The 72,089-nt window shown below is 37.6% G+C and overlaps 2 protein-coding genes and 1 long non-coding RNA gene across 3 annotated transcripts; all 3 read left to right on the top strand.

Annotated features, from left to right (window-relative positions):
* Window positions 1-27,345: 27,345 nt before the first annotated feature.
* Window positions 27,346-42,393, top strand: LOC108263771 (uncharacterized). The gene is made up of 47 exons (XM_053679979.1): window positions 27,346-27,456; window positions 27,990-28,042; window positions 28,578-28,617; window positions 28,769-29,095; window positions 29,193-29,347; window positions 29,483-29,601; window positions 30,439-30,500; window positions 30,590-30,669; window positions 30,789-30,849; window positions 31,470-31,645; window positions 31,771-31,892; window positions 32,004-32,065; window positions 32,182-32,447; window positions 32,553-32,674; window positions 33,141-33,202; window positions 33,308-33,403; window positions 33,500-33,648; window positions 33,766-33,884; window positions 34,207-34,268; window positions 34,368-34,438; window positions 34,593-34,629; window positions 34,747-34,961; window positions 35,080-35,201; window positions 35,558-35,619; window positions 35,719-35,789; window positions 35,944-35,980; window positions 36,078-36,292; window positions 36,411-36,532; window positions 36,855-36,916; window positions 37,016-37,086; window positions 37,238-37,274; window positions 37,372-37,586; window positions 37,704-37,825; window positions 38,148-38,209; window positions 38,309-38,379; window positions 38,505-38,556; window positions 38,655-38,809; window positions 38,927-39,048; window positions 39,371-39,432; window positions 39,894-40,048; window positions 40,167-40,288; window positions 40,614-40,675; window positions 41,134-41,288; window positions 41,406-41,527; window positions 41,850-41,911; window positions 42,011-42,069; window positions 42,296-42,393. The coding sequence occupies exons 1-47, from the start codon at window positions 27,428-27,430 to the stop codon at window positions 42,391-42,393; spliced, it is 4,980 nt and encodes a 1,659-aa protein (XP_053535954.1). The 5' UTR covers window positions 27,346-27,427.
* A 179-nt stretch (window positions 42,394-42,572) lies between these two features.
* LOC128632775 (uncharacterized) lies at window positions 42,573-64,632 on the top strand. The gene is made up of 3 exons (XR_008396377.1): window positions 42,573-42,689; window positions 64,413-64,474; window positions 64,574-64,632. It is a non-coding gene; the product is annotated as an uncharacterized LOC128632775 (long non-coding RNA).
* A 1,274-nt stretch (window positions 64,633-65,906) lies between these two features.
* Window positions 65,907-70,382, top strand: LOC128632759 (uncharacterized). The gene is made up of 15 exons (XM_053679961.1): window positions 65,907-66,177; window positions 66,294-66,415; window positions 66,741-66,802; window positions 66,902-66,960; window positions 67,059-67,089; window positions 67,187-67,341; window positions 67,459-67,580; window positions 67,905-67,966; window positions 68,066-68,124; window positions 68,223-68,259; window positions 68,564-68,739; window positions 68,919-69,031; window positions 69,164-69,225; window positions 69,323-69,581; window positions 69,729-70,382. Exons 2-15 carry the CDS (start codon window positions 66,350-66,352, stop codon window positions 69,822-69,824), a joined length of 1,359 nt encoding a protein of 452 aa, XP_053535936.1. The 5' UTR covers window positions 65,907-66,177; window positions 66,294-66,349; the 3' UTR covers window positions 69,825-70,382.
* Window positions 70,383-72,089: the final 1,707 nt, after the last annotated feature.

Here is a 72,089-nt window from a genome sequence, read left to right as displayed (position 1 = left end):
ACTAACAATCCATGTAGTTATAGAAATAATCCAAATCCAACTTGTCAAATTCCCCATGATGTTTCAGCCGTAGACAAACAGACAAGCAACAACAAACAAACAAACGCACACACAACGCACCAACCATGCCGTCGCAGCTAATGAATGCGCCGAGTCCTCTTCTTTAGGTTTACCAAACTGAAGTTTTTCTCTACTTTGTGACTGTTTTCGGCTTGCATAGTTAACACCTTTAACGAGCCTTCCTGGCACTGTTCTTTGGTCAGCTACAAAGCAGAAGGTCATCCACATACTGCAACAGGGTACTACGACAATTCAGAGTATCAAGGTCATGAGCTAGAACCTGGTTAAATTTAGAGGGGCTTTCACAATATCCCTGAGGGAGTCACGTGTATGTGTATTGTTGTCCAGCATAAGTGTATGCAAATAGATGCTGTGAATCTGGGTGGAGAGGTACACTAAAAAATGCAGAGGACAGATCAATTACCGTATACCACTTTGTTCCCTCAGGTATGTTTGATAACAACATATGCAGGTCTGGAAAAATTGCCGTTTTAGATATCCGAACCAGCACAATTTGTCGGTCACTGGGGGAGTTGTGTCTTGTTCTTGGAGGAGCAAGTACCGTGTAGCTATAGACTTTGGAAAGGTAACCAACAGCCAGGTCGGGTCACATTGTATCTTTGCCCCTAGTTTATACAGCGCATCTCAGCCTAGTAAGTTCACTGGTGCACCTGGAGAATATAGCAGGGCTGTCTGTCTATTAACACCGTCTAATGTAAGTTCCTGAGGCTCTGTAAAGCACAAAGTCTGTATTTTTCCCGAGAAGCCTTCTTTCCCAATGCTTGAATAAGTGGCCAACACCAGGAGTGTTAGTTCTTGTTCCGGGTGCAGTGTGGTGACGTACAGCATCAGCTGTAGTGTGGGTTTGGCCCCCATTAGGGCCAAACATTGTTGCCACCTCAATTGGTTTCCTCGTCCCTGTCCCATGGCCTGTGGCCCTAGGGCCTGACCTCTCCTCTCAGCCATATCCACATGATCTCCCCATGTGTACCTCGCCATTGCCTGTGGACAATTACCCTGAGGTGACTTGGGTCTCCACATGTCCAACATCCTTCAGCAGTCATGCTCTGTCTGGTGTGTCCTTTCATTGGGCTTCTACATAAGAACCCTCTGCCTTGGCCCCTGTTCTGAGGCACCTGTCCTTGAAATCAGTAATCCTGTGGAGCTTGGCGCCTTCCTGTATACACCTATTTAACAGGTGCCAGCTTTATTGCAGGTATCTGTACAGCAGCGTATGTCACTTGTGCTTGTGTCAGTGTGCAGTGGCTTGTGGTGTCACCATCAGCGCAGCTTGTTTGGCACACTCTTTATTCTTTTCCTTCTCTTCTTGCTTTGTTCTTACTATCTCTCCCAGCTATTCCTTGTACAGTTGGGTCATCAATGCCTCGGCTGCTTCTTTAGTTTCCGTTTTCTTTTTCCTGTACTGACCTACATAATATATTACGTGTGCCATGAGTTCCATTCCATTGTATTCAGTCCCACTACGCCTTCTAATTTTTCTTGCACTTCCTTGCGTAGGGCCTTCTTTAGCATAATCCTGAAGAGTCCTGCACTGGCAGAGGACTCATCCCATTTGTCTCCTGTCTCATCTCTCCATTTGTCCTGAAACTCTTGCACAAATTTCGTTATATTTTCTTTCTCTTTCAGTTTGATAGTTTCTAGCTGCCCTGGATCTAAATTTGAGGGGTACATTTTTCGTATTGCTCTCCATACAACATTACGCCTCGGGTCAGATGGCATCGGATCACACCTGGGGTTATCCATCTCTTTCCCCAAGTTGGCCATCTCCATTATTTCTTCAGTTCGAACTTTGCCCACGGTCTGACACAATATGGCTTTATGTCCCCAATGGCCAACAGTTGTCCTGTTGTTTGCTCCTCAAACTTGGTTATCCACCTTTGACCTCCATCGCACAGATTTGGAAGTTTCTGTTGTTACGACCCCAGTCTAGGGTCGAGGTGTAACATAAAAGAAAGTATAAACAAAAATAAAAATGAGGTTGACACACCTTGCAAAATCTTTGAAATCTTACAAATTTAATGACTTCAAGAAAGAAGAAAGAAACAATCCAAAACAAACAATCAAGGCCAAAATAATAAACAGAACAGCCACTACCATGTCCCGTATCTATTTAAATTACCTAACAAAAAAAAAGGTATTTCAAAAGAAAATGCAGAGTCTAACCTGACTCCCTAACTGATTCAAAAACAGCGAACAAAAGATACACCCAAAAATAAATGGCATCCAACCCCTACCGCTTTCGTGATTATTAGAAAAAAATATTTACAATGAAAGATATATTTACAGTGGAAGCCACAACACAAGACAAAATGGGGGAGTGCGACAACACAAGATTCTACCACTCACTTCTTTCACTCACACACAGTAAGTGATTTCACTCAACCACCGGGAAAAATATTCTCTACTCAATAGTATGCACGCAATCACAGACAGACCACACATCCGTATTCCTCCCGACATATTGTTCTTCCACCTTTTTAAACGACGCACGAACTTCTCCTCTCCGTGCAGCATGTCAGCACGTTGAATTAGGGCGGAGAGATCTGTGAGCGAAACAGGGGGAGGGAGGGAGAGAGAGAGAGAGAGAGAGAGAGAAAGAGAGAGCACACACACAATACGTCTCCTGACATAACACTGTACTAATCCCATTAAGTCCATAAAGGTCCACAGTACATACTGCACTGTCACCCATTATCATCAAAAGGTACATGGAGGAAGAGTTCCTTGTTTTATTCTTTTTCTCTTTCCATGCGTTTCTTGTAGTAGATCTCTTGCCAGTGCCCTCATTTGTAAATCGATTTGGAGCTTGGAGAGAATTTCCGTCCTGTAATTCCATCTTCTCATATTGGCCAGAAACACCTTTCTCGTTGTGTTGGGCATTTACATTAGTAAAGTCCATCTCAACTTCCACTTCTTCCTCCCCTTCATCTTCCTCCTCCACTGAGGTCTCAGTTTCTTCTAGTTCTTGCAACCTTCGTTTAGTTAGCTCCAGTAATTCCTTCTGATCTTCTATGGAGTGGTTCATCTGTTGTTTGATTTCCTCTATTAATCTCATACTTTCTATTCATGTGTGACCTGCACTGCATATTTCCTCAGCGGCCTCACATGCCCTTATGGCCAATTCCCTCACTTGGTGGAATTCTCTTCCTTTTTCCTTTACAAAACGCTCAATATTCCCTAGTCTCTCCTTCAACCCTTCCCCTTACTCGTTTTTCAGTGCAGTTACTGTCACATCTCCTTCCATGTGAACGATTTGGCCTTTGTTGGTTTGTGAGTCCAATTGTCCTGTTTGCATGTCTGTATCATTAGTTCTTACAAATATGATCTGCTTTTGTGGTCCTTGTTGTCCATTTGCCACATCTTTCAACCCTTCGCTTACTTTGGGAGGGGGATCTACAGTCGCTTCTCCTTTGTGTGCCCCTTTCCTTTTTCTGTTTTCTTCCTGTCTTCATAGCTCCCAATCCTCTTCATGGAGTACATGCTCTGGGAGAGCCACCCTGCTGATTGTTTCCCATATGGTGGTGTTAGTGTGTTGGAACTGAGGCATCCTTTCCCAGTATGCTTGTACCTCTTTGTCCTCTGCACTTGTGTTCATACGGGGTACAGACAGCGTGCTTATGTGTCTCTGTGATACGTAGACATTGTCTCCCCTAGATTTCTCTTCGTCCAGTGGTCTGCACATCCCATCAAACATTCCATGCAATTTCATCCTAGCATGTTCCCATCCTTCAATGTTTGGTATGTCACCTTGTGTCAGTGATGGGTATATTCTTATCGTGCATGGAGGTGGTTGGGGGGTGTACTGCTTGTTGTACGGCTTATTATTACCTCTATTGGAGACTCCATACTCTGTGAATCGCGTCTGCTCCCTGGTTACTCCTAGGTTACTTATTATGTGGCTTATCACCAAAATATATCAATTGGGTACTTTCCTGAGGCTGTACCTCGTGACCCACACCCTGTTTGCCAATAGCCTGATTGCTAACCGATCAGCTCATGGCAATGGCAATAATAATTATGCTACGGAGCTGTCTGGACTGACTACACGGTGAATTTCCACTAAGCCTACTTCAATGCTCATGTGACTAGGTATAAACTCAAAATATGGTGTTCATGATTATAAATATTTACTCCCTTTACCTTTTCCCCTTTTTGTCTGTTTTTTATGATTCTCGCGCTCTTTATCCATTTTTCTTTTTCGGGTGGGTAGAGGTATGGTAAGTCTCTCCTCCCTTCTGCCTCTCAGCTCCGTCTTGTTTCCTAGGGGCTCAACAATATTTGCTAATTATCCACATAACCTTCCAAAAGAATGACCACACTTTTTTACACATTGCTTTCCAGTTACATCTCATGTTCTTACTACTATCTAATATATTTTCATATCTTCAACATTTGCCCAATGGCCCAATATTGTATCCACTCTGTTAGGTATTTATTTATTTATTTACTCATGCATTCATCTCCTATATGCACACATCACACTCATACACACACTGGGTCTGCTTTCACCAAAAGGGTTGGCTCTTATTGCCCTTTCCACTTTTTCAGCAGATACCCAGACCTGGGCCCAGGATATTATCCCCCACAAAGCAGCCCTGCCCTTTTCTGGCAGCGGTATCTGGGGTTCTCCCTCACCAAGCAGCCCTGCCTTACCTTGGCAGTGGTATCAAGGGAGTGAGGCCTCAAGTGTCCTGTTTCCAAGCAGCCCTATTGAGGGGGTTCCAAACTCTTGTCTCAACATCGGTATTACAGGAATTTCTTATGACCTTTTTCCTATGGGGCCAATATCTACTGTCCACGGAGTGATGAAGTCCTACGGGATGGGATCAATTTGGGGCGACTCCCCTCCTGGCTGGCTCACCAAATGTCATGTAAAAAATAACTAGTGGTATTAGTGGTCCCAATATGCTTTAATAATGTATTTTTATTTCCCCTTAAAAACTGCTTTTCTCATTTTGAAATACAATTAGAAGCAACCTTTCTCACTCTGGAATCCCCTTAAAACCCATTTTCAGCCATTGGATTTCTCCGTATCCTCATGTTTTTCCTTTGGGTATTTAAAAATTTTTCCAAGGTTCTCTCTACCATTCCCACTTCCAGTAACCGAGCTGTGCACATCTCATCGCCCTGCTGTCCTGGACAATTTGGATAATTTATCACTTCTTCATTACGGGTAAGATATATTTTTATTGTTGCCTACTGTTATACATAGTTCTTCTCTAATCCTAAGTTTGTTTATATGTTTTGGTGCTTCTTAAACATTCTGTGTGTGTGTGTGTGTGTGTGTGTGTGTGTGTGTGTGTGTGTGTGTGTTTCTTAAAGATTTTGTTAGTGTGTGTATGTTTCTTAAACATCTTATGAGTGTGTGTTTTCAACTTTATGCTTTTTCCATACCGTGTATTGATATCTGTTTCCTACATTCTTTGCATGTGCTTGTACATGTATATATATGGATATATTTTAAGTGTTACCACTACTGTTTTATCTCATTTTTGTCCGTTTCTCTCTGATCTCTGTACAGCTGATCAACATCCTCCTGCAGCTGGACTTTCTCTCTCTTGGCTGCTCAATCTCACAAGCCTGGGTGAATATATATGTCATCAGCTGGCACATTTGGGAGTGGATGTTACAGCTCTGCTGGAATGTCTCTGCTTTTCACCTGCTTTTCCCTAACCCTAACCCTGCTTTTCAGGGTTTCCTCATCCTCCCGCTTATCGTATTATTCCATCAGTGACATTGCTCTGCCATCCTGCTCCGCTTAGCATGTCACTCAGCCTTCCTGTTCCGTTGAGGATGTCCTTCTGCCTTCCTGATCTGCTGAGGACATCGCTCTGCCTTTTCACCCTGCTCAAGCTGGCAACCCCAGCAAGCATACCCCAGCCTCATGCCTGACTCAGGACAGGACCCTGGGAGTGTGCTGCAGGAGGCTTGACTCGTCTGAGAGACTCGTCTGGTAGTTTCTTTGTCTGTGCTGTCGTCATCCACATTGGCTTCTGTAAGGCAGAAGGAAATGTGTGTCAATAAGAATAGCATCAGAAATGCGACTCCCCTCTGTGTGACCCTTTTATACTTTCCCAGCATCTGCTGGATGGTGAGGAACCACCCTACCCCATATTGGCTGCCAGCCGTGTGTGTTCTGCAGCCCCTCCTTGCAGCCATGTGCTTCTGTGCTGTCCAAAACACTCGTGGGGCTGAAGCAGAGCTGTCCTTTCAGCACCCAGGTGGTCATTGTGCAAGGAGCGCCTTGGTGTTTTTGTGTGCGGGCTGCATGCTCACTGTCACAGTACCCACACTTAGCTCCAAGCCTACAGCTGATGATGGTTTAGCCCATGAGGCATATGGGCATGAGAGGCAATCGGCGTTTCCATGGTGGGCCCCCACCTGGTTACCACCTGGTTACCCTGGCGTTGGGGTCCTTAGCTCTAACCATCCATTACAGAGGCATGTATTCAGTCACCAAGGTGAAGTGCCACCATGCCAGGTGGTAAGACAGCTCCTCTATGGCCCATTTTATTTCCAGGGCTTCTCTTTCCACAGCCGCATACTTCGTCTAGGCGGGTTTCAGTGTCTGGGTCACGTGTAGGACCAGGTTCTCTTCTCTGTTGAAGATCTGAGATAGGACGGCCCCTAGCCCTGTCTCAGAGGTGTGGACCGCAAAAGGCAGGTTGAAGCCTGGATTCTGCAGAATGGGGGAACTGGTGAGGGCCTGCTTGAGGGTTCAAACGCCCGCTCCATCTCCTCAGTTCAGTGCACCCAGTAGGGTTGTCCTTTTTTCATAAGGTCTGAGAGGGGGGAGGCTAGAGAGGAGAATCATCTGTAATATCCTGCACATACCTGCTTCTTTGATAAGGTTTGGGGGTACTACTTTACTGCCTCTATCTTCTTCTCTTGGGGTTTTAGGAGGCCCTGGCCTATGCAGTACCCCAGGTACTGTGCTTTGGTCAGCCCCAGATGGCACTTCTATGGGTTGGCCATCAGCCCAGCTTTCTGGAGACTCGTCAAGACTTCCCCAAGATGGTGGAGGTGGTCCACCCAGATGAAGGTGGTCCGTCCAAGTGGAGGAGTGTATGATGACATCGTCCAGAACAGCCTGTGTGGTCTTAGGATGATGTCCATCGTTGGAACATCGCTGGTACTCCATGGAGGCCAAATGAGAGAACCCGGTACTGCCAGTGGTCACTGTCAGTACTGAAGGCAGTCTTGGGTTTGGCCTCTGGGGCCAGGTCCACTTGCCAATAACCCTTTGTCAAATACAGGTTCGAGATGAAGTGGGCTCTCCCCAGCCTCTCCACCAGGTTGTCCACTTGGGGGAGGGGGTAGCTGTTGAACTTGGAGACCTGGTTCAGCTTCTGGAAGTCATTGCAGAGCCTGATAATGCCATCAGGCTTCAGCACCACGACGATGGGGCTAGACTAAGGGCTGGTGACTCCATAACGATGCCATCATGGTGCATCCGGCTGACCTCCTTCTCAATAGCCTGTCGGCGAGCCTCTGGGAAGCAATAGGGCCGCTGTTTGCTTACAGAGAAATCAAGTCTTTGGATGATGCAGTCAACATGGGACTGCATTATATCCTGCAACACCTCAACAGACCAGGGACATATGCAAGGATTTCAGTTCAGCTTTCAATGCCATCATGCCTTAACTGCTCTCAACCAAATTGACCCAGTTCTCCATGCCAACCCCTCTCTGTCAGTGAATCACCAGCTTCAAGACAGACAGACAACAGCGAGTGAGACTGGGGAAACTCACTGGCTCGGGACCTTCACTGTCAGCACTGGTGCCCCCCAGGAAAGCGTTCTCTCTCCTTTGCTTTTCTCGCGGTATCCAAGCAACTGCACTGCTAAGGACACCTCTGTTAAACTCCTGAAGTTTGCAGATGACACCAGTCATTGGCCTGATCTGTGACAGTGACGAGTCTGCATACAGACAGCAGGTGTAAGTGGAGTGATTCAGGTTCCTGGGCACTACGATCTCTCAGGACCTGAAATGGGATGCTCACATAGACTCCATTTTGAAAAATGCCCAGCAGAGGTTGTACTTCCTTAAGCAGCTGAGGTAGCTCAACCTGCCAAAGGAGCTGCTGATACAGTTTTACTCAGCCACGATTGAGTTTGTCCTGTGTACTTCTATAACTGTCTGGTTTGGTTCAGCCACCAAATCTGACAGAAGGAAACTACGACGGACAGTCAGGACTGCTGAGAAAATTTTTAGTACCCCCCTGCCCAACCTCCAAGAACTTTACACATCCAGAGTGACAAAAAGAGCTAAGAAAATCACTTCTGTGCTACAGAGCACTGGGCAGCAGAACAGCCAGACATAAGAAAGCTTTTTCCCACAGGCAATCTCCCACCTGAACAATTAAAACTGCCAACAAGGGGTCTTCATTATGCATTTAATGCAACAATAATTTAATCCTTTTAAAATATGTATTATATTATACACCTCTGTACATTCATTCCAGGTTCAATGCACATAATTTTATATAACTGTAAGAACTTCTCACTGGACTACAATGCCCCTCCTGGTTGGCAGGGGGCACCTCTCTCTAGACTCATGCTGAACTCTGATACTCATTAGGCTTGATTTGTTACACCTGGGTTTTCCTCTATTTAAACAGTCTTGGCCTAAGCCTCACTGTGCAGTCTTAAGCTAATGTTGCCTGATTCAAGCGAAGGCTGTGTAATTCATGTTGTTGTTTTTTTTGGGCGCACACTTGTGTCTGTTTGCTTTTCTTTTTTCCCCTTTATTGTTGTTCTTTTTGTCAGTAAAGACTGTATTGTGGATTATCTCTGCCTCCTTTCCTCTGCTTTTGCCTTCATTATTTGGGGAGTAGCTCTGCCAGTAAACTCAGTGACATTGTACATGAGAAACCTGAGTTTGATTCCCACTTAAGACAGCCTCGTTACAATAAGGTACATAGCACATTCTGTACTTTCATTTGCATGTAACTTTATATCTGTGCATACATAACCTGTTTTTTTTATGTCTTTAGTACTATATTATATTATAACTCCTCCATTGATCCATCCATCTTCTATACCGCTTATCCTTGCTTCAGGGTCACAGGGGAAACCTGGAGCCTATCCCAGTTAGCATTGGGCATGAGGCAGAACTGAAAGTTTCAACTTGAAAAACAAACAAACTTGAAAATGAAAGACGAGTCAATAATCACACCAAGGTCTTTTACAGCTGTACATGATGAAACAGAAAGGCTGTCCCAAGTTACTAAGTAATCAGAACGCTTACTTCTAGCTGCATGTGGTCCTAGTAGAAATACTGGAAAAGGAAGTTAATAAGCATCTTGTGTCTAATGTCCTTTACACATTCCAGAACTTTATTAAGCTGGGATCTGTCATCTGGCTTTGCTGAAACATACATGGTCTGTCATCACCATAACAGTGGAAGCTAATACCATGTTTATGAATAATTTGACCCACAGGTAGCATATATAAAGTGTGGTGAACAGCAATTGATCTGGCATTACAGGGCCCAGTTTATAACAGGCCCCTCTCTAACTACCGGGGTAGAGAAAGGCTTGCCACATTATGATTGGTTCTTAGTGAACAAACAAACAAAAGCCTGGTATCATCAGATAAGCTGCTTAGACAACTGCCAGACACCTCTTACAGGACAGGGAAGGAGACCCCCTTCACTCACATCTGCATGAGGAAGGACTTCTCATTGGACCACAAGTTGATCCTAAACACCAAACTCAGGCCAGGTTCACACATACTCTGTTTGCAGTGCATATGTGGTGCATTTTTCTCTCCATGGCCATGTTACCAGGTTAGAGCATTTGTTGTGCTGCACATGCTGAATTAAAGTGATAGTTCATGGTCAAAATGAACATGTAATAATTGTAATAATTTCACCATAAATGCATATAATTAAGTATACTACTGTTTTTCCATAGTCATCTTATTACTTTAAGCCTTTGGTAAAGCAAAGAAAACCAAAATACTTACCAGGAGTTGCAAAAATAATTAATGTGGTCAAAATTATATCTAAAGTATATGTTTTTAATGTGAAATACACTATACAGCTTGTTATATTGTGCTTGGGTGAGGGGGAGAGACACACTACAGCATAGCTGCAGGTTCAATTCCTCATGCATTACAAGTTTTTATTTCTTTTTTCACTAATACTTTGTCACTTTTTTATGTTGACAAACTATATGTTAATTACAGTATAAATTAAGGAAATTTAATTTTTCAGATAAAATTCTAGTAAAACTGTTGGGTTGGAAAAACATTTTTGGATTATTTCCAACAAGCAGAATTTCACCACACTGAAGACCTCAGCAGCAGAGGACTCTGTAACATTGGTTTTTATTTTTGAAGCTCTGACATATACAGATCACTTGGCTTGAATTCTCTCCTTATGCCACCTTAGGCACTGTATTATTGGTAAACCTGTCTGAACAAGTCCCTCTTATGAAAGCCTTCTCACTGTCTGTTTTTTACTGCAGCCACCACATGCGGTAGTCAGAATGTGATGTGCCATGAGAGTTGTTAGGCACCAGAAATAATTAGATGTTTCGTTTACAGTTCCTACTACTATGAAAATGAGCAGGTAAAATATTTACAAGTTCAGTCTAACATCCACTCTGATGTTACTGAGTGATTAAAAAAAAACTAACATAACAAATAGCATAATGAATTCTTTTATAAACCAAAATACAGGTCCAAAGAGCAGTGGTTAAGGCTCTGGGTTACTGATCAGAAGTCATGAATTCAATCCCCAGCACTGCCAGCAAGGCCTTGAATGAATGTGCAATAAACCGGGTTGCCAGATCTAGAGGACAAAAAACACCCCATTTTCCCTGAATTGTTCTACACCTGCTTTTTCTCCACCTACACCTTATTTTGCACTGACTACCCTCTTTTGCTCAATCCTCCCTCAAATGCATATCCTATGTGTAAGGGGAGAAGCTCACTTTGTTTGTTGCCACATACACAGTGATTAAATTGTGTGTTTAGGCTCATGTGCCAGTTTTATAACAGTTTTAGCAGGTTACAGAATGCAATTTTTGTTTATCAAGGACACAGTTTAATTACTTTTGAATACTCTTGCCCCAATGATGAAACAGTACAAAGCATTGATAGAAAAAAGTGTTAGAGACAAGATCAAGTGCAGAGACACAAGCTGAATTAAGGAAAGGGACAGTGTTTGGATGTGAGGCTAGAATGAAATCAGTGTCTAGCGAGTTATAAAAGGCAAGAGAAGACACTGATGTTAAGGCAGGGGAATTAAAATAAGTAGACTGGCACTGAGACTGAGACAGAAGGACTGAGACAGAAAGGGTTAGGGTTAACTGAGATAGGAATTGAAGAAACTATGAGTGAAACTGAGGCAGGATGAAAGAAGACTCTTCACTGTTCATTCTTTTTCTGAAATAAACTAAATAAATGTAGTTTGCTGAATGTTTTCTTATTTAACTAATGTATTTATTTAACTTGTAAACTATTAGTTACCCAATGAGTTGGTAGTTTCAGATAATGAAGACAAAACTGAAATAATTGTTTTTAGTCCCCTGAGATTGAGAGATGGTCTCATTAAGGAGCTTCTTAATCATTTCACCTCAATTTCTTCCAAGGCTAGGAACCTTGGTATCATCCTGGACTCAGAATTGTGCTTATCCAAGTAAATAAATTCGGTCATTAAGAATATTTTTTTTTTATCAATTACAGATTATTTCTAAACTTAAAACATTTTTGTCTTTCTGAGATTTGGAGAAGGTTATTCATGCTTTTATCACATCGCAGATAGATTATTGTAATTCATTGTACTTGGGCCTTCCTCAGTCATCTCTGGCTCATCTCCAGATGGTTCAGAATGCAGCTTCAAGGCTGTTGATAAGGGCAAAGAAATATTATCGTGTCACCCCAATTTTAGCATCACTCCATTGGCTACCAGTCTATTTTAGGATCCAGTTTAAGATTCTGTTGTTTGTCTTTAAAACTCTTAATGATCAAGCTCCTTCTTATCTAAAAGATCTACTTACACCACATTCATCTAACAAATTTCTAAGATCTTCTGGTAGGTTTCTTCTGTATGTCCCTCGATCCTGTTTAATAACTAAGGGGGATAGAGCTTTTTAAGTCACTGCCCCTCATTTATGGAATCAATTGCCCCTGGACATCCGCCTTACACCTTCAATTACCATTTTTTAAAAGAGGCTGAAATCATATCTGTTCTCCCAGGTGTTTTAATCTCATTTTTACTATTGTATGTCTCTACTTGGTTTTATTCTGTTTTCTATTTTACTTTTCTTACTCTGTTCAGCACTTTGATCAGCTTTGCTGTGTTTAAATGCTATATAAGTAAAATTTACTTACTTACTTACTTAGTTACTCATAGAGACAGTCCATAAATTCAGACTGAATTGTAAATGTTCTTCAGACTTTGTGGAAACAATATGAAAAAGAACCACATATGTGTGTGCTGCTCAGGGGTCCATTAACTTTTGACCATATAGTGTACATCAATCAAAACTGTCACTGATATCAATCCAAAAGCTGCATGTGCAATATTGCTATAAACTGGTTTATAAGTGATGCATATTGTTATTTGGCTAAAGTTTTTTTAATGATTCTAAATGTGAAGTGCCTTGACGTTAATTTTATTTTCACCAATGACTGAGGTGTAGTTTAATGCCACTTTTTCCACTGCAGGAACTTTCCCCAGGAGCTACAAAGTTTTGTAAGTATTCAGTGTGTTTCCACCGGAGGGACCAGGGTCTAAATTAAATTCAGGGTAAAATATTTAGCCCTTGCAAAGTCCCTACTTAGGAGGTGGTAATTTTTCAAAAGCCAGGAATTTTGGGGGGTGGGTCTTGGGCGCTGAACATGCTGAGTGGTTGAGTGCATGCAGCATTTTTGATTGGTTGAGTGCATGCCGCATTTTATTTCAATCATCGTTTTTAAAATTCTGTTGTAGAGCGTACAGTTTGTGGTTCAAATCAACAATGGAGTTTCCTAAAAAATATGACCAATGAACCGACAACGAGGTTCAGGCCTTATTAAGTATTTATTCCGACAATGAAATACAGCGGGAACTGGACATGGCAACCTGCGATGAAAAAGTATATGTAAAATATCAAGTAGGTTAAGTAAGCTGAGCATTGTGCACACTGGAAAACAGTGAAGAGAGAAGCTCAGGAAACTAAAACAGGTCAATAAGAGAATAAAGGATTACGATAATAGGAGCGGTTCTGACCGGCAGAACAACAAGTGGTTTGACCATCTGGATGCCTTGTTAGGACACAGGCCAACCTTTTCTGGTGCAGCAGCAACAAAAGACTCGGCTACTGTGTTGTTGGAAGCCATGCAAGAGTCTGAGGTCCAGTTGGATGAAGGTAAATAATGTCACAAAATTATATCGTTTTAAAGTTGTTGCGTTGAGAAGATAAACAAACTTTTTTTCAACATGTTTTTCAGACGATACGAGTGAACTGCAGGCAACAGAGAGCAGTGTGTTTACCTCAGCGATCACCACTAGCCCTTGTCCCACGTCTCCTGCCGAAAAGCACAAACGCCGAGGTATGTTATCTGGTTGGGGACTAAGGTGGTACTTCAAAACAGACCTATTATTGGTAATGGTTTTGGAGTGTTATTTCATTGGAAACCTTAAATGGCACCAGTGGGTTTCAACTGTGTGTTGGTTTTGTTTTTGTTTTTTGGTGCCTTGTACCACTAAAAATATGAAAAATGGCCCAAAGCAAATATTTAATGGAAACTTTAAATGGTAATGTGTTTCTTTTGGTGACAATGGACACCAATAAAAATATGGAAAATTATGGCCCAAAACAAATGGTTTAAAATAAAGGTTCTGTAGTGCAAACAATTTAAATCATTATTTGATGGTTTCTATTGTTTCAGGGTGGGCTTGTGTATTTATTGTCATGTACATCTGTACACAACTTGGGTAAGAGGAAAAGGTGTGCAGACTTCCCTGATCTACTGAGGGACATGGATGACGCTAACCGGGCCGTCCTACAGCGGGCACAAGAGCAGCGTGACCAATTCATGTAGCCGGTACTCGAGAGTCAGGCTAAGGACAGAGAGATGAGGAGGCAAGAGTTGGCATTCCTGCAGTCGGAGGTGGAAGAAAGCAGACAGCTGCAGAGGGACTTTCAGAACGGGTTTCTGTCTGTTCTTGGACAGTTTGCCAAGTCATTTAATAGCCACAATGCCCTGCCACTTGAATGAAGACTGTCTCACAGGTGCACATAGTGGTTTTGCACTTTTGTGTTTTGCACACAATTTGCACATTTGTATTTCATATATTTTTATTTCTTTTGTAAAATAAAGTTTGTAAAATGTTGCTTTCTTGATAGTGCCTTTTAAATTCCATGGTAATTTTAGCCATTACGATAAGGTGTGAAGTGCTGGTCAGATGTTAAAACAGTTAACACAAACTATATAATTGAGTGTATATACTATGTTATGTAAAAAGTTTCCGCATTCTATATTTACCATTATATTTGCAATTTCACTATTAAACACCAATGAGCTCAGTATTTAAACCAGGTGAAAGTGCATAGGTTAAAATAAGCAAAGTGTAGGTAATCTGTTTAATAATTTGAAACCAAAGCGTGATGTAGCAGTGATCATTTTTATTTACCAAAAGAAAGTAGTGCATAGTTGTAACCTCTTTACAGACAAAAGACAATCTAAAACAACAGGTGTATACGGCATCAAAAAGCCCATTATAGCCTCTAAAGGTTATTTACCCCATTTTTGCCCTGTAATCAGTACTACTATCAGTTTAATACATTCAAAAACTTAATTAGACCTGTACGTGCATCTAGAGCCTCAGACTTTACAGTGGGTGACAGTGCCCCATCAGGCTGCGTTATTGTACTGGAACCCATTCTTCTCTGAACTCATCACCATTCATTTCACAGAGGTTATGCAGAACACAACATGCTATTACCCTGGATTTGACCTTGTGTGTATAGGAGTCATTTTGTTTTACCAAACACCTCCATCTGTCCTTTAGTCTGCCAAATGCATTTTCAACCACCAGCCTGGCTCTGCTTGTTTTGCGGTTGTACAAAAGTTGTTGTGGTGTCAGACATCTGATGTCTGTGGAAGGTTTCATCAGCCAGCTCTTCATGTCCACAAATGCTCTTTGTTACATCAGGTAGTAGCAAACCTTTATCTATTAGACCCCACAACCATGACAAAGCAACACTCTAGCATCATGCAGGCTCCAGGATGATAGAATGGCAGCCCTTTCAGTTAAAGTACTCCGTGTGGTATCCCTCTGGTCCAAGAATGCGGATGTGTGATCCATCCATTGCACCTACACACTGTGGCAACCCCCATCTGTGTTCAAAATACTTTGCCATTTCTTTTAACTTTTCACTGTTTGGTAACTGAATAACTTCTTACATGAGTACCCTCTCAACAGATGAGGAGAAATAGTGTACGGTGGCACACTGTAGCAGCTCCGACTACAAATAAATGAGAGATGCTTCTGTAATGTGAGTTTGTCGCAAATTTTGACAGTGCACTGGCAATTATTTTTTGAATGGGTACACAATATCGGTAGTTCGTGTCATGTCTCCCCAGTTAAGGTTGCAATCGATGACAGAGGTACAGAAATGTGTCCTTAGGCATCCGGAAATACTTTATCCACTGGGCTTTGGTGAAAATTGGAATCACGCTTTCCCACCATTTCGTTGCTCTATTTTGTACCCAAACCGATGGCGAAGCATGACGCATTCAATAGTACTTGCATGTCTAAAACACACAAAGTTGCCAAAAATAAGCAGATGTAATCTATAATAACATTATTCACAACTCTGATATAGCTGATAAAATCCGTTTGCTGACTTTAAGTCTAGAATTACGAGCATTCTGAATTCACTTCACTACCACTGCTCATCTCTTTTCCAGCATCTACTCAATTACCTCTTTAGCAAAACAATCACAATCAAAAGCAGCACAGCTTGAATCTCCTCCATGCTTTGTTGTTGTTGCAGTATCATGCAAATATGTCCGTCACTTTACTTTTTTATTGTTGTATAGTCTTCTATATTACCACCCCCTCCTGGACTGGAAGGAGCGGTCACACGGAGTCATAAGTCACCGGGCTATTTGCCTAATCTTCACGGTACTTTAGACTGTAATGGAAATGCAGACAACAGAGGTCTGAAAGAACCAAATCGTCCCTTGAAAAAAGTTTCTGGTACTAACTGTTCCAGGTAATTTTGGTGGAAAAGCAGCATAAGTCTGAAATATGTCTGCCTATGTGTCACATTTTTTGTTTGAAAAAGATAGAGACAAAAAGAGAGCATGATATGTTCTACTTGTGGCAGACACACCCTGAACAAAACCTGTAGAACTGCAAACCGTTCCTGCTTTTATATATCACCTTTTTGTGTGGGAGCAGGTGTCAGCACAGGATATCAGTATGATATACAGTCAACAACATTCCAATACCAAAAAAGAATAAATTGCTTAATTATATGACTAACTGAAATAATAATTCAGAGGTACATATACAGGGAAGACCTGCTATACCACATTCTGGGTGCAAGAAGCAGGTTATAAGATGTGAGTAATGGTATTTCCTGGGTGTAGCAGGGTGTATTAAAAATCTGATAGCATTTCTGCTAATATAACCAATATAACACATTTCACATGTGTCTATTGCACATGGGTGTAGGGGAATAGGACAAGTTGGGCCAAGAGAAATGATCATCCTAGTCAACCAAGGTTTGGAAATACCTGCTTTTATAACAAATTTCTCTTTGAAATGTGCCTTTAGCCAAAAACATTGCACTTGTGTACCTCGATTCCTTCTCCAGCTGACAGTAGAAATTTATTACTGTGGATTTTGAGAGTGAATAAGCTTATCTTCTGATAAATAATGCAGCTAAGAAATTGCTCTGCTTCCTATAACACTCTCCAAATCATATAACACATGACACCCTACATCAAAGCAAGATATGTCACATTGTTTAACATGAGGCCCTAGAGGTGTGGCCCCATATCTTTTCACTTCTACACCATAGTGTGGGAATGCAAGCTGTATAAATTACAGAAGAGCATATGAAACTTTTCTGCAATTTCTAAGAAGGGCACTTAGCAGACTACATCTCGTCCAGCACATGGGCCATTAAAACATTGTCTGCCAAAGTAGTCATTGTTATTGTTGAAATAGAACAATGTTATTTACAAACATTGCCCCCAAAAAAATCTACATTTGAAAAGAATATCTGCAGGACTTAATTCTTTGAGGTCTGATCTAGCAATTTTCCCTCAATGATGAGCACTAGTACAGTTAATTCACAAACCTCATGAGCATAAGCCTACAACCAAAGCACACAGTAGCAAGCAGAGATTAACAACTAAACCTTTTCATTCCAATATCTGAAGCAATCTTTTTCCAATCTAATATATTTTTAGTTAACTTCCTGTAATAGTAATGAGATCTGTAGCTTGTAGCACCCTCTCTGACACCTTATCTATCAATTTAAGGCTCAACCATATACTGTAATTCTGCATTTCAGTTATGTTGGCCAACAGAAAATGCATTTCAGTTATGTTGGCCAAAAGAAGACTGCTGTCTTCTTTACTTTTTAAACAGTTTGCCAGGAGAAGGGCTGGGAAATATTGAATATGGGGTACTTCTGAATAGAATATCTATAGAATTGATAATAAAAATAAAAATGAATGCTTCTGTGCTTTTTCTTTTGTCTAATGAGATTTTTGTGTAACTGACTCACATATATTATTGTATATAGAAAAGATATATAGAAATTGAAATTCTTAAGTGGGAATCTCATTTTGAAACATTGTGTCAGCATGCAAACACCTGACCTTAACAGGGCTCCGTCTGCATACACATCCACTTGCTGTTCCGAAGTCCAACACATGGGCACATGAAATGGTAACCTGTCAGTGCAAGAAAAACAATGAGGAATGTCTTGTGATAGAAGAACAGAACTCTGCCTCTTAATTGCCCTTAGAAGGATCCTAACAACTGCTTTAAATATTAGTTCATAAAATGAGGTCTTTGAAAGCTTTCCATGTTCCTAGGAAAAAAACATTTGAGTTTTATGATGTCATTTTAATGCATTGTATTGCAGTTTAATGCAGTTTATATTGTTCTCATGCCCCTATGTTCAGACAGCATTTGCATCACCAGGCAGTGAATGCCGTAATGTTATTTATTTACTGATGGAAGCTAGATAGAGATTAGTATTTTGGCCATTGTCACTGCTCTAATATTTGAAAAACAAAATAAGTGAGTATTTCAATTTCTGGGGTTTAATCATGAATTTATACCACACAGACACCCTAAAGATAGCTATGGCTGTTCTTCCTTGTATAGCCTAAAGCAGTGATCATCAATCCCCTTCCTTGAGACCTACCTTCCTGCGGGTTTCATCTCCAACCAAAATCTAACACACCTGTTGATCAAGAACTTTTTAAGGCAATGATTAGATAGACAAGTGGGCACTATTATGGTAGGAGCTAAAATCTTCAGGAAGGTTGACATTCAGGAACAGGGTTGATGACCACTGGCCTAAAGATTGCAATTGCTAAGAACAATTTAGACTCAAGTCTCCATCACTGAACAGTTGATAACTTCAGTTATCTAATGAGGCTCATGTTCCTTTTGACACAATTTGCAATATTTAACTATATAGTATACAGTTATAGAAGAGAGATAATAATCTGACTGTCAGGTGATGGGTATGTTAACAACTGGTGAAAACTACACAGGGCATATACATCACAAAGTGAAAGTGAAGTGACGGTACTTAAATGGTGTGCGAGTGTAATAGTGACCAAGTGAGTGCAATCAGTAGCCAGGTGATCGCAATTGGCATACTTATACTATGTACTAATAGTATGTACTCTTTGTGTGAAGAAAAAGTACATACTTTTGTGTGTGTAGTAAAAGAGTATGCAAGTACTGGGACATACTAACATGTCGTGTAACAGAAGAGAACATTGTTGCTCAAAAGAGAACATTGTCACTGTAAACAAACAAATTAACTTTTCGTACATTATCCTTTATATAATTTATACTATATAATTTAATTGATCATTCCCTTGAGTTATGTTTCCACATTTCATTTACACCTCTCTAAAATGTGTTTTTGAATTGGTAAAGCGAATAGTAACAAAGCTCCTCCTCCCTCAAACAACGAGTTGAGGGAAATATTAGCTGAAAAAGTACCTATGGATCCACACTTTGAAAATCTACCAGAAATGGTAAACCATTCAGGTACCTTTGGGATACTCATTTCCATATACTACGATTTGGGACATACAAATTCTCATCTCAAATACTATTTCATATGGATAGTATGCTAATAGTGCCTGTGATGACTGTGAGTTGTAGTGTTTGGTGGCCATATTTGTAGTCCACACTGTATTCTTGGAGCATTAGTTCAATGCCGATTTGGCATAGATATGACACTGATATTCCAATTCAGATAAATTTCATGATATAATTTCTTACCCGTAGTGATAAAGCATGGAAATGATGCTCCAGTGTCCAAAACAATAAATGATGATAATAATAGTTGCAGGTAGTCTAAATCAAAAAGTCAGCTGTTCTAAAGGAAAAAAGATTATGACTCCATACTGAAAAGGATTCATTTGTATAGCACAATTCATGCACATAGTTATGCTTGGCATTGTTGAGAGAGACTTCCTAAATGGATTGTTAATGTTACCATTTATATGCATATCCTATACATTGTCAAGAGTGCTATAAATAATAAAACTCAATGAAACTGAATTGAATGCCCTGCTCCAACCAACTCAATCTCTCACTGTCTCTCTCTGAAGTCCCCACATGCTTCAAAATATTCACCATTATCTCCATATCAAAGCAAACAAGGGCAACACGCTTAATTGAGTACAGGCCAGTGGCACTTGAAGTGCTATGTGATCACGGCTTGCTGCAAAGACCAGTCCTCCAGTCCTCAGTGTTGAGTGATGCCAGGAATGGTTGGGGGGTCCATGCTAGGCCAATACAAACCCTAGCCGACCGGCTCTACCATCCATCCTCCTCTTTAGTGTCTGCACCCTGGACAATAACTTGTACTACAGCGGCGTGAGTTTAGAGACTGCTGCGTCTTTGTTTTCATTGAGACGTGGCTCAGCAATGGAGCTCCGCATGCCTCTATTCAGCTAGATGGGTTCACCTTGTGCTGACAGAAATGCAGCTCTGTATGGTAAAGCTCGTTGTGGCGGCTTGAGTGTTTACATAAACATGGAATGGTGCAAGAATGTAGTGCTAGTTTCTAGTTACTGCTCATTGTTGGTGGAGTTTGTGACTGTTAGCTAAAGACCATGTTATTTTCCACAGGAATTCACAACTGCAGCAATGTACAGCTCAAATCAAATCATCAAGTTTACTGCTGACGTGACTATGGTGGCCCTCATCAGCAAGAATGATGAGTCAGTGTACAGAGAAGTGGTGCAGTGGCTAATGGACTGGTGCAGAACCAACAACCTGTCCCTGAATGTGGACAAAACAAAAGAGATGGGTATTGACTGCAGGAGAGCACAGAGTGGCCACTCTCCACTGAACATCGATGGCTCCTCTGTGAAGATAATCAAGAGTACCAAATTCCTTGATGTTCACCTCGCAGAGATCCTCACTTGGTCCCTCAACACTAGCCCACATCCCAGACCCCGAGCCCTATGCACATGACCTAGGGAGATGCAAGTCCTTCCTCCTTCAGTGTTCCCTTGTGTTTCCTCAGTGTCCTAACACCTATCCCACTAACAAATCCAGGGTAGCATATATCATGGGGCTTCTTAGGGGACATGCCCTAACCTGGGCCACTGCCATCTCGGATAGGCAGCTAGAAGTTTGGAAGGTTTTCGACCACCCCATCAAAGGGAAGGAGGCCACCAAGCACCTGCTTTCACGCCGACAGGGCCCACACAGTGTGGCAGAGTATTCGGTGGAGTTCTGTGTCTTGGCCACTGAGTCTGGGTGGAATGAGGAGGTGCTCCAGAGAGTGTTCCTGAATGTACTCAGCAAGCAGTTGAAGGACGAGTTCAACATGCTGATTTCCTTCATCATCCATCTGGATAATGGAAGAGTGGTGCCAAGAGAGAGCCTCAGCCCAGTCCTCGAGCCCCTTCCAGTTCCCCTGTTCCCCATTTCCAGTTCTTTATTTAGTCAGGGCCTGGCTCACCCCGGCCAAGTGTGACCGCCGGTTCCTGGTGGGTGCATGCCAATCAGGCCACTTCATTGCCACCTTCATCCTCTTCATCCAAGAGGGGGGCTCACCAGTAAAAAGGGAATTACTGGCGAGTCGAACATCTCTGATCTCCCTGTACCATCTCCAAATTCCAGCCACCCTGCAGCACAACCAAATTTCCATCCCCCTTCTCGCACTAGTTGACTCAGGCGCCGAAGACAGCTTTCTGGATCTCGAGTTAGCTTCCCAGTCTGACCTACACATGGAACCTCTGGACCCTCCCCATGACTGTTAATGTGCTGGATGGGGGATTCTTGGCCAAAGTCACCCATCACACTGTTCCATTGCTCCTGGTTCTCTCAGGTAACTACCATGAGCAGGCCTGTTTTAAACTCATCCCCTCCCCAAGTATTCCCCTGGTTTTGAGCCACTCCTGATTAACCAAACACTACCCCAGATAGACTGGTCAGCCGGGAGGGTTGCCCCTTCCTCATGTCTGAAATCTGTCCTTCCACCCACTGCATCCACCAAAGCACCTCTGACCCTAAATCCTTCAGATATCTTGTCCATGCCCGCTGAGTATCATGACCTGGGAGAGGTTTTCAGCAAGGACTGGGCCCTCTTGCTACCACCGCAGCACCCATACGACCCATAGTAAAGTTTTGTCACATCAAATACTTACTTTGTTTATTACTGTTTACTGCTTTTTATAGTATTTTCTTTTTGTAGAAGTGTTTCATTTAATTATTCTGGAAGACATCTTTGCTTTATATCATTTCTTTGCATATGCCAAAGACTTGCACAGTTCTGTAATACTTGTTGTCTTTAGTGTTCTCCACTTGTATACTGTAATATGTTATAATTGCACGATCCGGTGTCACCCAGAAGAGGGTGGGTTCCCTTTTCCATCTGGTTCCTCTCAAGGCTTCATCTTCATATTATCTGAGTCGGTTTTTCCTTGCTACTATTCGTTCTGGCTTGTCCATTAGGGATCTAAATATAAATCTATATTCAGATTTCTGTAAAGCTGCTTTGTGACAATGTCTATTGTTAAAAGCACTACATAAATAAATTTGAATTGAACTGAATAAATACCTTCCAATTCATTATGCTGTCTTTTGCACTCGTGTATGTATTTGTACCAAACACTGCTCACAACAGAACCATAAATTGCATAGACTATATGAAGATTATGTATGCACCATTTAGATATTCTTCAAAATGAAAAAGTACTTTTTAACTTGCTGGAAGTGTAGAAGTTTTCTTATCTAACTTGGTGTGTTGGTGCCCATGCCTTTGTATATCACTGTGCTCAAGATTATTCATATTACTCTAAGCATTACACTATAGTGTCATGTCTAAACTGGAATCTGCATAGAACTCCATTTCCTAGAGTGCAACATGGTCTACAAATATGGCCATCATGGACTACAAATCTCAACACACACTCCTTGGGTGTGTCTCAATCTGCTCCTTAACTCTCTAGGTAATGATTCAGTATATTGTTTACAGTTGTTGGGGCATTGGGAAGGACCCCGGCTCACTACACACTGGGACACTGATAACTAAATTTCCAGTGACATGACTACTTGGGCGGCACAGTGGCTTAGTGGATAGCATGCTTGCCTCACACCTCCAGGGTTGGGGATTCGATTCCTGCTTGTTCTCCATGTGCTTCAGTGGTTTCCTTTGTGTATGTATTCCACATGCATTGTAGGCTGATTGGTGTTTACAAATTGTCCGTAGTGTGTGGATGTGTTTGCAATTGTGCCCTGTGATGGGTTGGTACCTTGTCCTGGGTGTCCCCTGCCTCATGCCCTGAGTCCACTGGTATAGGCTGCAGGCTCCAGGTACAGAAAATGGATGGATGGATGGATGACTATGTACTCATGTTCTAAAACCAAAACTGTAAAAATATTTAAGATTTATGCCATATAAATTTGTTAGCTTAATCACACGCATTTCTGTCATGAGACTTCATGTAGGATCATAGGCTAGCTAGTTGTGTTTAATGATTTTTTTTTAATTATTTAACACAAAAGTTGTTAGACTCAAAAAACTGTATATAAAATGTCAAATAAAGTAAAAATTTGCTAGCATATGTAATCATTTGAGAGCTACAATAACAAGCTTCGTTCGAACAAGAGTTTGTACCCCATTTTCTTTCAAGCTGAGAGGCTTCAGAAATCATTATGTCATTTCCAGTAGGGGAACATAATGAGCATTTATGCTCCCTGGTATTTGCAGTGCACTGTGGGATTTTTTAGGGAGCAAACTAAAAAGTGCACTGGAAGGATTTTGGGATTGTGACAGCCCTTAAAATGGTCGACTCCCTGATCAGTTTCCTGACTCCTGAACTAGGGAGCTGATTGAGACACACCCCTTGTGACGTTCACACTCACTCAGTTACTGATTATGCACATCTGTTCTCCATCATCAACACACCCTATGTACAGACTCTGGACATTCATTCACTGCGAAGTGTTGTGAATTCATCTTGCACAATAAGCCTTTGTTTACCATCTTTGGGCATCTTTCTTCGTCGCTCTATTTTTTTTTTTAATTCTGGCATTAACTGACATGCTCTACTGAATCTGTGCAGTCATACTATGAATAGTATACTGTAGCACAGATTATAGTCAGTGACTTTATGTGAGAGGATTATGACAGTTAAAAAATTTTTTAGGAAAAAGCATGCTAAAGTGCTCCCAGCACTAAAATATCTATAAACCTGTTTCCAGAGTTTAGAAGTAATAAAAATTAAGAAATTAGGTATTATTATTAAGTATTATTGTATATGTGAGCAATAAAGACACACTCGTCAAAACCTGTATATATGAAAACTGTTGAATTTGTACATACATCTAACAATTTATTTATTTGCTTCTAACAACACTACAAAACTAAATTCTTTGATCTTTCACACCTAAGACAACACTTGCGTTCCATTTTTGTGACACTGTTTTTTTTTTCCCATTTGGTTCAGTTCACCAAATTGTTTGGTCACGTGCGCGTTCTTTGATTGGTGGTGTGAGCTTTGATAGGAAAGTCTTATTGGTTCTCACTGAAATCTGTTCTTCCTCTTCAGGTCATGCTAGTGTATATAAATCAGACTAAATGTTATACATGCTCTGTGGGGAGAAGGCTTCTTAATTTTCAGCATTAGCAGAAAGAATAATGTGCTATCATATGCATTAACTTCTGTGATTTGCACGTGCAGCTAAGTACAGGTGGAGTGTTAACAAAACAAGACTGAACTAAATAAAAGTTTGATAGGTCTGTAGTACAAGGTAGCTGCAAACGCACTGAACAATACATACACTGGCACTTCCTGGTAGTGCAATTAGGCTCTCAGTGACCAACTTATTTAGAGGTTAACAGATTTTTTTTTTTCAAATGTGAATGCTTACCTAACATATTCTTATTTTTGCAAACAGCAGCTGGATCATCTTTGTCAATTGAATGATGGCATACTGTATGTTAACTGAATATCTATTCAAAGAAATACTGACGCAAGATCTCTTGGGTGGTGCACATGTTTTTCATTTTTCCATAGTATGATGTTAATTATCCAAATATTTGTAAGAATACCAGTCAATAATTCCTAAAGAGGGTGGGGCGTAATTATGATTAAGGGAGTGCCACTGAGTGTTCACCTCTGACACTGATGTGACAGCTATTGGAAATGTTTCTTTTGACTTATTTTTTTATCTGATTGAGGTTTTATTTTGTTTTGCTTTTTTCCTGAGACAGTTTTGACCATTTTATTCTGCTTTATCATGCAAGCTATACACCTATGCTATATATATATATATATATATATATATATATATATATATATATATATTTTTTACATTTATTCATGTAGCAGACACTTTTATCCAAAGCGACTTACAAATGAGGAAATACAAGCAAAGCAATATATCAACCAGAGTAATTTTTTTTATTATTTATTTATTTATTTTTTAAAGGATAACGTGGGGTTGGCATTTTAGGGGTTAGTTAGGTGTTCACGGAAGAGGTGGGTCTTTGCTATTTTTTGAAGATCGTGACAGATTCTGCGGTCCGGATTGAGGTTGGAAGTTCATTCCACCACTGAGGGATGGTTAGTGTGAAGGTTCTGGAAAGGGATCTTGAGCCATGCTGAAGAGGCACTACTAAGCATAGATCGTTAACCGATCGCAGATTGCGTGAGGAGACGTAAACCTTTAGGAGAGTGTTGAGGTAGGAGGGTGCTGTTTTTAGACAAGGTCCTGTATGTGAGCATCAAGGCCTTGAGTTTGAAACGGGTGGCTACAGGAAGCCAGTATCAAATATATATATCTATCTATCTATCTATCTATCTATCTATCTATCTATCTATCTGCAGCTTCTGAAAAAAGTACTTTAAATTCTACCTACTCTGTCTGACTCAACAAACAGCACTTTCAATTATATGTAGACATATTTTTAATTTAAGTTAAATTTAAATTCTGGGACTTAAACTAAATTAAGTCCCAGAATAATACATAGAGCACTGATAGAAATGCTCAATATGCGTCTTCTTAAGTCACCAAGACAACATTCACATAAAACCTACTACATTCACAATTTGTACTTGAGAAAAAATGCTAATTAATAATCAGTTATGGTAACAGCTTTATATGTGAGATAAATATGAGGGATCTTACACTGCTTTAAATAGAAGACAGCACAAACAGAACAAACTACTTTGATATTATATATGGTTATAAAACAAACCATAAATCTGTGGGAATAAAACTGAAAGACTGTTCAAATTTTTTGTAAAACAATCACCTGCGTCAACTGACATTTTACCTGTACAGTGGTGTAATATTGGATCATTTTCCTCAATAAATAAATGATCAATTATAATATTCTTGTCTTATTTGTTTAATTGGGTTCTTGTAGTCTACTTTTAGGACTTGTGTGAAAATCTGATGATGTTTTAGGTTGTATTTATGTAGATATACAGAAAATTTTAACGTTTCAAGCACCATTGTATATACCTGCGTCATGTAAATAAGCTGTGTTATCATTATTCAGATTTGACGTTAGTCGTTTTATTGTATGAAAACATTCACAGCTAAACAACTCCCATTTGGGTGTAACAAAAGTTTCTCCTCCCAAACCGTCAACAGCCTCTTTTTAGCATACTGTAATTAGATCAATTAAATTTGATCTTTTCAATACACATACCTTACAGCACCTGTTTGCCTCACTGGAAATATAACCAGTCTTTCTGTTTTACAAAAATAACATCAACAAAAAATAGGTGGGTTCAGAACAATAAAAAAAAAATTTTTAAAGGACAGCATAAGACAGCATAAGCTTACGTTCAATTAATCTTTATATATATATATATATATATATATATATATATATATATATATATATATATATATATATATATATATATATATATATATATATATATATATATATGCCATTGCCCGAACACCATCATTAGATTCAGTGTGACTGAAACCCAATATGGAAAAAAGTTATAGCCATATATATTTAATTCATTATGTGTACTGGCTAGATGACTTTTTCTGCTTATCAGCCTTTCATTCAGCCTGTCACTATACAGGACCCCACTACTCCACCCTGAATAGGTACGATGGAGAAGAGAAGATAAATAGTGGTGCTAATTTTGAAATTATTCTATTTCCAGGTATATCTGCAATGTTATCAACACAACAAATGCCACACAAACTGGACTAATATGAATGGTATTTCTATTCAAATATTTAGACATTAGGGACTATTTAGTCCTTGGCTCTAATTTCTAAATCTTTCACAAATAAGGCATCATCTCTTTACAGTATGTACAACTCGAATCATTGTATAACTTGATCACTAGGGCTAAAAATGTATTACTGGGCTGTGGTGTTCTCTTAACGTATAACTGCATACTTTACATTGTCTTTGTCATAATGATCACTATTTGTATTTACACCTGTTATTATTCAAATGAGCAAAGACATAATGCAAGTGAAGGAGGGGCCACCCCGTTGACGTTGTAACTAATAACCACTCCTTATAACGTCAATTTGCAGTTTTGATAAATCACCTTCCAAAGACACAGTTTGTTACCTTTACGAAAAATCACTGAGTGTGTTACTGTGCACAGATTTTCACTTGAGACTGGATGGTTATGACTTTGAAGAATAAACTAAGGTAACAAAAACATTTTCACTGTTAATTCTAATGTTTTAATTAATATGTAGTATTTATTTGTACGAAATTAAATGAAAGATCAAAATGACAGATTATTCATTGCAGTCTGGCAGGTGTTGCTTGTTACACAACAGCTATTGGTCTCCATCTCTATAATTATCAGTGATGGAAATAAATTTAGAAGCAATTACAAGGCATTTATGTATTCTCTGATGGAATTGTGTTTTAATGAGAAAGAAAAATTATGATCATGCAAAGGTTTTTAGACTCGTTGACTTCTTGTTTGCTTAAATCATTCATTTTAAATTAAACTAGCATACTATAATATTTCACAGACTACACAATTGATAATCTATAGCAGATATATTAGTTACACAGTTTTAATTTCAGTATCCAGTATAGCATAATGAGAAAATTATACAATAGGCTTTGGTTAACCTTCAGTGACACCTGATTTAATTATGGAAATATCAGAAAAGCCTAGCATATTCTATAAACTAGAAGTGAGAAGTAATATCGCTGTATATCAATAGGTTTGCCTTTTCTAAAAATCATGGCACCAGAAAAACTACACTCCTCACCATATGTAAGTACAATTGATATTTTTGTACTTAAAAATCATTGGAAAATTCTGCAAATATTAGAATTTATTGTTCATTTAACATTAGTCACACATTTATATTGTACTTCACTTTTTTATAATTTGAGTTGAGTCAACATTTACGCTTGGTGGTTAATTTACTAATTATTTCTGCTGGATATATAAGTTTTGTGTGAAATTGAGTGTGAAAATCAAGATTTGTCTCAGTGCCCAACACCAAGCAAATCTGTTACCCTATGTTACATTTATGAAAGTAAGCTTATGGTATTCATTAAGGCAAGTTATATTAAGTTATGGAATATAGTGTTAAATTAAGTTCTGAATATAGTGTTTGCAATATGATTATAATGATTACATACTGTACGATTATTACTACATAATAACATAATTTCTATGTATGAGTTTAATTGGGACACAATTGACCTTTTTTAGGCTTTCTAAAACCCAAAGTCAATAAAGGGATGTGTAACCTGTGCATTAAAAATATATTTTAAATGAACATGTTCTTTATTTGTGACAGTATGTATATGGTGGGTGCTTACCTGGACTGGTGCCCAAGCGTAAGTACCGTTTATTTTCACCAAGAAAAATTTATTTATTGCTGGAATGAAGGCTGTAGGGCATGAGCTAGCTAATGTCAGTGGTTAAAGTATATCAATATACTATGTCAATATTTACTTTAACAAATCCCTCATATAATATTGATTGCAGGACAAAAGAACACCAGAATCCTGAGACATCTAAAATGGAGAAAATGAGGATGAATGATGATTTCAGGCAAAACACAAATGCAACGTATGAAACCAATAAAGAAACTTCCCAACAATCTGCAGCTATACACATTGAAAATGCCACAGGAGCTAGAGCTACCTCTCATACTAATAGTGATACAAAACCAATTAGAGCATTATCCAGTACTGGTACAGCAGTACCTCCCAGGAGAGTCTCGATCAAAAATTCAACAGAAAAAACAAGCTATACTACAACACTGGCTCCTAGACCTATTGGAAATTTACCAGTGATGACTACTCACTCAACGTAGGCTCAACATCTGTTGTTTATTTAATAGATCACTGAAGTAGATGATTATTAATTATCATTGGATAATAATCAATATAATCCTTTGTTTCTCTAGACCTGATTCAAATACAGCTACCGTAAAGCTGGTGTTCGACCGCTCATTTCCTGTTCCCAGTGAGTGTATGGTCTTGAATGCTATCCGAACTCTGCTGATCTCTCGATCTGCAAACATCTCAGATACAGTAAAAGTACTGGGCTTCTACTATAATAGTATGTTCTCCCTTCTAATGACACCATGCATCTACAAACATCTAATTATTTGTCCTTTCCATACAAAACCTATAACTGTTTCAGCCATACTAAAGAAAAAGCAAAAAAGAAAATGATGTTTGATTTGTTCCACAGAAACCTCAGCCAACTCCTATGAAGTTAATTTCATAATCAACATTAGTATCATCATGCCAGAGAACCATGCCCTCAGGAAAAACACCTACAAGCAAATCCAAACATCCATCAACAACACAGTAAGTAAACATGACCACCTGTGTAAGAGTTTGATCTACTGGATTTAATGAGCATGTGATACTTTAAAAAAGGTTAAAAATAAATACATTTTTTAAAATAAAAAAGGTAAAAAAAAAAAATAAATAGACTCATAAGTGATTTGTGAAATCAGTCAGGCAAATGGATTTAAAATTCACAATGACAGAAGAATGTTTAAATATGTTTTTGGTTAATCAAAAGAAAAGTCATGTATTTTCACTTTCCCTGAAAGATTACTTGCTGTAAACCAGTGAGGAGTGAAGTGTGAGTTTCACAATATGTAGACCATTTTTATCAGGCAGGTGTTCCACAACTGTTGGATGTTAGCATCTATGCAATTTTTCTATGCTAAAAAAAAAAAAAAAAAAAAAATCAGGAGGCCTCAACAATGTACAAATAGACAGTTGGTTAAAGTTAGCTAACTAGTGTATTTTACTAGTTTCGCCAAAACACAATAAAATGGAGTTAGAGGAAGTGACTTGCAAAAAGTATCTGTGAACAGCTGTGGGGCCCTTAAATTTACATAGAAAATAAAGTGAAGAGCTGATTAGCAGGGGGGGGACAAGTGTGTTCTCAGTCATGTGCAATTGGTTTGTTGTAATAAGTTCAGTACTGTAAAGTCAGTCAGACAGATTGCATTTCCATAAAAAAAATTTAAATTAGAAATATGTTTTAAATAAGATATATCTTTTCAATGGGATTTACTCGTTGTGGCCAACAAAATGAAGACTGATGAATGTACAGTGAACAATTAAAACTGAAATATCTGTGCTAGGATGGCTACTAGCAGAATTTTAAATATATATTTTCATCTCCAGCTAAACATATTATTAAATGAACCTGGCGCAGAACCATTTGAACCCCATACCTCCTACATCATGTAAGTTCAAAGAAGCATTGGTTTATTAAATCATACTGTACAGTGAATTGTATGATTGTCATGCTTACATTTTGCTGCTCTCCTTACAGGGGTGTGGACATTGAAATAGAGTACAATTTTGGATGTGGGGATTGCAAACGACCAATCAGCTTCCTAAATTTACTCGGTGGTATGTTACACCACAGATTCTGGCCTTATGAATTGAGAATGGGTGGTTGAAATTAAATAAATGCTCCAGTAATTGTATCTGTTATTAAAACTGCTTTCATGCGACTTCACCCACAACAGCTTTAGCAACAACTCCAAGAACGACAACAGTTCCTCCAACAACTTCAAGGCATGACAACATGTAAGCTCAACCTCTGATATGTATACACCGACCATCACACCCATTTGTGCTTGCTGAACATCCCATTCCTGATTTATTCCCCCTGTGCTTTTATAATAAGCTCCACTCTTCTGGGAAGGCTTTTCACTAAATTTTGGAGCATGGCTGTGGGGATTTGTGTTCATTCAGCTACAAGAGCAGTAGTGAGGCCAGCCACTGATGTTGGGTTGGGAGGCCTTGGGTGCAGTCTGCAATCAGTTAGGTTGAGGTCAAGGCTTAACATGCCAGGTCTTCATGGAGCTCGCTTTGTGCACAGGCACACTGTCATGCTGGAACAGGTTTGGCCTCTTAGTTCCGGTTAAGGAACAATTTGTAATGATACAGCGTATAAAGGCATCCTGCACATTTGTCTATTTCCAACTTTGTGGCAACCACCAATGTGTATAATGGTCATGGGCTCACATACTTTTGGCCATATAATGTACTTAATGGATATTGTGAATTGCATTGTGAATTACCAATGTAAAACTGTGTAATAATATATACTGATGTTACTGAAGCATTAGTAGTTCTGTTTTATTGATCAGCTTCTCGTTCTCCATGTATTTTAGTAATAATTTCTTATGTTCTTTCCTTTTCAGAACTGGAACTGTATACATTTATATTAAGGTTATATTTGAGAACTTGACACATGTACCTACCGAGGGTGATGTTATCAGTGCTGCTAATGATCTCCTGGAATCAAACAAATCAGTGAGAGATCTTGGAATAGAAGAACTGACTGACCCTGTCAGCATAAAGAACATCACCTATCAGAGTAAGTATCTTTCCTTATTAGTCGTCCATATTCTCTAAGTAAAAACACATTTTCATATAAATAAGACAATATGAAACTAATAAAACCGACTTAAGCAGTAAAACTTAATCAATCTCTCACTTTAGAAACAGGAAGCAACTCATATAGCATAGACTTTGCATTCAAAATCAGCAATGTGAGCATGTCTGTGATGACGGACCAGAGGAGCGCAACATATGAGTTAATACAGTACAAAATCAACAGCCTGGTGAGTGAAAGATATTGTTTTGGGTCACTCAATGACTTTATATTACATTAACAAATAAATATTGCTATTGCAGATGTAAGTTACTAAATAAATATTTTCACTTATATTCAGATGAACACAATCTTGAATGCCCCAACTGAGGCATCAATTAACTTCTCACAAGCAAATTACACGTAAGTGATGACTCAGACTCTTCCTTTGTTTTATACACACATTTGAATTCTTATTTTAAAAATGGGAAATAAAGTCTGTATTCATTTACATGAATTTCTTTCTGCATTTATTTCAGGGGTAATGCTACATTAATAGAGGCAACTGAAATATACATCTATAGGGAGTGTGATATCAAGTCAACAAGTGAGTTTCTTCTTCAACTCCTAACACTTCATACACCTCCTGCCATTGGATCAGCTGAGGTTCAAACCACCCTGGTGTTCAACTCGTCCTCTCCTGTTCCCAGTGAGAGTTTGGTCCTCGGTGCTATCGCAGCTCTGCTTAACTCTCGACTCACAAACCTCACTGACTCTGTAACAGTGCTGAACTTCACCTATGAGAGTATGTTTTCCTTTCTAAGTGTACAATACAACCACAAATGTCCAAATCTTGGTCCTTTCTTTTTAAATCTGTAACAATCAGAATAATATTTGCTTTTTTCAACAGAAATATCAGAAACATCCTATGCAATCATTTTCATATTCAAGATCAGTAACATCAGCATTCCCAAGAACCCTAACCTCAGGAACGAAACCCACAGCCATGTAAAGAGCATCATCAATGACGCTGTGAGTGTACATAACACCTGCATCACATAACATAATCTATTAATGAGGACTTGTTTTAGAACAGTGTATACCAGAACCCAAATGGCATGTTTACAAATACCAACATAGACTCAACAAGAATTTGGGGAATCACATCTGAAAATGTATTGTAAACATCTTCATTCATTCATTCATCTTCAGTAAGTGGTCTATCGTAGTCAAGGTCGCAGTGGAATACAGAGCCCATACCCAGAACACTGGGCATGAAGCGAGAATACACCCTGGATGGGATGGTTGTCCATCGCAGAACATTTTAATCATGTCATGTTGCTAAAAAATATCTTTTCAAGTGTGCAATAAATGAAATCTTTTACAGTTGTGCCAACACACTGAATGATGAATTCACAATTAATTGTGGAATAGCTAAGAATGTGCAAGTGGATGTGTTGACACAACTATGCTGACAAATACATGCTCTTGTCTTTAGCTAAACATGCTACTAAATAGGCCTTGTGCAGTGCGATTTGAAAGCAACAATTTCAACTTCACGTAAGTAATATTTCTCTTTTAAAATTACTTGCTATTGTTATGGTTTAGTTTACAGTGTGTTTATAATGGCAACATTATGGCAATATTGATGTATTCACTTAACAGAAGATCAGAAGATAAGATTTATGGATACATTAACTACACTTTCCAACAATCAGAAACCAAAAAACCAGCCAGCTTCCTCGATGAACTCAAGATTATGTAAGACGAAGACGTCATATATACATTTAATTATTCTAAATAATTATTCATGAAGTTACATTGAAAGAAAGTAAAAATGATGCTTTTTTCCTCTAGACCTGGTTTGGTTGTGGTCAATGCCACCCTGGTGTTCAACTCGTCCTCTCCTATTACCTGTGAGAGTTTTTACCACAGTGCTCTCGAAGCTCTGCTGAACTCTAGACACACAAACCTTACTGAGTCTGTAAGACTGCTGACCTGTGAGGGTACGTTCTCCTTTCTTATCTCACAAAACATTTAAACCTGAACCATTCATTGTCCCTTTCTAATGAAATTTGTAACTCCATCAATCTTATTGAAGCACATTTGATTTTTTTCCACAGAAATTTCAAACACGTCCTACACAGTTAGCATTAAATTCATCAGTAACATCAGCATGCCGAGCAACCCTGACCTCAGGAACGACACCTACACACAAGTGGAGAACATCATCAATAACACTGTGAGTGTACATCACCATGTGCTTAGCAGATACTGTTCCTCTGATCAGAATTTATTTTGATCTTTAACTCATGTCTTACGTTGACTTAAATAATCGTAGACACAGATGTGGTGTCGGAAATATCTCATAATGTTAATTATAATAAGAATCCTTATTATTTTATTTGTTCACAAATGCAAGTTGAAAGAGTTTTCAATTTTGAGCAAAAGATTAAATGATGACTGAACAGGCAATTGCTCGTTGTAGGAATACTGATGCTGTGCAGTTACATTTGTCAGGACAATTAATATTAAAAATGAAATATGTTGAATTTTCTCTCCAGGTAAACACACTTCTAAACAATCCTGGTTCAGATCCATGCAATCCCACTACCTCCAACTTCACGTAAGTTCATGCAGAAGATTGCAGTCCTGAAATTTCTCTGTGAAATTCTCATTGTGAAGTCATTTGTATCGTGACAATATTGCTTTCTCTTCATAATAGGAGTTCAGAGAATAAAGTTACTGGTTACATGGAATACAATCTCAAAGTCTCCCTCAATCAGACTGGGAAAGGTAGGTTTCACCACAACTTGATAATCTTGCTCAATAAAAGTGTGTGTAATTTCTCTTTCTAATGAATCTGAAATTGTTTATCTTCCTCTAAATTACTCCGGCACTAAAAATTATTATGTTGTTGAATCATCTACAACGATTACTCCAACTACAGCTACAGTGCCGACTTCTCCAGAACCTCCATCCACAATGTACGAGAAATTTCTTTAATGGATATTTAAGCAAGATTTACATTTCCATTTTATTTCCATTTTATTTACATTTCCATTTTGATGCATTTTAAATTGGAACTTTTTGTGTTTCTCTAGCAACGGATCAGCTGTGGTTCAAACCAGGCTGGTGTTCAACTCGTCCTCTCGTGGTTGCACTCAGAGTGTCATTCCCAAGTTTATCGCATGGCTGATTGAGTCTGAACTCAATAAACAGAGTCAGAGTGTCGTTCTCCATGTTCTCGAAGCTCTGCTGAACTCTACACTCTCAAACCTCACTGAGCCTGTAAAAGTGTTGAATTACACCATTGAGGGTACGTTCTCCTTTCTTATCTCACAATACATTTACACCTAAACAATTCATTGTCCTTTTCTAATGAAATCTGTAACTCCATCAATCTTATTGAAGCACATTTGATTTTTTTTCCACAGAAATTTCAAACACCTCCTACGCAGTTAACATTACATTCAGCATCAGTAACATCAGCATGCCGAACAACCCTGACCTCAGGAACGATACCAACACCCAAGTGGAGAACATCATCAATAACGCTGTGAGTGTACATCACCATGTGATTAGCAGATACTGTTCCTCTGATCAGAATATATTTTGATCTTTAACTCATGTCTTACCTTAATTTAAATAATCGTAGACTCTGATGGCTGTGATAATCGTAGACATCACGTAGGCTGTGATGTGGGAAATATCTCATAATGTTAATTATAATAAAACTTATTATTGTTATTTTATTTGTTCACAAATGCAAGTTGAAAGAGTTTTCAGTTTTGAGCAAAAGATTAAATGATGACTGAACAGTCAATTGCTCGTTGTAGGAAGACTGATGCTGAGCAGTTACATTTGTCAGGACAATTAAAATTAAAAATTAAATATCTTGAATTTTCTCTCCAGGTAAATACACTTCTATATAAATCTGGTTCAGATCCATTAAAACCCACTAACTCCAACTTCACGTAAGTTCAGGCAGAAGATTGCAGTCCTGAAATAACTCTGTGAAATTCTCATTGTGAAGTCATTTGTATCGTGACAATATTGCTTTCTCTTCATAATAGGAGTTCAGAGAATGAAGTTACTGGTTACATGGAATACAACCTCCAAACCTCCCTCAATCAGACTGGGAATGGTAGGTTTCACCACAATTTGATAATCTTGCTCAAAAAAAGTGTGTGTAATTTCTCTTTCTAATGATTCTGAAATTGTTTATCTTCCTCTAAATTACTCCGTCACTAAAAATGATTCTGTTGTTGAATCATCTACAACGATTACTCCAACTACAGCTACAGTGCCGACTTCTCCAGAACCTTCATCCACAATGTACGAGAGCATTCTTTAATTGATATTGAAGCAAGATTCACATTTCAATAAAAATCTGTGATTTATTTATAAATGATGGCTTTTTGTGTTTCTTTAGCAACGGATCAGCTGTGGTTCAAACCAGGCTGGTGTTCAACTCGTCCTCTCCTGTTTGCACTCAGAGTGTCATTCCCAAGTTTATCGCATGGCTGATTGAGTCTGAACTCAATAACCAAAGTCAGAGTGTCGTTCGCCATGTTCTCGAAGATCTGGTGAACTCTAAACTCAAAAACCTCACTGAGCCTATAAAAGTGTTGAATTACACTGTTGAGGGTACGTTCTCCTTTCTTATCTCACAATACATTTACAGCTGAACAATTCATTGTCCCTTTCTAATGAAATCTGTTACTCCATCAGTCTTACTGAAGCACATTTGATTTTATTTCCACAGAAATTTCAAACGGCTCATACGCAGTTAACATTACATTCAGCATTAGTAACATCAGCATGCCGAGCAACCCTGACCTCAGGAACGACACCTTCACCCATGTGGAGAACATCATCAATAACACTGTGAGTGTACATCACCATGTGATTAGCAGATACTGTTCCTCTGATCAGAATTTAGTTTGAACTTTAACCCATTTCTTACCCACATGTAAATCATTACAGTCTCAGCTACGGTGTGGGAAATGACTCATAATATTAGTTTAAATTAAAAGTATTATTATTTTATTTGTTCACAAATGCAAATTGAAAGAGTTTTCAGTTTTGAGCAAAAGATTAAATGATGACTGAACAGTCAAATGCTCCTTGTAGGAAGACTGAGGCTGTACAGTTACATTTGTCAGGACAATTAATATTAAAAATGATATATCTTGAATTTTCTCCCCAGGTAAACACACTTCTATATAAACCTGGTTCAGATCCATTAAATCCAGCAACCTCCAACTTCAGGTAAGTTCATGCAGAAGATTGCAGTTCTGAAATTTCTCTGTGAAATTCTCATTGTGAAGTCATTTGTATTGTGACAATATTGCTTTCTCTTCATAATAGGAGTTCAGAGAATGAAGTTACTGGTTACATGGAATACAATCTCAAAGTCTCCCTCAATCAGACTGGGAATGGTAGGTTTCACCACAATTTGATAATCTTGCTCAATAAAAGTGTGTGTAATTTCTCTTTCTAATGATTCTGAAATTGTTTATCTTCCTCTAAATTACTCCATCACTAAAAATTATTCTGTTGTTGAATCCTCTACAACAAATACTCCAACAGCTACAGTGCCGACTTCTTCAGAACCTCCATCCACAATGTACGAGAAATTTCTTTAATGGATATTTAAGCAGGATTTACATTTCGATTAAAATCTGTGATGTATTTATAAACGATGACTTTTTGTGTTTCTCTAGCAACGGATCAGCTGTGGTTCAAACCAGGCTGGTGTTCAACTCGTCCTCTCCTGTTCTCAATGAGAGTGTCCTCCCCAAAATTATGGCATTATTGATTGACTCTAAACGCCAAAACATTGATGAGAGTGTCGTCCTTGGTGTTCTCCAAGCTCTGCTGAACTCTATACTTTCAAACCTCACTGAGCGTGTAAAAGTGTTGAATTACACCATTGAGGGTACATTCTCCTTTCTTACCTCAATATACATTTAAACCTGAACAATTCATTGTCACTTTCTAATGAACTCTGTAACTCCATCAATCTTATTGAAGCGCATTTGATTTTTTTCCACAGAAATTGCAAACGGCTCCTACGCAGTTAACATTACATTCAGCATCAGTAACATCAGCATGCCGAGCAACCCTGACCTCAGGAACGATACCTTCACCCATGTGGAGAACATCATCAATAACACTGTGAGTGTACATCACCATGTGATTAGCAGATACTGTTCCTCTGATCAGATTTTATTTTGATCTTTGACCAATGTTTTACCCTAACATAAATCCTCATAGACTCAGCTGTGGCGTGTGAATTATCACATAATGTTAATTATAATAAGAATTATTATTATTTTATTTGTTCACAAATGCAAGTTGAAAGATTTTTCGGTTTTGAGCAAAAGATTAAATGATGACTGAACAGGCAATTGCTCGTTGTAGGAAGACTGATGCTGAGCAGTTACATTTGTCAGGACAATTAATATTAAAAATGAACTATCTTGAATTTTCTCTCCAGGTAAACACAATTCTAAACAATCCTGGTTCAGATCCATTAAAACCCACTACCTCCAACTTCACGTAAGTTCAGGCAGAAGATTGCAGTTCTGAAATTTCTCTGTGAAATTCTCATTGTGAAGTCATTTGTATCGTGACAATATTGATTTCTCTTCATAATAGGAGTTCAGAGAATGAAGTTACTGGTTACATGGAATACAATCTCAAAGTCTCCCTCAATCAGACTGGGAATGGTAGGTTTCAACACAACTTGATAATCTTGCTCAATAAAAGTGTGTGTAATTTCTCTTTCTAATGAATCTGAAATTGTTTATCTTCCTCTAAATAACTCTGGCACTCAAAAATTATTCTGTTGCAGAACAAAGCACAAGAACTACCGTGACGACTTCTCCAGAACCTCCATCCACAATGTACGAGAAATTTCTTTAATGGATATTTAAGCAGGATTTACATTTCCATTAAAATCTGTGCTGTATTTATAAATGATGACTTTTTTGTGTTTCTCTAGCAATGGATCAGCTGTGGTTCAAACCAGGCTGGTGTTCAACCCGTCCTCTCCTGTTCTCAATGAGACTGCCGTCCTCAGTGCTCTCCAAGCTCTGCTGAACTCTACACTCTCAAACCTCACTGAGCCTGTAAAAGTGTTGAATTGCACTGTTGAGGGTACGTTCTCCTTTCTTATCTCACAATACATTTAATCCTGCACAATTCATTGTCCCTTTCTAATGAAATCTGTAACTCCATCAATCTTATTGAAGCACATTTGATATTTTTCCACAGAAATTTCAAACGGCTCCTACGCAGTTAACATTACATTCAGCATCAGTAACATCAGCAAGCCGAGCAACCCTGACCTCAGGAACGATACCTTCACCCATGTGGAGAACATCATCAATAACACTGTGAGTGTACATCACCATGTGATTAGCAGATACTGCTCCTCTGATCAGAATTTACTTTGATCTTTGACCCATTTTTTACCTTAACATAAATCCTCAAAGACTCAGCTGTGGCGTGTGAATTATCGCATAATGTTAATTATAATAAGAATTATTATTATTTTATTTGTTCACAAATGCAATTTGAAAGATTTTTCAGTTTTGAGCAAAAGATTAAATGATGACTGAACAGGCAATTGCTCGTTGTAGGAAGACTGATGCTGTGCAGTTACATCTGTCAGGACAATTAATATTAAAAATGAAATATCTTGAATTTTCTCTCCAGGTAAACACACTTCTAAACAATTTTGGTTCAGATCCATTAAAACCCACTACCTCCAACTTCACGTAAGTTCAGGCAAAAGATTGCAGTCCTGAAATTTCTCTGTGAAATTCTCACTGTGAAGTCATTTGTATCGTGACAATATTGCTTTCTCTTCGTAATAGGAGTTCAGAGAATGAAGTTACTGGTTACATGGAATACAATCTCAAAGTCTCCCTCAATCAAACTGGGAATGGTAGGTTTCACCACAACTTGATAATCTTGCTCAAGAAAACTCTTTGTAATTTCTCTTTCTAATGATTCTGAAATTGTTTTTCTTCCTCTAAATTACTCCGTCACTAAAAATGATTCTGTTGTTGAATCCTCTACAACGATTACTCCAACTACAGCTACAGTGCCGACTTCTCCAAAACCTCCATCCACAATGTACGAGAAATTTCTTTAATGGATATTTAAGCAGGATTTACATTTTCATTAAAATCTGTGATGTATTTATAAATAATGATGACTTTTTGTGTTTCTCTAGCAACGGATCAGCTGTGGTTCAAACCAGGCTGGTGTTCAACTCGTCCTCTCCTGTTCTCAATGAGACTGCCGTCCTCAGTGCTCTCCAAGCTCTGCTGAACTCTACACTTTCAAACCTCACTGAGCCTGAAAAAGTGTTGAATTACACTGTTGAGGGTATGTTCTCCTTTCTTATCTCACAATACATTTAATCCTGAACAATTCATTGTCCCTTTCTAATGAAATTTGTAACTCCATCAATCTTATTGAAGCACATCGAATTTTTTTTCCACAGAAATTTCAAACGGCTCCTACGCAGTTAACATTACATTCAGCATCAGTAACATCAGCATGCTGAGCAACCCTGACCTCAGGAACGATACCTTCACCCATGTGGAGAAGATCATCAATAACACTGTGAGTGTACATCACCATGTGATTAGCAGATACTGTTCCTCTGATCAGAATTTATTTTGATCTTTAACTCATGTCTTACCTTAACTTAAATCCTCGTAGACTCAGCTGTGATGTGGGAAATATCTCATAATATTAATTATAATAAGAATTTTAATTATTATTTTGTTTGTTTAAAAATGCAAGTTGAAAGATTGTTCGGTTTTGAGCAAAAGATTAAATGATGACTGAACAGGCAATTGCTCGTTGTAGGAAGACTGATGCTGTACAGTTATATTTATCTGAACAATTAATATTAAAAATGAAATATCTTGAATTTTCTCTCCAGGTAAACACACTTCTAAACAATTTTGGTTCAGATCCATTAAAACCCACTACCTCCAACTTCACGTAAGTTCAGGCAGAAGATTGCAGTCCTGAAATTTCTCTGTGAAATTCTCACTGTGAAGTCATTTGTATCGTGACAATATTGCTTTCTCTTCATAATAGGAGTTCAGAGAATGAAGTTACTGGTTACATGGAATACAATCTCAAAGTCTCCCTCAATCAGACTGGGAATGGTAGGTTTCACCACAGTTTGATAATCTTGCTCAATAAAACTCTTTGTAATTTCTCTTTCTAATGATTCTGAAATTGTTTATCTTCCTCTAAATTACTCCGTCACTAAAAATGATTCTGTTGTTGAATCCTCTACAACGATTACTCCAACTACAGCTACAGTGCCGACTTCTCCAAAACCTCCATCCACAATGTACGAGAAATTTCTTTAATGGATATTTAAGCAGGATTTACATTTACATTAAAATCTGTGATGTATTTATAAATGATGAGTTTTTGTGTTTTTCTAGCAATGGATCAGCTGTGGTTCAAACCAGGCTGGTGTTCAACTCGTCCTCTCCTGTTCTCAATGAGACTGCCGTCCTCAGTGCTCTCCAAGCTCTGCTGAACTCTACACTTTCAAACCTCACTGAGCCTGAAAAAGTGTTGAATTGCACTGTTGAGGGTACGTTCTCCTTTCTTATCTCACAATACATTTAATCCTGAACAATTCATTGTCCCTTTCTAATGAAATTTGTAACTCCATCAATCTTATTGAAGCACATTTGATATTTTTCCACAGAAATTTCAAACGGCTCCTACGCAGTTAACATTACATTCAGCATCAGTAACATCAGCATGCCGAGCAACCCTGACCTCAGGAACGATACCTTCACCCATGTGGAGAACATCATCAATAACACTGTGAGTGTACATCACCATGTGATTAGCAGATACTGTTCCTCTGATCAGAATTTATTTTGATCTTTGACCCATTTTTTACCTTAACATAAATCCTCGTAGACTCAGCTGTGGCGTGTGAATTATCACATAATGTTAATTATAATCAGAATTATTATTATTTTATTTGTTCACAAATGCAATTTGAAAGATTTTTCAGTTTTGAGCAAAAGATTAAATGATGACTGAACAGGCAATTGCTCGTTGTAGGAAGACTGATGCTGTACAGTTACATCTGTCAGGACAATTAATATTAAAAATGAAATATCTTGAACTTTCTCTCCAGGTAAACACACTTCTAAACATTTTTGGTTCAGATCCATTAAAACCCACTACCTCCAACTTCACGTAAGTTCAGGCAGAAGATTGCAGTCCTGAAATTTCTCTGTGAAATTCTCATTGTGGAGTCATTTGTATCGTGACAATATTGATTTCTCTTCATAATAGGAGTTCAGAGAATGAAGTTACTGGTTACATGGAATACATTCTCCAAAACTCTAGGAAAGGTAGGTTTCACCACAATTTGACAATCTTGCTCAATAAAAGTGTGTGTAATTTCTCTTTCTAATGATTCTGAAATTGTTTATCTTCCTGTAAATTTCAGTGCCGACTTCTCCAGAACCTCCATCAACAATGTACGAGAAATTTCTTTAATGGATATTTAAGCAGGATTTACATTTTCATTAAAATCTGTGATGTATTTATAAATGATGACTTTTTGTGTTTCTCTAGCAATGGATCAGCTGTGGTTCAAACCAGGCTGGTGTTCAACTCGTCCTCTCCTGTTCTCAATGAGTCTGCCGTCCTCAGTGCTCTCCAAGCTCTGCTGAACTCTACACTCTCAAACCTCACTGAGCCTGTAAAAGTGTTGAATTACACCACTGAGGGTACGTTCTCCTTTCTTACCTCAATATGCATTTAAACCTGAACAATTAATTGTCCCTTTCTAATAAATCTGTAACTCCATCAATCTTATTGAAGCATATTGAATTTTTTTTCCACAGAAATTTCAAACGGCTCCTACGCAGTTAACATTACATTCAGCATCAGTAACATCAGCATGCCGAGCAACCCTGACCTCAGGAACAATACCTACACCCAAGTGGAGAACATCATCAATAACACTGTGAGTGTACATCACCATGTGCTTAGCAGATACTGTTCCTCTGATCAGAATTTATTTTGATCTTTGACCCATTTTTTACCTTAACTTAAATCCTCGTAGACTCAGCTGTGATGTGGGAAATATCTCATAATGTTAATTATAATAAAAATTATTATCATTAATATTTTTTTTTAAAAATGCAAGTTGAAAGATTTTTCGGTTTTGAGCAAAAGATTAAATGATGACTGAACAGGCAATTGCTCGTTGTAGGAAGACTGATGCTGTGCAGTTACATCTGTCAGGACAATTAATATTAAAAATGAAATATCTTGAATTTTCTCTCCAGGTAAACACACTTCTAAACAATTTTGGTTCAGATCCATTAAAACCCACTACCTCCAACTTCACGTAAGTTCAGGCAGAAGATTGCAGTCCTGAAATTTCTCTGTGAAATTCTCATTGTGAAGTCATTTGTATCGTGACAATATTGCTTTCTCTTCATAATAGGAGTTCAGAGAATGAAGTTACTGGTTACATGGAATACAATCTCAAAGTCTCCCTCAATCAGACTGGGAATGGTAGGTTTCACCACAGTTTGATAATCTTGCTCAATAAAACTCTTTGTAATTTCTCTTTCTAATGATTCTGAAATTGTTTATCTTCCTCTAAATTACTCCGTCACTAAAAATGATTCTGTTGTTGAATCCTCTACAACGATTACTCCAACTACAGCTACAGTGCCGACTTCTCCAAAACCTCCATCCACAATGTACGAGAAATTTCTTTAATGGATATTTAAGCAGGATTTACATTTACATTAAAATCTGTGATGTATTTATAAATGATGAGTTTTTGTGTTTTTCTAGCAATGGATCAGCTGTGGTTCAAACCAGGCTGGTGTTCAACTCGTCCTCTCCTGTTCTCAATGAGACTGCCGTCCTCAGTGCTCTCCAAGCTCTGCTGAACTCTACACTTTCAAACCTCACTGAGCCTGAAAAAGTGTTGAATTGCACTGTTGAGGGTACGTTCTCCTTTCTTATCTCACAATACATTTAATCCTGAACAATTCATTGTCCCTTTCTAATGAAATTTGTAACTCCATCAATCTTATTGAAGCACATTTGATATTTTTCCACAGAAATTTCAAACGGCTCCTACGCAGTTAACATTACATTCAGCATCAGTAACATCAGCATGCCGAGCAACCCTGACCTCAGGAAAGATACCTTCACCCATGTGGAGAACATCATCAATAACACTGTGAGTGTACATCACCATGTGATTAGCAGATACTGTTCCTCTGATCAGAATTTATTTTGATCTTTGACCCATTTTTTACCTTAACTTAAATCCTCGTAGACTCAGCTGTGATGTGGGAAATATCTCATAATATTAATTATAATAAGAATTTTAACTATTATTTTGTTTGTTTAAAAATGCAAGTTGAAAGATTGTTCGGTTTTGAGCAAAAGATTAAATGATGACTGAACAGGCAATTGCTCGTTGTAGGAAGACTGATGCTGTACAGTTATATTTATCTGAACAATTAATATTAAAAATGAACTATCTTGAATTTTCTCTTCAGGTAAACACACTTCTAAACAATTTTGGTTCAGATCCATTAAAACCCACTACCTCCAACTTCACGTAAGTTCAGGCAGAAGATTGCAGTCCTGAAATTTCTCTGTGAAATTCTCATTGTGAAGTCATTTGTATCGTGACAATATTGCTTTCTCTTCATAATAGGAGTTCAGAGAATGAAGTTACTGGTTACATGGAATACAATCTCAAAGTCTCCCTCAATCAGACTGGGAATGGTAGGTTTCACCACAGTTTGATAATCTTGCTCAATAAAACTCTTTGTAATTTCTCTTTCTAATGATTCTGAAATTGTTTATCTTCCTCTAAATTACTCCGTCACTAAAAATGATTCTGTTGTTGAATCCTCTACAACGATTACTCCAACTACAGCTACAGTGCCGACTTCTCCAAAACCTCCATCCACAATGTACGAGAAATTTCTTTAATGGATATTTAAGCAGGATTTACATTTACATTAAAATCTGTGATGTATTTATAAATGATGAGTTTTTGTGTTTTTCTAGCAATGGATCAGCTGTGGTTCAAACCAGGCTGGTGTTCAACTCGTCCTCTCCTGTTCTCAATGAGACTGCCGTCCTCAGTGCTCTCCAAGCTCTGCTGAACTCTACACTCTCAAACCTCACTGAGCCTGAAAAAGTGTTGAATTGCACTGTTGAGGGTACGTTCTCCTTTCTTATCTCACAATACATTTAATCCTGAACAATTCATTGTCCCTTTCTAATGAAATTTGTAACTCCATCAATCTTATTGAAGCACATTTGATATTTTTCCACAGAAATTTCAAACGGCTCCTACGCAGTTAACATTACATTCAGCATCAGTAACATCAGCATGCCGAGCAACCCTGACCTCAGGAACGATACCTTCACCCATGTGGAGAACATCATCAATAACACTGTGAGTGTACATCACCATGTGCTTAGCAGATACTGTTCCTCTGATCAGAATTTATTTTGATCTTTAACTCATGTCTTAGCTTAACTTAAATCCTCGTAGACTCAGCTGTGGCGTGTGAATTATCACATAATGTTAATTATAATCAGAATTATTATTATTTTATTTGTTCACAAATGCAATTTGAAAGATTTTTCAGTTTTGAGCAAAAGATTAAATGATGACTGAACAGGCAATTGCTCGTTGTAGGAAGACTGATGCTGTACAGTTACATCTGTCAGGACAATTAATATTAAAAATGAAATATCTTGAACTTTCTCTCCAGGTAAACACACTTCTAAACATTTTTGGTTCAGATCCATTAAAACCCACTACCTCCAACTTCACGTAAGTTCAGGCAGACGATTGCAGTCCTGAAATTTCTCTGTGAAATTCTCATTGTGGAGTCATTTGTATCGTGACAATATTGATTTCTCTTCATAATAGGAGTTCAGAGAATGAAGTTACTGGTTACATGGAATACATTCTCCAAAACTCTAGGAAAGGTAGGTTTCACCACAATTTGACAATCTTGCTCAATAAAAGTGTGTGTAATTTCTCTTTCTAATGATTCTGAAATTGTTTATCTTCCTGTAAATTTCAGTGCCGACTTCTCCAGAACCTCCATCAACAATGTACGAGAAATTTCTTTAATGGATATTTAAGCAGGATTTACATTTTCATTAAAATCTGTGATGTATTTATAAATGATGACTTTTTGTGTTTCTCTAGCAATGGATCAGCTGTGGTTCAAACCAGGCTGGTGTTCAACTCGTCCTCTCCTGTTCTCAATGAGACTGCCGTCCTCAGTGCTCTCCAAGCTCTGCTGAACTCTACACTCTCAAACCTCACTGAGCCTGTAAAAGTGTTGAATTACACCAATGAGGGTACGTTCTCCTTTCTTATCTCACAATACATTTCAACCTGAACAATTCATTGTCCTTTTCTAATGAAATCTGTAACTCCATCAATCTTATTGAAGCACATTTGATATTTTTCCACAGAATTTTCAAACGGCTCCTACGCAGTTAACATTACATTCAGCATCAGTAACATCAGCATGCCGAGCAACCCTGACCTCAGGAACGATACCTTCACCCATGTGGAGAACATCATCAATAACACTGTGAGTGTACATCACCATGTGATTAGCAGATACTGTTCCTCTGATCAGAATTTATTTTGATCTTTAACTCATGTCTTACCTTAACTTAAATCCTCGTAGACTCAGCTGTGATGTGGGAAATATCTCATAATATTAATTATAATAAGAATTTTAATTATTATTTTGTTTGTTTAAAAATGCAAGTTGAAAGATTGTTCGGTTTTGAGCAAAAGATTAAATGATGACTGAACAGGCAATTGCTCGTTGTAGGAAGACTGATGCTGTACAGTTATATTTATCTGAACAATTAATATTAAAAATGAACTATCTTGAATTTTCTCTCCAGGTAAACACACTTCTAAACAATTTTGGTTCAGATCCATTAAAACCCACTACCTCCAACTTCACGTAAGTTCAGGCAGAAGATTGCAGTCCTGAAATTTCTCTGTGAAATTCTCATTGTGAAGTCATTTGTATCGTGACAATATTGCTTTCTCTTCATAATAGGAGTTCAGAGAATGAAGTTACTGGTTACATGGAATACAATCTCAAAGTCTCCCTCAATCAGACTGGGAATGGTAGGTTTCACCACAGTTTGATAATCTTGCTCAATAAAACTCTTTGTAATTTCTCTTTCTAATGATTCTGAAATTGTTTATCTTCCTCTAAATTACTCCGTCACTAAAAATGATTCTGTTGTTGAATCCTCTACAACGATTACTCCAACTACAGCTACAGTGCCGACTTCTCCAAAACCTCCATCCACAATGTACGAGAAATTTCTTTAATGGATATTTAAGCAGGATTTACATTTACATTAAAATCTGTGATGTATTTATAAATGATGAGTTTTTGTGTTTTTCTAGCAATGGATCAGCTGTGGTTCAAACCAGGCTGGTGTTCAACTCGTCCTCTCCTGTTCTCAATGAGACTGCCGTCCTCAGTGCTCTCCAAGCTCTGCTGAACTCTACACTTTCAAACCTCACTGAGCCTGAAAAAGTGTTGAATTGCACTGTTGAGGGTACGTTCTCCTTTCTTATCTCACAATACATTTAATCCTGAACAATTCATTGTCCCTTTCTAATGAAATTTGTAACTCCATCAATCTTATTGAAGCACATTTGATATTTTTCCACAGAAATTTCAAACGGCTCCTACGCAGTTAACATTACATTCAGCATCAGTAACATCAGCATGCCGAGCAACCCTGACCTCAGGAAAGATACCTTCACCCATGTGGAGAACATCATCAATAACACTGTGAGTGTACATCACCATGTGATTAGCAGATACTGTTCCTCTGATCAGAATTTATTTTGATCTTTGACCCATTTTTTACCTTAACATAAATCCTCAAAGACTCAGCTGTGGCATGTGAATTATCACATAATGTTAATTATAATCAGAATTATTATTATTTTATTTGTTCACAAATGCAATTTGAAAGATTTTTCAGTTTTGAGCAAAAGATTAAATGATGACTGAACAGGCAATTGCTCGTTGTAGGAAGACTGATGCTGTGCAGTTACATCTGTCAGGACAATTAATATTAAAAATGAAATATCTTGAACTTTCTCTCCAGGTAAACACACTTCTAAACATTTTTGGTTCAGATCCATTAAAACCCACTACCTCCAACTTCACGTAAGTTCAGGCAGAAGATTGCAGTCCTGAAATTTCTCTGTGAAATTCTCATTGTGGAGTCATTTGTATCGTGACAATATTGATTTCTCTTCATAATAGGAGTTCAGAGAATGAAGTTACTGGTTACATGGAATACAATCTCAAAGTCTCCCTCAATCAGACTGGGAATGGTAGGTTTCACCACAGTTTGATAATCTTGCTCAATAAAACTCTTTGTAATTTCTCTTTCTAATGATTCTGAAATTGTTTATCTTCCTCTAAATTACTCCGTCACTAAAAATGATTCTGTTGTTGAATCCTCTACAACGATTACTCCAACTACAGCTACAGTGCCGACTTCTCCAAAACCTCCATCCACAATGTACGAGAAATTTCTTTAATGGATATTTAAGCAGGATTTACATTTACATTAAAATCTGTGATGTGTTTATAAATGATGAGTTTTTGTGTTTTTCTAGCAATGGATCAGCTGTGGTTCAAACCAGGCTGGTGTTCAACTCGTCCTCTCCTGTTCTCAATGAGACTGCCGTCCTCAGTGCTCTCCAAGCTCTGCTGAACTCTACACTTTCAAACCTCACTGAGCCTGAAAAAGTGTTGAATTGCACTGTTGAGGGTACGTTCTCCTTTCTTATCTCACAATACATTTAATCCTGAACAATTCATTTTCCCTTTCTAATGAAATTTGTAACTCCATCAATCTTATTGAAGCACATTTGATATTTTTCCACAGAAATTTCAAACGGCTCCTACGCAGTTAACATTACATTCAGCATCAGTAACATCAGCATGCCGAGCAACCCTGACCTCAGGAACTATACCTTCACCCATGTGGAGAACATCATCAATAACACTGTGAGTGTACATCACCATGTGATTAGCAGATACTGTTCCTCTGATCAGAATTTATTTTGATCTTTGACCCATTTTTTACCTTAACATAAATCCTCGTAGACTCAGCTGTGATGTGGGAAATATCTCATAATGTTAATTATAATAAAAATTATTATCATTAATATTTTTTTTAAAAAATGCAAGTTGAAAGATTTTTCGGTTTTGAGCAAAAGATTAAATGATGACTGAACAGGCAATTGCTCGTTGTAGGAAGACTGATGCTGTGCAGTTACATCTGTCAGGACAATTAATATTAAAAATGAAATATCTTGAATTTTCTCTTCAGGTAAACACACTTCTAAACAATTTTGGTTCAGATCCATTAAAACCCACTACCTCCAATTTCACGTAAGTTCAGGCAGAAGATTGCAGTCCTGAAATTTCTCTGTGAAATTCACATTTTGAAGTCATTTGTATCGTGACAATATTGATTTCTCTTCATAATAGGAGTTCAGAGAATGAAGTTACTGGTTACATGGAATACATTCTCCAAAACTCTAGGAAAGGTAGGTTTCACCACAATTTGATAATCTTGCTCAATAAAAGTGTGTGTAATTTCTCTTTCTAATGATTCTGAAATTGTTTATCTTCCTGTAAATTTCAGTGCCGACTTCTCCAGAACCTCCATCAACAATGTACGAGAAATTTCTTTAATGGATATTTAAGCAGGATTTACATTTTCATTAAAATCTGTGATGTATCTATAAATGATGACTTTTTTGTGTTTCTCTAGCAATGGATCAGCTGTGGTTCAAACCAGGCTGGTGTTCAACCCGTCCTCTCCTGTTCTCAATGAGTCTGCCGTCCTCAGTGCTCTCCAAGCTCTGCTGAACTCTACACTCTCAAACCTCACTGAGCCTGTAAAAGTGTTGAATTACACCATTGAGGGTACGTTCTCCTTTCTTATCTCACAATACATTTCAACCTGAACAATTCATTGTCCTTTTCTAATGAAATCTGTAACTCCATCAATCTTATTGAAGCACATTTGATATTTTTCCACAGAATTTTCAAACGGCTCCTACGCAGTTAACATTACATTCAGCATCAGTAACATCAGCATGCCGAGCAACCCTGACCTCAGGAACGATACCTTCACCCATGTGGAGAACATCATCAATAACACTGTGAGTGTACATCACCATGTGATTAGCAGATACTGTTCCTCTGATCAGAATTTATTTTGATCTTTAACTCATGTCTTACCTTAACTTAAATCCTCGTAGACTCAGCTGTGATGTGGGAAATATCTCATAATATTAATTATAATAAGAATTTTAACTATTATTTTGTTTGTTTAAAAATGCAAGTTGAAAGATTGTTCGGTTTTGAGCAAAAGATTAAATGATGACTGAACAGGCAATTGCTCGTTGTAGGAAGACTGATGCTGTACAGTTATATTTATCTGAACAATTAATATTAAAAATGAACTATCTTGAATTTTCTCTCCAGGTAAACACACTTCTAAACAATTTTGGTTCAGATCCATTAAAACCCACTACCTCCAACTTCACGTAAGTTCAGGCAGAAGATTGCAGTCCTGAAATTTCTCTGTGAAATTCTCATTGTGAAGTCATTTGTATCGTGACAATATTGCTTTCTCTTCATAATAGGAGTTCAGAGAATGAAGTTACTGGTTACATGGAATACAATCTCAAAGTCTCCCTCAATCAGACTGGGAATGGTAGGTTTCACCACAGTTTGATAATCTTGCTCAATAAAACTCTTTGTAATTTCTCTTTCTAATGATTCTGAAATTGTTTATCTTCCTCTAAATTACTCCGTCACTAAAAATGATTCTGTTGTTGAATCCTCTACAACGATTACTCCAACTACAGCTACAGTGCCGACTTCTCCAAAACCTCCATCCACAATGTACGAGAAATTTCTTTAATGGATATTTAAGCAGGATTTACATTTATATTAAAATCTGTGATGTATTTATAAATGATGAGTTTTTGTGTTTTTCTAGCAATGGATCAGCTGTGGTTCAAACCAGGCTGGTGTTCAACTCGTCCTCTCCTGTTCTCAATGAGACTGCCGTCCTCAGTGCTCTCCAAGCTCTGCTGAACTCTACACTCTCAAACCTCACTGAGCCTGAAAAAGTGTTGAATTGCACTGTTGAGGGTACGTTCTCCTTTCTTATCTCACAATACATTTAATCCTGAACAATTCATTGTCCCTTTCTAATGAAATTTGTAACTCCATCAATCTTATTGAAGCACATTTGATATTTTTCCACAGAAATTTCAAACGGCTCCTACGCAGTTAACATTACATTCAGCATCAGTAACATCAGCATGCCGAGCAACCCTGACCTCAGGAACGATACCTTCACCCATGTGGAGAACATCATCAATAACACTGTGAGTGTACATCACCATGTGCTTAGCAGATACTGTTCCTCTGATCAGAATTTATTTTGATCTTTAACTCATGTCTTACCTTAACTTAAATCCTCGTAGACTCAGCTGTGGCGTGTGAATTATCACATAATGTTAATTATAATCAGAATTATTATTATTTTATTTGTTCACAAATGCAATTTGAAAGATTTTTCAGTTTTGAGCAAAAGATTAAATGATGACTGAACAGGCAATTGCTCGTTGTAGGAAGACTGATGCTGTACAGTTACATCTGTCAGGACAATTAATATTAAAAATGAAATATCTTGAACTTTCTCTCCAGGTAAACACACTTCTAAACATTTTTGGTTCAGATCCATTAAAACCCACTACCTCCAACTTCACGTAAGTTCAGGCAGACGATTGCAGTCCTGAAATTTCTCTGTGAAATTCTCATTGTGGAGTCATTTGTATCGTGACAATATTGATTTCTCTTCATAATAGGAGTTCAGAGAATGAAGTTACTGGTTACATGGAATACATTCTCCAAAACTCTAGGAAAGGTAGGTTTCACCACAATTTGACAATCTTGCTCAATAAAAGTGTGTGTAATTTCTCTTTCTAATGATTCTGAAATTGTTTATCTTCCTGTAAATTTCAGTGCCGACTTCTCCAGAACCTCCATCAACAATGTACGAGAAATTTCTTTAATGGATATTTAAGCAGGATTTACATTTTCATTAAAATCTGTGATGTATTTATAAATGATGACTTTTTGTGTTTCTCTAGCAATGGATCAGCTGTGGTTCAAACCAGGCTGGTGTTCAACTCGTCCTCTCCTGTTCTCAATGAGACTGCCGTCCTCAGTGCTCTCCAAGCTCTGCTGAACTCTACACTCTCAAACCTCACTGAGCCTGTAAAAGTGTTGAATTACACCACTGAGGGTACGTTCTCCTTTCTTACCTCAATATGCATTTAAACCTGAACAATTAATTGTCCCTTTCTAATAAATCTGTAACTCCATCAATCTTATTGAAGCATATTGAATTTTTTTTCCACAGAAATTTCAAACGGCTCCTACGCAGTTAACATTACATTCAGCATCAGTAACATCAGCATGCCGAGCAACCCTGACCTCAGGAACGATACCTTCACCCATGTGGAGAACATCATCAATAACACTGTGAGTGTACATCACCATGTGCTTAGCAGATACTGTTCCTCTGATCAGAATTTATTTTGATCTTTGACCCATTTTTTACCTTAACTTAAATCCTCGTAGACTCAGCTGTGATGTGGGAAATATCTCATAATGTTAATTATAATAAAAATTATTATCATTAATATTTTTTTTAAAAAATGCAAGTTGAAAGATTTTTCGGTTTTGAGCAAAAGATTAAATGATGACTGAACAGGCAATTGCTCGTTGTAGGAAGACTGATGCTGTGCAGTTACATCTGTCAGGACAATTAATATTAAAAATGAAATATCTTGAATTTTCTCTCCAGGTAAACACACTTCTAAACAATTTTGGTTCAGATCCATTAAAACCCACTACCTCCAACTTCACGTAAGTTCAGGCAGAAGATTGCAGTCCTGAAATTTCTCTGTGAAATTCTCATTGTGAAGTCATTTGTATCGTGACAATATTGATTTCTCTTCATAATAGGAGTTCAGAGAATGAAGTTACTGGTTACATGGAATACATTCTCCAAAACTCTAGGAAAGGTAGGTTTCACCACAATTTGATAATCTTGCTCAATAAAAGTGTGTGTAATTTCTCTTTCTAATGATTCTGAAATTGTTTATCTTCCTGTAAATTTCAGTGCCGACTTCTCCAGAACCTCCATCAACAATGTACGAGAAATTTCTTTAATGGATATTTAAGCAGGATTTACATTTTCATTAAAATCTGTGATGTATCTATAAATGATGACTTTTTTGTGTTTCTCTAGCAATGGATCAGCTGTGGTTCAAACCAGGCTGGTGTTCTACCCGTCCTCTCCTGTTCTCAATGAGTCTGCCGTCCTCAGTGCTCTCCAAGCTCTGCTGAACTCTACACTCTCAAACCTCACTGAGCCTGTAAAAGTGTTGAATTACACCATTGAGGGTACGTTCTCCTTTCTTATCTCACAATACATTTCAACCTGAACAATTCATTGTCCTTTTCTAATGAAATCTGTAACTCCATCAATCTTATTGAAGCACATTTGATATTTTTCCACAGAATTTTCAAACGGCTCCTACGCAGTTAACATTACATTCAGCATCAGTAACATCAGCATGCCGAGCAACCCTGACCTCAGGAACGATACCTTCACCCATGTGGAGAACATCATCAATAACACTGTGAGTGTACATCACCATGTGATTAGCAGATACTGTTCCTCTGATCAGAATTTATTTTGATCTTTAACTCATGTCTTACCTTAACTTAAATCCTCGTAGACTCAGCTGTGATGTGGGAAATATCTCATAATATTAATTATAATTAGAATTTTAATTATTATTTTGTTTGTTTAAAAATGCAAGTTGAAAGATTGTTCGGTTTTGAGCAAAAGATTAAATGATGACTGAACAGGCAATTGCTCGTTGTAGGAAGACTGATGCTGTACAGTTTTATTTATCTGAACAATTAATATTAAAAATGAACTATCTTGAATTTTCTCTCCAGGTAAACACACTTCTAAACAATTTTGGTTCAGATCCATTAAAACCCACTACCTCCAACTTCACGTAAGTTCAGGCAGAAGATTGCAGTCCTGAAATTTCTCTGTGAAATTCTCATTGTGAAGTCATTTGTATCGTGACAATATTGCTTTCTCTTCATAATAGGAGTTCAGAGAATGAAGTTACTGGTTACATGGAATACAATCTCAAAGTCTCCCTCAATCAGACTGGGAATGGTAGGTTTCACCACAGTTTGATAATCTTGCTCAATAAAACTCTTTGTAATTTCTCTTTCTAATGATTCTGAAATTGTTTATCTTCCTCTAAATTACTCCGTCACTAAAAATGATTCTGTTGTTGAATCCTCTACAACGATTACTCCAACTACAGCTACAGTGCCGACTTCTCCAAAACCTCCATCCACAATGTACGAGAAATTTCTTTAATGGATATTTAAGCAGGATTTACATTTACATTAAAATCTGTGATGTATTTATAAATGATGAGTTTTTGTGTTTTTCTAGCAATGGATCAGCTGTGGTTCAAACCAGGCTGGTGTTCAACTCGTCCTCTCCTGTTCTCAATGAGACTGCCGTCCTCAGTGCTCTCCAAGCTCTGCTGAACTCTACACTTTCCAACCTCACTGAGCCTGAAAAAGTGTTGAATTGCACTGTTGAGGGTACGTTCTCCTTTCTAATCTCACAATACATTTAATCCTGAACAATTCATTGTCCCTTTCTAATGAAATTTGTAACTCCATCAATCTTATTGAAGCACATTTGATATTTTTCCACAGAAATTTCAAACGGCTCCTACGCAGTTAACATTACATTCAGCATCAGTAACATCAGCATGCCGAGCAACCCTGACCTCAGGAACGATACCTTCACCCATGTGGAGAACATCATCAATAACACTGTGAGTGTACATCACCATGTGATTAGCAGATACTGTTCCTCTGATCAGAATTTATTTTGATCTTTGACCCATTTTTTACCTTAACATAAATCCTCGTAGACTCAGCTGTGGCGTGTGAATTATCACATAATGTTAATTAAAATCAGAATTATTATTATTTTATTTGTTCACAAATGCAATTTGAAAGATTTTTCAGTTTTGAGCAAAAGATTAAATTATGACTGAACAGGCAATTGCTCGTTGTAGGAAGACTGATGCTGTGCAGTTACATCTGTCAGGACAATTAATATTAAAAATGAAATATCTTGAACTTTCTCTCCAGGTAAACACACTTCTAAACATTTTTGGTTCAGATCCATTAAAACCCACTACCTCCAACTTCACGTAAGTTCAGGCAGAAGATTGCAGTCCTGAAATTTCTCTGTGAAATTCTCATTGTGGAGTCATTTGTATCGTGACAATATTGATTTCTCTTCATAATAGGAGTTCAGAGAATGAAGTTACTGGTTACATGGAATACATTCTCCAAAACTCTAGGAAAGGTAGGTTTCACCACAATTTGATAATCTTGCTCAATAAAAGTGTGTGTAATTTCTCTTTCTAATGATTCTGAAATTGTTTATCTTCCTGTAAATTTCAGTGCCGACTTCTCCAGAACCTCCATCAACAATGTACGAGAAATTTCTTTAATGGATATTTAAGCAGGATTTACATTTTCATTAAAATCTGTGATGTATTTATAAATGATGACTTTTTATGTTTCTCTAGCAATGGATCAGCTGTGGTTCAAACCAGAATGGTGTTCAACTCGTCCTCTCCTGTTCTCATTGAGTCTGCCGTCCTCAGTGCTCTCCAAGCTCTGCTGAACTCTACACTCTCAAACCTCACTGAGCCTGTAAAAGTGTTGAATTACACCAATGAGGGTACGTTCTCCTTTCTTATCTCACAATACATTTCAACCTGAACAATTCATTGTCCTTTTCTAATGAAATCTGTAACTCCATCAATCTTATTGAAGCACATTTGATATTTTTCCACAGAATTTTCAAACGGCTCCTACGCAGTTAACATTACATTCAGCATCAGTAACATCAGCATTCCGAGCAACCCTGACCTCAGGAACGATACCTTCACCCATGTGGAGAACATCATCAATAACACTGTGAGTGTACATCACCATGTGATTAGCAGATACTGTTCCTCTGATCAGAATTTATTTTGATCTTTGACCCATTTTTTACCTTAACTTAAATCCTCGTAGACTCAGCTGTGATGTGGGAAATATCTCATAATGTTAATTATAATAAAAATTATTATCATTAATATTTTTTTTTTAAATGCAAGTTGAAAGATTTTTCGGTTTTGAGCAAAAGATTAAATGATGACTGAACAGTCAATTGCTCGTTGTAGGAAGACTGATGCTGTACAGTTACATTTGTCAGGACAGTTAATATTAAAAATGAAATATCTTGAATTTTCTCTCCAGGTAAACACACTTCTAAACAATTTTGGTTCAGATCCATTAGAACCCATTACCTCCAACTTCATGTGAGTTCATGCAGAAGATTGCAGTCCTGAAATTTCTCTGTGAAATTCTCATTGTGGAGTCATTTGTATCGTGACAATATTGATTTCTCTTCATAATAGGAGTTCAGAGAATGAAGTTACTGGTTACATGGAATACATTCTCCAAAACTCTAGGAAAGGTAGGTTTCACCACAATTTGATAATCTTGCTCAATAAAAGTGTGTGTAATTTCTCTTTCTGATGATTCTGAAATTGTTTATCTTACTGTAAATTACAGTGCCGACTTCTCCAGAACCTCCATCAACAATGTACGAGAAATTTCTTTAATGGATATTTAAGCAGGATTTACATTTTCATTAAAATCTGTGATGTATTTATAAATGAAGACTTTTTGTGTTTCTCTAGCAATGGATCAGCTGTGGTTCAAACCAGGCTGGTGTTCAACTCGTCCTCTCCTGTTCTCAATGAGACTGCCGTCCTCAGTGCTCTCCAAGCTCTGCTGAACTCTACACTCTCAAACCTCACTGAGCCTGTAAAAGTGTTGAATTACACCATTGAGGGTACGTTCTCCTTTCTTACCTCAATATGCATTTAAACCTGAACAATTCATTGTCCCTTTCTAATGAAATTTGTAACTCCATCAATCTTATTGAAGCACATTTGATATTTTTCCACAGAAATTTCAAACGGCTCCTACGCAGTTAACATTACATTCAGCATCAGTAACATCAGCATGCCGAGCAACCCTGACCTCAGGAACGATACCTTCACCCATGTGGAGAACATCATCAATAACACTGTGAGTGTACATCACCATGTGATTAGCAGATACTGTTCCTCTGATCAGAATTTATTTTGATCTTTGACCCATTTTTTACCTTAACATAAATCCTCGTAGACTCAGCTGTGGCGTGTGAATTATCACATAATGTTAATTATAATCAGAATTATTATTATTTTATTTGTTCACAAAAGCAATTTGAAAGATTTCTCAGTTTTGAGCAAAAGATTAAATGATGACTGAACAGGCAATTGCTCGTTGTAGGAAGACTGATGCTGTGCAGTTACATATGTCAGGACAATTAATATTAAAAATGAAATATCTTGAACTTTCTCTCCAGGTAAACACACTTCTAAACATTTTTGGTTCAGATCCATTAAAACCCACTACCTCCAACTTCACGTAAGTTCAGGCAGAAGATTGCAGTCCTGAAATTTCTCTGTGAAATTCTCATTGTGAAGTCATTTGTATCGTGACAATATTGATTTCTCTTCATAATAGGAGTTCAGAGAATGAAGTTACTGGTTACATGGAATACATTCTCCAAAACTCTAGGAATGGTAGGTTTCACCACAATTTGATAATCTTGCTCAATAAAATTGTGTCTAATTTCTCTTTCTAATGATTCTGAAATTGTTTATCTTCCTGTAAATTTCAGTGCCGACTTCTCCAGAACCTCCATCAACAATGTACGAGAAATTTCTTTAATGGATATTTAAGCAGGATTTACATTTTCATTAAAATCTGTGATGTATTTATAAATGATGACTTTTTGTGTTTCTCTAGCAACGGATCAGCTGTGGTTCAAACCAGGCTGGTGTTCAACTCGTCCTCTCCTGTTCTCAATGAGACTGCCGTCCTCAGTGCTCTCCAAGCTCTGCTGAACTCTACACTCTCAAACCTCACTGAGCCTGTAAAAGTGTTGAATTACACCACTGAGGGTACGTTCTCCTTTCTTACCTCAATATGCATTTAAACCTGAACAATTCATTGTCCCTTTCTAATAAATCTGTAACTCCATCAATCTTATTGAAGCATATTGAATTTTTTTTCCACAGAAATTTCAAACGGCTCCTACGCAGTTAACATTACATTCAGCATCAGTAACATCAGCATGCCGAGCAACCCTGACCTCAGGAACGATACCTACACCCATGTGGAGAACATCATCAATAACACTGTGAGTGTACATCACCATGTGCTTAGCAGATACTGTTCCTCTGATCAGAATTTATTTTGATCTTTGACCCATTTTTTACCTTAACTTAAATCCTCGTAGACTCAGCTGTGATGTGGGAAATATCTCATAATGTTAATTATAATAAAAATTATTATCATTAATATTTTTTTTTTAAATGCAAGTTGAAAGATTTTTCGGTTTTGAGCAAAAGATTAAATGATGACTGAACAGGCAATTGCTCGTTGTAGGAAGACTGATGCTGTACAGTTACATTTGTCAGGACAGTTAATATTAAAAATGAAATATCTTGAATTTTCTCTCCAGGTAAACACACTTCTAAACAATTTTGGTTCAGATCCATTAGAACCCACTACCTCCAACTTCATGTGAGTTCATGCAGAAGATTGCAGTCCTGAAATTTCTCTGTGAAATTCTCATTGTGGAGTCATTTGTATCGTGACAATATTGATTTCTCTTCATAATAGGAGTTCAGAGAATGAAGTTACTGGTTACATGGAATACATTCTCCAAAACTCTAGGAAAGGTAGGTTTCACCACAATTTGATAATCTTGCTCAATAAAAGTGTGTGTAATTTCTCTTTCTGATGATTCTGAAATTGTTTATCTTCCTGTAAATTACAGTGCCGACTTCTCCAGAACCTCCATCAACAATGTACGAGAAATTTCTTTAATGGATATTTAAGCAGGATTTACATTTTCATTAAAATCTGTGATGTATTTATAAATGATGACTTTTTGTGTTTCTCTAGCAATGGATCAGCTGTGGTTCAAACCAGGCTGGTGTTCAACTCGTCCTCTCCTGTTCTCAATGAGACTGCCGTCCTCAGTGCTCTCCAAGCTCTGCTGAACTCTACACTCTCAAACCTCACTGAGCCTGTAAAAGTGTTGAATTACACCACTGAGGGTACGTTCTCCTTTCTTACCTCAATATGCATTTAAACCTGAACAATTCATTGTCCCTTTCTAATAAATCTGTAACTCCATCAATCTTATTGAAGCATATTGAATTTTTTTTCCACAGAAATTTCAAACGGCTCCTACGCAGTTAACATTACATTCAGCATCAGTAACATCAGCATGCCGAGCAACCCTGACCTCAGGAACGATACCTTCACCCATGTGGAGAACATCATCAATAACACTGTGAGTGTACATCACCATGTGATTAGCAGATACTGTTCCTCTGATCAGAATTTATTTTGATCTTTGACCCATTTTTTACCTTAACATAAATCCTCGTAGACTCAGCTGTGATGTGGGAAATATCTCATAATGTTAATTATAATAAAAATTATTATCATTAATATTTTTTTTAAAAAATGCAAGTTGAAAGATTTTTCGGTTTTGAGCAAAAGATTAAATGATGACTGAACAGGCAATTGCTCGTTGTAGGAAGACTGATGCTGTGCAGTTACATCTGTCAGGACAATTAATATTAAAAATGAAATATCTTGAATTTTCTCTCCAGGTAAACACACTTCTAAACAATTTTGGTTCAGATCCATTAAAACCCACTACCTCCAACTTCACGTAAGTTCAGGCAGAAGATTGCAGTCCTGAAATTTCTCTGTGAAATTCACATTTTGAAGTCATTTGTATCGTGACAATATTGATTTCTCTTCATAATAGGAGTTCAGAGAATGAAGTTACTGGTTACATGGAATACATTCTCCAAAACTCTAGGAAAGGTAGGTTTCACCACAATTTGATAATCTTGCTCAATAAAAGTGTGTGTAATTTCTCTTTCTAATGATTCTGAAATTGTTTATCTTCCTGTAAATTTCAGTGCCGACTTCTCCAGAACCTCCATCAACAATGTACGAGAAATTTCTTTAATGGATATTTAAGCAGGATTTACATTTTCATTAAAATCTGTGATGTATCTCTAAATGATGACTTTTTTGTGTTTCTCTAGCAATGGATCAGCTGTGGTTCAAACCAGGCTGGTGTTCAACCCGTCCTCTCCTGTTCTCAATGAGTCTGCCGTCCTCAGTGCTCTCCAAGCTCTGCTGAACTCTACACTCTCAAACCTCACTGAGCCTGTAAAAGTGTTGAATTACACCATTGAGGGTACGTTCTCCTTTCTTATCTCACAATACATTTCAACCTGAACAATTCATTGTCCTTTTCTAATGAAATCCGTAACTCCATCAATCTTATTGAAGCACATTTGATATTTTTCCACAGAATTTTCAAACGGCTCCTACGCAGTTAACATTACATTCAGCATCAGTAACATCAGCATGCCGAGCAACCCTGACCTCAGGAACGATACCTTCACCCATGTGGAGAACATCATCAATAACACTGTGAGTGTACATCACCATGTGCTTAGCAGATACTGTTCCTCTGATCAGAATTTATTTTGATCTTTAACTCATGTCTTAGCTTAACTTAAATCCTCGTAGACTCAGCTGTGATGTGGGAAATATCTCATAATATTAATTATTATAAGAATTTTAATTATTATTTTGTTTGTTTAAAAATGCAAGTTGAAAGATTTTTCAGTTTTGTGCAAAAGATTAAATGATGACTGAACAGGCAATTGCTTGTTGTAGGATGACTGATGCTGTACAGTTATATTTGTCAGAACAGTTAATATTAAAAATGAACTATCTTGAATTTTCTCTCCAGGTAAACACACTTCTAAACAATTTTGGTTCAGATCCATTAGAACCCACTACCTCCAACTTCATGTGAGTTCATGCAGAAGATTGCAGTTCTGAAATTTCTCTGTGAAATTCTCATTGTGGAGTCATTTGTATCGTGACAATATTGATTTCTCTTCATAATAGGAGTTCAGAGAATGAAGTTACTGGTTACATGGAATACATTCTCCAAAACTCTAGGAATGGTAGGTTTCACCACAATTTGATAATCTTGCTCAATAAAAGTGTGTGTAATTTCTCTTTCTAATGATTCTGAAATTGTTTATCTTCCTGTAAATTTCAGTGCCGACTTCTCCAGAACCTCCATCAACAATGTACGAGAAATTTCTTTAATGGATATTTAAGCAGGATTTACATTTTCATTAAAATCTGTGATGTATTTATAAATGATGACTTTTTGTGTTTCTCTAGCAATGGATCAGCTGTGGTTCAAACCAGGCTGGTGTTCAACTCGTCCTCTCCTGTTCTCAATGAGACTGCCGTCCTCAGTGCTCTCCAAGCTCTGCTGAACTCTACACTCTCAAACCTCACCGAGCCTGTAAAAGTGTTGAATTACAACACTGAGGGTACGTTCTCCTTTCTTACCTCAATATGCATTTAAACCTGAACAATTAATTGTCCCTTTCTAATAAATCTGTAACTCCATCAATCTTATTGAAGCATATTGAATTTTTTTTCCACAGAAATTTCAAACAGCTCCTACGCAGTTAACATTACATTCAGCATCAGTAACATCAGCATGCCGAGCAACCCTGACCTCAGGAACGATACCTTCACCCATGTGGAGAACATCATCAATAACACTGTGAGTGTACATCACCATGTGCTTAGCAGATACTGTTCCTCTGATCAGAATTTATTTTGATCTTTAACTCATGTCTTACCTTAACTTAAATCCTTGTAGACTCAGCTGTGATGTGGGAAATATCTCATAATATTAATTATAATTAGAATTTTAATTATTATTTTGTTTGTTTAAAAATGCAAGTTGAAAGATTGTTCGGTTTTGAGCAAAAGATTAAATGATGACTGAACAGGCAATTGCTCGTTGTAGGAAGACTGATGCTGTGCAGTTACATCTGTCAGGACAATTAATATTAAAAATGAAATATCTTGAATTTTCTCTCCAGGTAAACACACTTCTAAACAATTTTGGTTCAGATCCATTAAAACCCACTACCTCCAACTTCACGTAAGTTCAGGCAGAAGATTGCAGTCCTGAAATTTCTCTGTGAAATTCACATTTTGAAGTCATTTGTATCGTGACAATATTGATTTCTCTTCATAATAGGAGTTCAGAGAATGAAGTTACTGGTTACATGGAATACATTCTCCAAAACTCTAGGAAAGGTAGGTTTCACCACAATTTGATAATCTTGCTCAATAAAAGTGTGTGTAATTTCTCTTTCTAATGATTCTGAAATTGTTTATCTTCCTGTAAATTTCAGTGCCGACTTCTCCAGAACCTCCATCAACAATGTACGAGAAATTTCTTTAATGGATATTTAAGCAGGATTTACATTTTCATTAAAATCTGTGATGTATTTATAAATGATGACTTTTTGTGTTTCTCTAGCAATGGATCAGCTGTGGTTCAAACCAGGCTGGTGTTCAACTCGTCCTCTCCTGTTCTCAATGAGACTGCCGTCCTCAGTGCTCTCCAAGCTCTGCTGAACTCTACACTCTCAAACCTCACAGAGCCTGTAAAAGTGTTGAATTACACCATTGAGGGTACGTTCTCCTTTCTTACCTCAATATGCATTTAAACCTGAACAATTCATTGTCCCTTTCTAATAAATCTGTAACTCCATCAATCTTATTGAAGCACATTTGATTTTTTTCCACAGAATTTTCAAACGGCTCCTACGCAGTTAACATTACATTCAGCATCAGTAACATCAGCATGCCGAGCAACCCTGACCTCAGGAACGATACCTTCACCCATGTGGAGAACATCATCAATAACACTGTGAGTGTACATCACCATGTGCTTAGCAGATACTGTTCCTCTGATCAGAATTTATTTTGATCTTTAACTCATGTCTTACCTTAACTTAAATCCTCGTAGACTCAGCTGTGATGAGGGAAATATCTCATAATATTAATCATAATAAGAATTTTAATTATTATTTTGTTTGTTTAAAAATGCAAGTTGAAAGATTTTTCAGTTTTGTGCAAAAGATTAAATGATGACTGAACAGGCAATTGCTCGTTGTAGGAAGACTGATGCTGTACAGTTATATTTGTCAGAACAGTTAATATTAAAAATGAACTATCTTGAATTTTCTCTCCAGGTAAACACACTTCTAAACAATTTTGGTTCAGATCCATTAGAACCCACTACCTCCAACTTCACGTAAGTTCATGCAGAAGATTGCAGTCCTGAAATTTCTCTGTGAAATTCTCATTGTGGAGTCATTTGTATCGTGACAATATTGCTTACTCTTCATAATAGGAGTTCAGAGAATGAAGTTACTGGTTACATGGAATACATTCTCCAAAACTCTAGGAAAGGTAGGTTTCACCACAATTTGATAATCTTGCTCAATAAAAGTGTGTGTAATTTCTCTTTCTGATGATTCTGAAATTGTTTATCTTCCTGTAAATTACAGTGCCGACTTCTCCAGAAACTCCATCAACAATGTACGAGAAATTTCTTTAATGGATATTTAAGCAGGATTTACATTTTCATTAAAATCTGTGATGTATTTATAAATGATGACTTTTTGTGTTTCTCTAGCAATGGATCAGCTGTGGTTCAAACCAGGCTGGTGTTCAACTCGTCCTCTCCTGTTCTCAATGAGACTGCCGTCCTCAGTGCTCTCCAAGCTCTGCTGAACTCTACACTCTCAAACCTCACTGAGCCTGTAAAAGTGTTGAATTACACCATTGAGGGTACGTTCTCCTTTCTTACCTCAATATGCATTTAAAACTGAACAATTCATTGCCCCTTTCTAATAAATCTGTAACTCCATCAATCTTATTGAAGCACATTTGATTTTTTTCCACAGAATTTTCAAACGGCTCCTACGCAGTTAACATTACATTCAGCATCAGTAACATCAGCATGCCGAGCAACACTGACCTCAGGAACGATACCTTCACCCATGTGGAGAACATCATCAATAACACTGTGAGTGCACATCACCATGTGATTAGCAGATACTGTTCCTCTGATCAGAATTTATTTTGATCTTTAACTCATGTCTTACCTTAACTTAAATCCTCGTAGACTCAGCTGTGATGTGGGAAATATCTCATAATATTAATTATAATTAGAATTTTAATTATTATTTTGTTTGTTTAAAAATGCAAGTTGAAAGATTGTTCGGTTTTGAGCAAAAGATTAAATGATGACTGAACAGGCAATTGCTCGTTGTAGGAAGACTGATGCTGTGCAGTTACATCTGTCAGGACAATTAATATTAAAAATGAAATATCTTGAATTTTCTCTCCAGGTAAACACACTTCTACAAAATTCTGGTTCAGATCCCTTAAAACCCACTACCTCCAACTTCACGTGAGTTCATGCAGAAGATTGCAGTTCTGAAATTTCTCTGTGAAATTCTCATTTTGAAGTCATTTGTATCGTGACAATATTGCTTTCTCTTCGTAATAGGATTTCAGAGAATGAAGTTACTGGTTACATGGAATACATTCTCCAAAACTCTAGGAATGGTAGGTTTCACCACAATTTGATAATCTTGCTCAATAAAAGTGTGTGTAATTTCTCTTTCTAATGATTCTGAAATTGTTTATCTTCCTGTAAATTACAGTGCCGACTTCTCCAGAACCTCCATCCACAATGTACGAGAAATTTCTTTAATGGATATTTAAGCAGGATTTACATTTTCATTAAAATCTGTGATGTATTTATAAATGATGACTTTTTGTGTTTCTCTAGCAATGGATCAGCTGTGGTTCAAACCAGGCTGGTGTTCAACTCGTCCTCTCCTGTTCTCAATGAGTCTGCCGTCCTCAGTGCTCTCCAAGCTCTGCTGAACTCTACACTCTCAAACCTCACTGAGCCTGTAAAAGTGTTGAATTACACCACTGAGGGTACGTTCTCCTTTCTTACCTCAATATGCATTTAAACCTGAACAATTAATTGTCCCTTTCTAATAAATCTGTAACTCCATCAATCTTATTGAAGCATATTGAATTTTTTTTCCACAGAAATTTCAAACAGCTCCTACGCAGTTAACATTACATTCAGCATCAGTAACATCAGCATGCCGAGCAACCCTGACCTCAGGAACGATACCTTCACCCATGTGGAGAACATCATCAATAACACTGTGAGTGTACATCACCATGTGCTTAGCAGATACTGTTCCTCTGATCAGAATTTATTTTGATCTTTGACCCATTTTTTACCTTAACTTAAATCCTCGCAGACTCAGCTGTGATGTGGGAAATATCTCATAATGTTAATTATAATAAAAATTATTATCATTAATATTTTTTTTTTAAATGCAAGTTGAAAGATTTTTCAGTTTTGTGCAAAAGATTAAATGATGACTGAACAGGCAATTGCTTGTTGTAGGAAGACTGATGCTGTACAGTTATATTTGTCAGAACAGTTAATATTAAAAATGAACTATCTTGAATTTTCTCTCCAGGTAAACACACTTCTAAACAATTTTGGTTCAGATCCATTAGAACCCACTACCTCCAACTTCATGTGAGTTCATGCAGAAGATTGCAGTTCTGAAATTTCTCTGTGAAATTCTCATTGTGGAGTCATTTGTATCGTGACAATATTGCTTACTCTTCATAATAGGAGTTCAGAGAATGAAGTTACTGGTTACATGGAATACATTCTCCAAAACTCTAGGAAAGGTAGGTTTCACCACAATTTGATAATCTTGCTCAATAAAAGTGTGTGTAATTTCTCTTTCTGATGATTCTGAAATTGTTTATCTTCCTGTAAATTACAGTGCCGACTTCTCCAGAAACTCCATCAACAATGTACGAGAAATTTCTTTAATGGATATTTAAGCAGGATTTACATTTTCATTAAAATCTGTGATGTATTTATAAATGATGACTTTTTGTGTTTCTCTAGCAATGGATCAGCTGTGGTTCAAACCAGGCTGGTGTTCAACTCGTCCTCTCCTGTTCTCAATGAGACTGCCGTCCTCAGTGCTCTCCAAGCTCTGCTGAACTCTACACTCTCAAACCTCACTGAGCCTGTAAAAGTGTTGAATTACACCATTGAGGGTACGTTCTCCTTTCTTACCTCAATATGCATTTAAAACTGAACAATTCATTGCCCCTTTCTAATAAATCTGTAACTCCATCAATCTTATTGAAGCACATTTGATTTTTTTCCACAGAATTTTCAAACGGCTCCTACGCAGTTAACATTACATTCAGCATCAGTAACATCAGCATGCCGAGCAACCCTGACCTCAGGAACGATACCTTCACCCATGTGGAGAACATCATCAATAACACTGTGAGTGCACATCACCATGTGATTAGCAGATACTGTTCCTCTGATCAGAATTTATTTTGATCTTTAACTCATGTCTTACCTTAACTTAAATCCTCGTAGACTCAGCTGTGATGTGGGAAATATCTCATAATATTAATTATAATTAGAATTTTAATTATTATTTTGTTTGTTTAAAAATGCAAGTTGAAAGATTGTTCGGTTTTGAGCAAAAGATTAAATGATGACTGAACAGGCAATTGCTCGTTGTAGGAAGACTGATGCTGTGCAGTTACATCTGTCAGGACAATTAATATTAAAAATGAAATATCTTGAATTTTCTCTCCAGGTAAACACACTTCTACAAAATTCTGGTTCAGATCCCTTAAAACCCACTACCTCCAACTTCACGTGAGTTCATGCAGAAGATTGCAGTTCTGAAATTTCTCTGTGAAATTCTCATTTTGAAGTCATTTGTATCGTGACAATATTGCTTTCTCTTCGTAATAGGATTTCAGAGAATGAAGTTACTGGTTACATGGAATACATTCTCCAAAACTCTAGGAATGGTAGGTTTCACCACAATTTGATAATCTTGCTCAATAAAAGTGTGTGTAATTTCTCTTTCTAATGATTCTGAAATTGTTTATCTTCCTGTAAATTTCAGTGCCGACTTCTCCAGAACCTCCATCAACAATGTACGAGAAATTTCTTTAATGGATATTTAAGCAGGATTTACATTTTCATTAAAATCTGTGATGTATTTATAAATGATGACTTTTTGTGTTTCTCTAGCAATGGATCAGTTGTGGTTCAAACCAGGCTGGTGTACAACTCGTCCTCTCCTCTTCTCAGTGAGACTGCCGTCCTCAGTGCTCTCAAAGCTCTGCTGAACTCTACTCTCTCAAACCTCACTGAGCCTGTAAGAGTGTTGAATTACACTGTTGAGGGTACGTTCTCCTTTCTTATCTCACAATCCATTTAAACCTGAACAATTCATTGTCCTTTTCTAATGAAATCTGTAACTCCATCAATCTTATTGAAGCACATTTGATATTTTTCCAAAGAATTTTCAAACGGCTCCTACGCAGTTAACATTACATTCAGCATCAGTAACATCAGCATGCCGAGCAACCCTGACCTCAGGAACGATACCTTCACCCATGTGGAGAACATCATCAATAACACTGTGAGTGTACATCACTATGTGCTTAGCAGATACTTTCCTCTGATCAGAATTTATTTTGATCTTTAACTCATGTCTTACCTTAACTTAAATCCTCATAGACTCAGCTGTGATGTGGGAAATATCTCATAATGTTAATTATAATAAGAATTTTAATTATTATTTTGTTTGTTTGAAAATGCAAGTTGAAAGATTTTTCAGTTTTGAGCAAAAGATTAAATGATGACTGAACAGGCAATTGCTCGTTGTAGGAAGACTGATGCTGTACAGTTATATTTGTCAGAACAGTTAATATTAAAAATGAACTATCTTGAATTTTCTCTCCAGGTAAACACACTTCTACAAAATTCTGGTTCAGATCCCTTAAAACCCACTACCTCCAACTTCACGTGAGTTCATGCAGAAGATTGCAGTTCTGAAATTTCTCTGTGAAATTCTCATTTTGAAGTCATTTGTATCGTGACAATATTGCTTTCTCTTCATAATAGGATTTCAGAGAATGAAGTTACTGGTTACATGGAATACAATCTCCAAAACTCTAGGAAAGGTAGGTTTCACCACAATTTGATAATCTTGCTCAATAAAAGTGTGTGTAATTTCTCTTTCTAATGATTCTGAAATTGTTTATCTTCCTGTAAATTACAGTGCAGCCTTCTCCAGAACCTCCATCAACAATGTACGGGTAATTTCTTTAGTGGATATTTTAGCAAGATTTACATTTCCATTAACAATACTAATTTTTTTTTTTAATCTAAATCTGATTCAGCTGTGTTTTATGCACGGTAAACCATAAAACTCTCATCGTGCTGGAATCCTGCAATCAATCAATGTCAAATATACATATTATATTGTTATACAAATCTGAAATTATTCTATGATTAATTTGTTTAACCTTACTGAAATATGATTATTTCTCTGTTCTCTTTATCAGCATGTCATTCTCTGTGTATTTTTGCAGTAACATCTTCTGTTCTCTCCTGTTTCAGAATCGGAACTGTATACATTTACATAACATTGAAATTCAATAACTTGATCACTCTACCTACTGAGGCTGTGGTTCTCAGAGCTGCTAATGAAAAGCTCGATCCAAAGATCAGAAGACAGCGTGATACTACAACAAAACTGAGTACACCTATCAGTATACAGAACATCAAATATACTCGTGAGTCTTTTTCCTGATTAGACTTATCTGATTTCTGAAAACATATGTTGTCCATGGTCTAGGTGGGCCCCTCTTTAAAATATTTTACCAAGTAAATATGACTAATTCAGTATTGGAAGTAATGATCTTTCAATATGTTTTCATCACATGCTTCCTATCTACTCCCATCTCTCTTTTAGGAACGGGCAACAACTCATTCAGTTTGGACATGGCATTCATGATCAGCGATGTTAATATGTCTGTTCGATGTGATTTCAACTATAGCTTAATACAAGAACAAATCAACATCCTGGTGAGTTAGATTTATTGTAAACATAGAATTACTTTTAATTTAAATTTCAGTTCATTTTTTTCACATTCAGTCTAAAAAAATTACATTATCACCTCTATAAATTATTTACTTAATATTTTTTTTATATTTCAGATGAATGCAATCCTGACTAATCCAAAGAGCCAACCATTTATCTTCCCATGGGCAAACTTCACGTATGTATTCATCGGCCTTCTTTATTCTATTAGCAATATTTAAAATGTTAAGATCATGGTTAATTTGAATGAGGTTTTTTTTTTTTATTCCTTTTAGGTGTAATGTTTCCGGATTAGTGATTGTGGCTGAACAAGTATATGTCTATAACGAGACGGATATAAAGACACCAAGTGGCTTTCTTGATGACATGCTCAGAGCAAGTGGTCTGTTGTACTATACAATTCCTGCCATTACAAGCATTCAGCCCACCACAAAACCTGGAAACAGCACCTCTACAGGGGCTGCATGGATTTTGGGCTTCGTTATCCCATGTGGTATAGTCCTCATTCTTCTCCCATGTTGGATTCTACTCTGTGTAAGTATACTCTGTTATTTTAATCAGTTAGGTATATAATGCATGATTCAAATTGTAAATTCATATAATACAGTATATCTGAAGCGGCCATCCAAAGTGATTGTGTTTTATTAACATCTCTTTCTTAATTAAATTTTTTTCCTACAGTGTATTCTTTGTGGATGCTGTGCAGGAATTAGAAGACGTTGGCTCAGGCGACGATCATACAACGTTCAGTATCAAACTCACAGCAGCCTCTTCTAAAGCACAACATACCATACATTCTCAATTGGAGTTATTAATTTAAAGTGTCGTAATCTGTCTTGATGTACAAAAGCAGATGCATTTAGACATACTATTCCATACTACACAGAGGTAATTTAGTTAAGATTAAATCTGTAAATATGTTAATTCTGTGAAGTATCTCTAATCCTTTAATGCTTTCTACCATGTATTATATCCTGTACTTGTATTGCTGGACGTACACAGGATATATATGAAATGATTCAAATGTAACATATTAAAGAATATGCAATCACAAGATATTATTCATTAATAAATTAATTTATTCTTCTAATTTATTTTCAAACAATATATGTTAATTTATTACTTTATTACTTTAAAAATAGTACTATACATTTCATTTCAAATAGAGGGATGTTATTTCTAAATAACTGTATTTATTTACATTTATTTGCACTTTATCAGTTTGTCAACAAGTAATCATTGTGCCATGTTCTATTGTGTGCTATTGTTATGCTGTGTAATATCAATGCCTTTGAAGCACTGTTCTACTTATGCCATTAAAATTATTCCCCTGAATGAATTATTCATTTTCTTCATAACTGAAAACACAAACTGTTTTACTGCTCTGTGCAAGAACAATCCTCAATCCTATAGGTTCCTATTGAATCTGCTAGACAGTGGAATTAAGAGTGTACAGTTGCAATCAAAATCATTCAACCCCTACTGCAAATTAGATTTATTGTAAAAATGTACAGACTTTCAGCTGCGATGAACAAATCAAACAAAAGCAATTGAAATAGTTCAACCCAACGAATGCTTCAAGGGGTTTCCCCAAATTGAAAATGCAACTTCTCCAATTTCAAAATTATTCACCCCCCTGAATAGAATCCCTCACAACAGCACAAATATGTAAAACAGGTGTTGTCTCAATCACTGATGCTAAACTAATCAAGGGCTTCATTAGCTGCACCAGGTGTGGTTGAGCTGGAACACATGAAATGCCTGAACTAGGGGCAGAAAATTCATGAAATACCTGGACAGTGTAGAAAAAGGAAGCTATAAACGTTTGCAACCAGATTTCTGAGAAGGCAGGTTGTGAAAAACCCTCGAGTGACTGTGAAAGACCTGCAGCAAGACTTGGTGGCAACAGGCACTGAGGTTTCAATAAGCATAGTAAGGTGCGTACTAAACACAGAAGGTTTCCATGCCAGAACTCCAAGACGTTCACCACTACTGTCTCAAAAGCACAAGAAAAGTCGCTCAAAATCATATAAATAAGGCACAGAGGTTTTGGGATTCTGTTCTGTGGAGCAATGAAACAAAACTGGAACATTTCGGCAGGATGGATCAGCGGTATGTCTGGAGGAAGAATGAAGAAAGAACGCTGTCCACAGTCAAGCATGGCGGTGGCTTGGTGATGCTCTGGGGCTGTTTTGCATCCACTGGCACTGGCAACCTGCAGCGTGTGGAAGGCGAGATGGATTCATTGAAGTATCAGGAAATCTTAGGAGAAAACATCATGCCGTCTGTGAGGAACCTGAAGCTTGGGTATCATTGGACCTTCCAACAGGACAATGATCCCAAGCATATCTCAAATTCCACCAAGGCTTGGTTGCAGAGGAAGTCCTGGAAAATTCTACAGGGCCATCACAGTCACCTGACTTGAACCCCATAGAAAACCTCTGGTGGGATTTGAAGAAGGCCTTTACTGCACGCAAACCCAAGAATATTACTGAACTGGAGGCCACTGCTCATGAGGAATGTGATAAGATTCTTCAGGAACGCTGCCAGAAACTGGTGTCTGGCTATGCATCTTGTTTGCAGCAGGTCAACAGCAAAAGGAGCTCTACTAAGTACTAAAGATGCTTGTCATGAATGGGTTGAATAATTTTGAAAAGTTATTATAAATTGCATTTTCAGTTGAATTTGGGGAAACCACTTGAAGCATTCATTATGTCGAACTATTTCAATTACTTCTGTTTGATTTGTTCATTGCAAACAGCTGAAAGTCTGTAAATTTTCACAATAAACCTGATTTGCAGTGGTGGTTGAATACTTTTGACTGCAATTGTAAAAGTGTAAATCAGCAAGGGGAAAATGAATTCCTATCTCTCTACCTTGTGTCAAGCGGGAGCTTAGGTTCTTTATGACTTTATACAGTCCATAATAATACTTTAAAAAGTGCCTTTTACCATAATGTTAGAAGTAATATAAAAGCATGAATGACTGAGAGCACGACTGCAGTAAGTATCCCATTTGCCACTGTTTTAATCATGGGCCTAG

The sequence above is a fragment of the Ictalurus punctatus genome, chromosome 3, assembly GCF_001660625.3.
Source record: "Ictalurus punctatus breed USDA103 chromosome 3, Coco_2.0, whole genome shotgun sequence".
In the NCBI taxonomy this organism is placed as follows: Eukaryota; Metazoa; Chordata; class Actinopteri; order Siluriformes; family Ictaluridae; genus Ictalurus; species Ictalurus punctatus.
The sequence above is the reverse complement of the archived record's forward strand: the minus strand, read 5'-3'. Positions and strand labels throughout refer to the sequence as shown.

Coding starts and splice junctions, on each gene's coding strand:
- LOC108263771 (XM_053679979.1), top strand. CDS start 27,428: ATGGTTATGACTTTGAAGAATAAACTAAG. Junction 31,893..32,003: donor AGTACAAAATCAACAGCCTG/GTGAGTGAAAGA, acceptor ACTTATATTCAG/ATGAACACAATCTTGAATGC. Junction 36,917..37,015: donor CCAGCAACCTCCAACTTCAG/GTAAGTTCATGC, acceptor TCTTCATAATAG/GAGTTCAGAGAATGAAGTTA.
- LOC128632759 (XM_053679961.1), top strand. CDS start 66,350: ATGCCGAGCAACCCTGACCTCAGGAACGATACCTTCACCCATGTGGAG. Junction 66,416..66,740: donor AGAACATCATCAATAACACT/GTGAGTGCACAT, acceptor TTTTCTCTCCAG/GTAAACACACTTCTACAAAA. Junction 69,582..69,728: donor CATGTTGGATTCTACTCTGT/GTAAGTATACTC, acceptor TTTTTCCTACAG/TGTATTCTTTGTGGATGCTG.